The following is a 72,089-nucleotide window of genomic DNA, read 5'->3' as shown; positions in this document are numbered from 1 at the left end:
ATGACTATTCTCCTTTTCAGAAACTGTCCCCCTCACCGAAGCAGACTCAGGGCGGGTCTGTATCCTCACCGCATCCCTCCCAGCCCAGTCAGGAGGAGTCCAGCCCGTGTTCGGACATGTCCAGCTATGAGGAGCCAGCATCTCCCCTTTCGGCAGCCAGCTCTGGATCCCTTGCCCCTGCTCCGGCCCCAGCTCAGGTTCCCGTCCACCGGCATCCGAGCAGGGCTTCGGACCAGGAGAGCTGTGCTGTTAGAGATGCACCTTCCCTCGGTCAACGCTTCTTACCCAACGACCCCACCAAGTGGAATGTGGAAGAAGTTTACGAGTTCATTCGTTCATTGCCAGGTCAGAGGCGTAAACACCCCCCTCTGTTTATTCAGGAAACGCACTCTTAAAGCATGACATACACACTCTGTTGCTTAGGAATCCGGTTTTTAGTGTGACTAACTTGGACTTCTTCTTCTGCTGTTTATCCAGGTTGTCAGGAGATAGCCGACGAGTTTCGCTCTCAGGAGATTGATGGACAGGCCTTGCTACTGTTAAAGGAGGACCACCTCATGAGCACCATGAACATTAAACTGGGACCCGCACTCAAAATCTTCGCACGCATCAACTTGCTCAAAGATTCTTAGCAGTACATTGGTGTGTGTGTGTGTGTGTGTGTGTGTGTGTGTGTGTGTGTGTGTGTGTGTGTGTGTGTGTGTGTGTGTGTGTGTGTGTGTGTGTGTGTGTGTGTGTGTGTGTGTGTGTGTGTGTGTGTGTGTGTGTGTGTGTGTGTGTGTGTGTGTGTGTGTGTGTGTGTGTGTGTGTGTGTGTGTGTGTGTGTGTGTGTGTGAGAAGAGCAGTGTAAAACTAAATGATAACAGACTGACTGCACTATGACCTTTCCTTCTTTCTACTACTGAACTGGTTCCCTAAAATCTTACTTTAGCTTGCTCTCATATCCACTTGCATCTGCTCAATAACATGTAACTCTGTCATTTGCAGGACTGATGGTTACATCGGATGGCATATTAGAGTTAAGGCACGGGCAAAATAAACCCAGCAAGTTAAAAGATCGCCTAACTAAGCTGCCCGTCAGAAAGCCGAGCCCATAGAGCAGCATTGCTTTCCCTGACCTGAGACATCTACGATCAGATCATAATGAGATCAATACAATATCAACAATAATGCTTATTAATACCTTTATTAAATAGCATTGTCTAGAAACCCGCCTATAACACAGTAGCAGGTGTAAATGGGGTTTCGGATTTTGCTGGGGGGAAAAATTTGGAGAAGTTCTACGGAAAAATGGCGAAGAAAGTTAAAAGAACAAGTCGTGCTAAAGTGCACTACCTGCTCAGTTGTGCCTGGGTTGGGTCATTCTGCAACAGAGTCCGGACTGATTTAAGGCATTGACGCAAATGTGATTGATGTCTAAATTAATTATTATTATATTATTAGAGATGTTTTTGTACAAGTTTGTCAGTGTGTGAATGGAAGAGACATTTCTCTTTGTATGTGTGAGTGGGAACAGAAGATCGCATTCACTAATTTTCTCATTTTTAATTAAGTAGATGCTCTTTTTGCCTCACAAAACTTACAGCTCTCGAATACAAAGCTTGAATGCAGAGAAATCATTTACACAGTTCTTTTGTGACATCAATTTCCCTTTCATGAATATCTCGCCAGTTTTTCACCTGTAGATTTAAACTGCATACACCACTTTTTCAAAAATGATTTTCTAAATAGGATATTGATTTCTTGTTTCAGTTTCATAGGAGGACAATAGGTTTTCTAAGGAACAATTTGGGTGTGCTGCTCTATTCAGCCCGGCTTATGGCACTTATTTTCATTTTGTTTTAATGTTAGACACTCCACCTTAAGGGAAACTGGCATTTGTGCAGCAGTGCTAACACATTTATATGTACATAACAGCTAAAGTGAGAAGAAAATTCTAAGTGTGAAGCTGGTGATTTTTAAGTTATCCTTGTTATTTTAAAACAGAAAGGTAATGTTCAATATTTTGAAATATGCAAATGTATAAATAACGGCTTCTGTTTGTCCTAACAACATATGTTCAAAACTATTTGTTTGCGGCTCTGATGGAAGGTCGACCTTTATAGGATAAGGCTTTGTGAAATGCTTGTATTTATCAAAACAGTTTGTTACACAACCTTTTACAATTATAAATAATTTGCAATACAGTTCTGTCTTAGGTCATTTTCTGTGTCTGTGTGAAAGGAAATGCCAACTTCCGCCCATTGTCTTCTTAAAGGCATTACTCGGTTCTGGTTTGTAAGAAAACAATCCAGAAGCCAAAGATAATGCGTTTACAATTATATAAAAGAGAGCAAAGCAGCAAATGGGTCTAGTCACTGACAACTTCCTGTTTTGTGGCGTAACATGAATATTTGATGCTTTTTAAGCCTACGCCAATCGACGTCGACAACAGCTCAAAAGCTTAGCTTTGCCAACGTCTATTGTAATAATTAGTTTTGCACTGAACAAATGAAGTCAAAAGGGTTGACACATACCCTTCACCATACCTAGAGATTGGCACGGGGAACTTTCCATAAGATCAGACCAGCTATTATTCTAACTGAAATAAAACAACGCCAGTCTCTAGGTATGGGGAAGGGTATGTGATGATGGGGGGTTAGTTTAATTCCAAAGGCTGAGGGAACTTTATCACAATGCATAGTATCCTGGATATATGAAATAACTGGCATTTAAAAAAACAAATCTGCCTGGCTCTATGGGAAATTAACATAGGGGTGTGTATACTTAGGCCCCCTGTATTTTAAGAAAGAACATTTATTTATGTACAACACATCATTAATTCACAAAGAAAACGGGTGTCCTTAAAAGGTTGGAATTTCCTTTTAAATTAAGGCATTAAGATCAATTTTTCTTATTCCTCTTTTTATCAACATTAGCATGGGTGTGTAAACTTTCACAAGCCACTGTATCTATGTCTCTCGTTCCCATATCCCGGAAATAGTGCAGTGGATTCATTGCCCTCTCGAAATTCCTGTTTTATAGGAAACGCGACATTTCCAGCTGTTCACACACACTTGTCGCATCATACAATAACCCATTTAAACAAGCACAACGACCGCTTTCCATTTTGTTTCCACTGAACTACAATGGAGGTACAAACAAGGGGTATAGGTACGATGAGCTTTCTTTTAAACGCCGTGACATGCGCTGTTCGTCTGTTGGGTCATACACTACTGACACACCCACTGTTTTGATTTGAGTTCAGACTAGACCAAATGAAGCCGTTATCTTTTTCTGTATTCAGTATTGTAATACATACAAGTTAACTATTTAATACAATTATACCTTCATTTGTGTCACTATACAATCACACATAGAGGTTTAGATAATGTGTCAAACCAATAACAATAGCTGGTGTGTTAAAACTCCCCCTATATCGTCATTTAGAATGGATTAGCCCAGGTTCAAAATTAACCAAAATGGGTTTACGTTGACGTTGTGTCAAAATAATACACCCATCCATTGACGCTGTGTCGTAGTTAATAATCTAGTTAGATAGTTTGTGTAACGTTTCAGTCAGTACATTTTCATCTCTTTAAGTCTTAATAAATTCACCGAAATACCAACAGCAGGTAATAAAGTTTAATTTTAAACTTTTTATTTTTAATTAACAAGGTTAACGTTATGACCATTATAGTTACTTGTTTTGTCAGTGATGGAAAGTTAACGTTACATGTAATTGACCTAAGAGCATCGCAAGACTGTATATTAACGGTCTATGCCTAAGTAGCCAACTTACACTGACGTAAATACGACATAACTATTACTTTACTTAGCTAGCATTTAGCAAGTATTTTTAACAACTTCTGCTCCACTAACGATAGATAACGTTACACTTAACAGCTAGCTAGGAAGCAAATACTGTACTTTTTACTAACGTTGCATTTATTTACATTTACACTTTTTACATATTCAGATTAATATAAACATATAATACATTCTGTGTTTTTTTGGAGGAAATTCACAAGCTAGCTACAGCCCCAGCATGGTTACTGTTACAAAATATTTACAATTAGCCCCAACCTTACATTTACACATGAATGTGTCAATAATTAGCTACTATGCAATGATACAATGTACATTATTCATTTTTTAGTCATTCTGCATAATGATTATACTTTTACCATTTACATGTTGCTGTAAAATTTTCATAGAGCGACATATAACGATTGTTTTAATTGTCGATTTAATCTTTCGATTATTTTCTCGATTAATTGTCTGGTCGATAACATATCCAAATATGGAAGTCCATCACTGTTTCCCAAATCCCAAGTTGACCTCAGATGTTTTCTTTGGTCCACAAGTCAATATTTACATTTAAGAAACTGGAATCAGATTGACATTTATTTTTAAACAAAAACTTGACTTAAACCGATTAATCTCTTTTAAGAATAATTGGTGATTAATTTGATAGTTAAAATTCTCTAAAGCTCAAAAAAATGTAATACATCTCTTTTCACAGAGTACACTGTGGTATTATTGTTACATGATTAAAAGATCTGAGCACTTCTTCTATCACTTTTTCCGACTGTTAAAACATTTAAACTGCCATGATGGCAACCTCTGTTGAGTTCTGTTCATGTAGATGTTGTAGATACATATTCTGTAAATGGAGTAATCTATTAATCTTCAAATAATTTCAGCGCCTAATATTTTAATTTAACATACTGTGCCTAGTTTCACCAAACTCTATTGAGTTTGTTAGTCACAGAGTAATTTAAATGTCTAGGCTGTCGCTGAAATGCCGAATCAAAGAGACGAGGCCGCTGATGATTCCCCCGCTGACCTTCCCTGTCTGGAAAAACTTGACTCTCCCACAGGTATGAAGCTTTATTATGACAGTTATTGTTTTCAGGCACGTTCAGGGACCATTAGTAATTGAATTATTACCACCACGGCTGTTTTAATTATCTGTGTGTGTGTGTGTGTGTCGTGTCTGTGGTGTCAGGGAGCCCACCCACCGTCTCATTATCCAGTCGGATGGAGCTGGAAAATTGTGTTTCCAACCTGAATCTTGCGCATGAGATAGTGCTGAACAAAGACTTCTGCTTCAAACCCAGGAGCCCTCCTACAGACAGGCAAAAATTCCAAGATTCAAAAATAAATTGAGAGTTTAGTCCCTCTTTTTCTCCCTTTTTATTTGAACCGTTTTTTCTTTTTGTAGCCTGGAAGGCAGAGTGACGGAGATGGTTCACCGGGCGTTTTGGGACAGTCTTCGAGAGCAGCTGAACAACAATCCTCCAAATTACAGCCATGCTGTCATTCTTCTGCAGGAAGTCAAGACTGTAAGTGTGTATGGCATCAAATCTGAGGCATTAGTGGCAGAGGAGTGTGGTCTAGTGAGACCTCTGAGCCCAGTCTTTCTCATATGCTTTGAAGATTAAAACCAGAGTGTATACAGTATGGACAGATGACACATGGAATGGCCAACCTTGCAGGCTTATTAGAGCTATCTGTTATACACCGGAAAATAAATATAACAAAGAATTTAATAAGTATTAAAATCTAGAAATGATATGTTTTTATTAAAGATTAATCTATTATTAGTAGTGATAAACAGCATAAAAGAACAGAATATCTATATTCCAAAGAAAGTGTTAAGGTACACTACCGGTCAAAAGTTTGGGGTCACTCACAAATTTCCATTGGACTCCATTATAGACAGAATCCCAGCTGAGATCAGTTGCCTTGTTTCTTTTAACCAGGGCAGCAGTTTCCAGATTACATTATGTGCTTACATATTTGCAAAAGGGTTGTTTAATGTTTTCTTAGTTTCTTAGTTAGTTTTTTAAAATAATATCAGATTAGTAAACAAAATGAGCATTTGGAACATTGGATGATAATGGGAAATGTAGATATTGCATTAAAGATCAGCCACCCACCCAGATCAGCTGGTATCCTGTCTATAATGGAGGGAAATAGAAATGTGTAAGTGACCCCAAACTTTTGACCGGTAGTGTACATTCAGCTGTTTTAAGTTATTAGCTTTATTAATGTAATTGTTTGCCGGAAAGTGAATAAGCGTTTCCTCCAAAATGTCAGTTAGATGAGAAGATTTATGCCACTCTCACCATAGTGTGCGGTAAATATGAAGCTACCGCCAGCAGCTGCTTAGCTTAGCTTAGCATGAGGAATAGAAACTGGGAGAAACAGCTAGCCTGGCTCTGTACAAAGCTGGAAAAAATGATTAGCTCATTGTATATCGTGTGTTTAATCCCTTTAAAAAAAAAAATTGTAAAATGACACGTTGTGGTGTTATGTGGGGTTATAAGCCAAGCTATTTCTTGGCCAGGCACAGTCACTTCCTCGAGTGTCGGCTGGTTGCCTTTCCATCCCAGCAAGACTCCAGTGGTATCAGCCGTCTCATCGAACTCGGCAAGAAAGCAAATGAGTGTTTCCCAAGAATGTCAAACTAATCCTATCGATAAAAGTACTTTAAAGAATTGCAATCAAGCAACGATATGTACTGAGCGGGACATTTTACAGATGAAAAATAAACTTTTCTGAGCTCACATCCAATAGTGGCACTATTTTTTGACACTTATAAGTGTACCTAAAACCAAGCTGGAGCTCAGAGGGGACCGGGCCTTTGCGGTGTCAGCTCCAAAATTGTGGAATGATCTGCCTCTGCATGTTAAACAGGTCTCTGTCTCTGTTTGTAAATCCCGTCTTAAAACCCACCTCTTCTCTGTGACCTTTGATACCTAGTAAGAGGTTGACTTTATTCACTGCATTTAATTATCATGTTTAATTGTTTTGATTGCGCAGGTACTAATTTAACTTGTGTTATACTCATTGTACTTTTTTTTTTTTTTCTGTACAGCACTTTGGTCAACTTTGGTTGTTTTAAAGTGCTTAACAAATAAAGTTGGATTGGATCTGCCAACACCAAAATACCTGTTTTAGGCTAAAACGGCCAGTACTATCAACTTGTTGAGTTACCAGTCGAGTTCTATGAGGGATTATATTTTCAGTTAATCGGGTAAACTGAAATGTTCTTTTCTGTGTATAGTAGAGCCCGACCGATAAAGAATTTTTAAGGCTAATATTGATACAAATATTTGGTGATTTAAAAATCCGATATTTCAAAATATATCAGCCGATATACATACATTACAAAATGAAATCCAGGAACACCTAACAAAAACTAAACAGATTTCCCTGACTTAAGTTATTTGTAGTTACAGTATTTATGAGTCCTTACTAAAATAATGATGATGCAGTTTAAAAATAAACTTCAAATTTTGAACAAAAACACAAATATTAAAAAAATAAATAAATAAAAATCGGTGTTTCCAACAGGGACGTTGTAGAGTGCCCTCTGGTGGACAAACTATGCAACGGGAAACACATAACATGGTTGAAAGGTGTTTCATGCGTTTTCATTTTGTTTGTTTTTCAATTTTCATTGCCCTCCAGTAGTCATTAGAAACTATTCTGATAAATGAACACCTATTTATATATACATTTTATATAAATATATATATATATATATATATATATATATACACACACACACACACACACACACACACAAATGTTTTGGCTATTAAAAATACAGATACCGGTAGTTCGGAAAATGCCTAATATTGGCTGATGATATCATCCTGCTGATAAATCGCCTCGTATTTTCATTTTAGATACTTCAGTCCCTGCTGCTTCCCGCTCACGTCAGACTGAGGTCTCAGCTGGACGAGGTGCTGGACATGGAGCTGATCCAGCAGGAGGTCGATCATGGTGCTCTGGATCTCCACAGACTGGCCGGTTACATCATCAGCACCATGGCATCTTTATGTGCACCTGTGCGAGACCCAGCAGTCAGGGCACTGAGGGACCTCAGGGACCCTGTGGAGCTCCTGAGGTGAGGGACAAGTTAACATCACCGTAACAGACAAAGCTTGTGTCTACTATGGTATGATTAACTAAACCCAGTTTATTTGACCCATATTAACACATGTCCAGGGTCTGTAGTCAACTATATTGTTTTACATATCCCAGCTAAACCACTTTACATTGTATCTAAAGTACAGTAAATCCTCTCCACCTGCTTAATAGATAATAAAGGTGCTCTGTATAAAGTTTACGGACATATGTGTACATTACAGCTAGTCTCATTTGGATCACTAGAGCGCAGCAGGTTATATATATTTTTGTTAGTGTGCCTGTTACTTTGATGCAGCCCTATGACAAGGTAACCATCAAAGTATCTCAAAGATAAATAAGCAGCAATGTTCGACAAACCCAGAAAATAGATTTACTATATCAGTTTGCACCAGTAAAACTGTAAAAAAAAAAAACATTAGTAATTTTTTGTTTTGTTTTTATTTTCAAATTCTAGTTTTTTTTTTTCTTCTTCTTTTTGGTAGAAGTGCTACATAAATAAAGTGTGCTTGCTTCTATTTGTAATTTCTCCTCCCAAAAGTGGTTTAACCCAAAACTAATTCCCCTGGCCTTCCCTTAGGGAGATCTTCCATGTTTTGGGCCTGATGAAGGCCGACATGGTTAACTTCACCATCCAGAGCCTGAGGCCTCACCTGGTGCAGCAGGCCGTGCAGTACGAGAGGGCCAAGTTCCAGCAGATCCTGGACAAGCAGCCGGGTGAGTAAGGGTGTTTGAATCTCTAACCTAACTGCTGCAGTGGGAGTGATGGATGATAAAGGTGACGTTAAAACTGTGAAATGTATGGTCCTTGGATATTACACTTTTCAATTAAACAGATTTTGACCCTTGTCTCTCAATAGTACCATCTGGCCATTTTTCAGCTTCCTATAGATTACGTGAAGTGCTGGACTGCTAATCAGTGACCTCTGGCTGTCCTGGCTCAGCCATTCTGTCTAAGTACAGCTGGCTAATCAGAGCTCCTCTATTTAATGACTATGGAAGGATAGGATAGTATTCTATATATTTTCTATGCATACTAACACTATTTTAGTTTTCATACCAGAAGATGTTTTTTTCAAAAGGTAATTTCTTCATCTTGGTGTAACTGCGCTGTAAACATAATATAACTGGCTCCATTACATATACTACCAAACATACACTTAAACCCACACTACACTCTTTTGAAGAAAACATAACATCCGAGTCTGGATCACTCAAAACACTCTTCTTATTCAGTGTCACTGCAGTAGATCTTAATCACGTGCAACTGATGTTTATATCATGTATATTTGGACTGTTTTTCTTCAGCTTCTCTGGACGATACCACCGCTTGGCTTCAGGCAGCAGCGTCAGAAGAGGCGTCGGCCGCCACAGCTCGGTCTGACTCTCCCAGTCCTGACAGCCCCACCGCTGTCCTCAACCGGGCCTACATGAGTCTGCTACACTGGGACGTGCACAGCCAGAAATATCCCGAGGTAAGCTGCAGCCCGCAAAAATTACATCACACTACGCTTTGGCTTTCATTCGAGTGATATTTTATTGATAATAAGGAAAGGTTAATTCGCCCCACACACTCCTCGTCACCCTGCTGATGTGAAAGCATGTGACAAGACATTAGTGCTTGTGCGGCACCTTTCCAGTCTGATTTAATGACACAGCCTTGTCAGATGAACTCATTCACTCCTTCATAAACATCACTCATTTCAAATGTCTTCATCTGAACTGATTTTAAAGCTGTGGTAGTAGGGCTGCACAATGAATCAAATTTGAATCACAATTTTGGCTTCCCACCATGTAATTTGCGTGATCTCCATGAGCCAATCCAAGCTGTTTCTCAGTTTCTGGATGTTGACAGTCATAGAGGACAGATTAACGTGAGGACAATTCCACAACCGATAGAGGCCGATCATAAGGCTATAAACGATCTTAAAGAAAACTAAATGCCAGTCACATTCCAACAACACTAAGGTTAGCTAACTTAACACTTCTCTGTTTTTTCGACTTCGACCAAACTGTAGAAACTCACCAAACAATACCTACAAACTGTGAAATTACGGATTGTCAGTGACACCAATACAACGAGCAATTGAGTTCAGTAGGGAGCAAAGCACATTGGGTGAGTTGCTCCTTCAATTCACACGCACATGCGCGTCGGGTGGTGGGACAGCTCACCTATTCAATTGTTTGGATGTGAATCATATTTGTTTTACTTGGCGAGTCCACACAGTGCAGCTGTTAAATTAGTACTTGCACGGCAGCCCCAAAAACCTCAAAGGGCAGTCACGTGGTCACAGAAATAACACAGAAAAGGACTGTAAAAAATAAACATGCAATGCATATAACTAACGGACTTTTAATGACTTACCTGTTGCTGTGAGGTATGACAGTCTATGGCATTTTAATCACTGTCATGTATATTTTTTTACAGTTACTTCATGTACCTTGATGCGCATATTTGTGCATTAGCAGGAATATAGCACAATGCAGTTATACACAATACAATACACAACTAAGTTATGCGTCATTGGGCGAAACTCCAACACTCCATTGTAAATCAAGTGCTCTGAGAGAAAACTAGACTTCACTGCAACTCCCCCTGGGCTCTGTTTGGAGGCTTTTTACTAAATCTAGCCTGTGAGGGGAGACTTAGGTCAATCTAATGTAATTTTATAGAGAGAGAGAGCGCTTTCCTATTGGCTGTTCTGCCCATGCGACAGAGAGGGTGGAGCTGCAGAGAGAGAAGGAAGTCTCACTCTCCTTTAAATTCTGACGTCTTATTGCATTCTACCCCACTGCAGCTTTAACACCATTACTTATATAAAGGTAGATAGTGTTAGCCTACAATAACACTTTCCTTCAAACACGCTTGTATATGTATAACCAGTACCTTTAGCTAACTAGTTAAACCTCTGCTTATTTCATATCTAGTTTTTATATTATATTATTTAATATGTGTCTTTATAGTATATATATTATTACAATATTTAGTGCAACGTTGTGTATCCAATCCCAGCATGTTGTCATCTAGATGTTGCCGTGGGTTTTCTTCGAAAAGGCCCATTTAAGCTACAAATTCCCTGTGATTAACCGTTTTGACACGTGACCCTGACCTCCACACACAGACTGTGCTGATGGACCGAGCCCGCCTGGACGCTCTGGGCCAGCGGCTCCAGATGCTGGTCCTGGAAGCATCGGTGCTGCTCCTGACCAATGCTCAGTGTGGCGGGGCCGTTTTCTCCCTGCAGGGCTTTGTAGGTAAACTCAGGCAGTCCGTCACTGTCCTGCTGGAGGGCAGTCACACAAGGTAAGAGGAGGATTTGGCGATGCATGTACTGCCTGTCATGGGGAACAGGTATTGTATGAGAAGGAAACCAATCGAGGTGACAGGAGACAACTAGCTTGTCAGAACGGATCCAGCTAACCTCATTCTTTCTGTTCAAGAGAAGTCATGATTAGTGGATAAATGTAGAACAGCGGCCTGGGATATTCAAGGCTGGCTCACACTCCAGGCTGCAATAAAATGTTAGCACAGGCTACATCTCCCTTAGTCACCTTTACTAAAATGAAATTTTATTTAATCTAAACCTGAGAGACCTAGATGTTATTAAAGACCCTTATTATTATTTATCGACTGCCGTGAGTCCCTGTTCTCTTTGCTCAACACTCTTTATAAATGGAAACATTCATAGGCCTGCGACCTGATACACATCTAATGAGCCCTGCTTGGGATCTGTCTAATGCTGGTTTCTGGTGGTGCAGGGAAGCTGACCTGAAGGGGGCACTGCTGGGGCTCGGGGAGACAGTGCTGCAGCTGGTGACCCAAGCTGTGAGCGGCCACGATGGAGCATCACTGCCTCAGGAGAAGCAGGATCTGCTGAAAGGACAAATATCTGAGCTGTGGAAGCACAACAATCCTGTCCGCACACTCATAGGTCAGCTGGGCAAATGAGGCCTGTCTCAAAGATTAATTGAAGCAGAAATAGTGTGGGTGGTTTATAAAATGAAGGCTGATGAAAACAACCCCTGCAGAACCATGGGAATTATATTTTGACAAAGAGGTTTCTAGAGTTGTCCCGTCTTAGTCGATCAATCAACTAATCTGTCGTTTTGGTATTCTTCAACTGAGATTTCTTTAGTGCTTATTCACGCTTAATTATTAATTTCCAAGAAACTTATGAGCACATTTCTGGTGAACACAAGATTTAAAGTGGTACTTTTGCCAGATTAATTGTGTAGGAACTCAGTTTTACAGATGGTAAATTAACTACATTTATATTGTGCTTTTCTAGTTTTAACCACCTCTCAAAGCGCACAGCTCTGTCGTTTAAATTAACTAATCGATTAGTTGACAAAATCATGTAAGTGTTAGCCAACTAAGAATTTCTTTAGTCGAGGACAGCCCTAGAGATTTCAGCATGGTAGACGCATCATTTTCACTCGACGGTGGAAACATGCCTCGCAGCTAACATTTAGCAGCAAATCTTCACATTTAAAAGGAGCTGGAACCAGAGGATTATTTACTCAAATAATGAATTGATAATCAAAATGGAAAAACAGGATAATGCGATGTATGGTAGTTTACTTTAATCTGTGGGAGAGAACATGCGCTTTAATGTCATTTAGTTTGGGCAATCACATGTCCACGTGGATGTTTTTAAACTTGGATGTGTGCTGCTGCAGAGAGCCGACTTCTTTCCTTCTCTCTACCTCACCCCCCTCTCTGGATCAAACAGGAGAAAGGGTACAGAGCTTCCTCCAGGCAATGCTGCAGGGCGGCCCCGCTAAAAGGAGTCCAGAGCTGCCCACTCCCCTCAGGCTGGTGAGCGCTGAGCTAGCTGAGCTGGGCAACGCCTTTGGGCAAATCGTCCACTTCAACCGGACGGTCTTTGGTCCCTTCTACGCACCCATCCTCAGGAAACTGCTGTTCCCACCAGGAGAGGCCGAGAGCGGGGAGGACTCGCGCCAGGCTGAGGGCGAGCCGGACAACCTCCGGTGACTTTAACATAAGATGCCATTTGCGATGAATGTGTGGCTACAGAGTGTAAATACTGGGAGCGGGAATGTTTTAAGAGAAAGACATTGATAGTCATAGAAAAAAAAAAAAATGTTATTATCATTATTATATATTTTTTCAGGTGTTTAAACAAAAACATCTTACTCAAAGCATGAGGAGAGTACTCAATTATTACTGCGTTGGTGTATCTTAGACACATATTTGAGTGCACAAACATTAGGAAAACTAACAGACTGTGTAAACCAAATGAGTAGTAGTTCTCACCCGGACGAGAACAACACACAGGCTGTGGTGTGTTAATGAAAAGAGTCATAACAAGAGATTGATTGAGGTTCCGAAATGTTTCGAGAAGCTCAGTTGCCTGGAAAAACTGTTTGTTTTTGGTTTCAGTTGATCTTAATTTTTTTTTAATCTATCTCATGGTGAACACCCTCAGGAAAAACATTAGGTACCAAAGATTATGCTAGATAGTTTGTAAATAATACTAAAGTTTTAATATGTAGCAGGTTTCTCTTATTATGTTGACATATGTTTATGTTGAACAGACAGTGTGTACTCTTGCACCCTTTTCTGAATTAACTATATATATATATATATATATATATATATATATATATATATATATTTGCACCTTTGATTATAAACCAAAACTATACTTAATGTTTCCCCTACAGCTGCTGGTCTTAGTGGGAGGTGGTGTCAAAAAATATCAAATGTATTCATTTTCTGATTTGTTTCAGCAACCTCTATGAACTCAACTAAACAATTTCAAATACAGTTATCACTGTTTATCTTGATGACTTTTAAAGGTGCCCTGCTACACGTATTTCATTACTTTGTAGTAATGTGTTAAGTTCTACCATGGACTCTAACATTTTTGTGGAAAAAAACGCCTTGGAAAGCCTGCAGGAAAACTCAGCTTGATTTGTGCCAGTTCTCATTAATATTCAATGAGCTAAGCTGCTTGACTCTGGGTGGCTAACAGCTAGCCAATGAGAGCCTGGCTATCAGCATCCTTTACCCAGCACAACTGGGTGCGCTCATGAATAGTAATGAGCTCAGGCAACATGACGTCAGACTGACCAGATTTTATAATTGGCCTGATTTCTCCTCTTATTTCTGTTCAGTGACTAGAGCTGACAGAGGAGGTAGCAGTTCATTTTCACCTTCACAGCATAACACATATGGACCTAACAGATGAACAAATGCAAGTCAAAACGGTTTTGTGTGGCAGGGCACATTTAAACAATATTCTGGAAAAACAATTACTAGATACACTTATAACTAAACACAAAAGCAAACAAACTGAAAGCTTAAACAGAACTCTCCAGATTACTCTGTAGCATATTTGCATATCATACAAAAATAAATGCTCCAATGGATGCCTTGAATGCTGCACCAGCTCCAAGCAGAGCGGATGACAAAACGTGAATCATAGAGGTTAGCATTTTCTGAAAGGTAAATAATTCCTGGCAATCTTTTAAAAATAAAACAATGTTTTGGAGGTATTTCCGGAATACTCAAAGACTCCTCAAACCATATGAATAAAATAATAATTAGTCTGTTGATAAGATTTCTAACCAGTTTCCCAAACTACAAAGTGATTTACTAATCCTCAAATATATCTCCTTGCACATACGGTACGTCACAAGAAAATAATCAACGCGTTACTGTATATGATAATATAATGGAAAGTAACCTTATGAACAAATGTAAGTAATATATTATCCTACAAATCAAGGATGTTTCCTGCTATCATTTAGTAAGTTTTAAATTGGGAAATTGGTTGATTTTTTAATTTTTTTCTTCAAATCATGAAACAAACCAAGTATTCTCTTATATGAATAATGCATACAAAGCACGTAGAATCTTTTTTTTTTTATGTAACATAACACAGGGTAAGCATAAACGGGGGCTAATCATTGGTTGAGATTAGAAGTTGCACCCCCCACTGACCTCTACAGCGGGGGAAACACCGATCCTTTATTCACACAGTAACTACCATGTCATATTTGTCGCTTAAAATTTGAAACAGCTGGTGTCATTTTTTTGTCTTTTACTTTGTAACCATAAAACAAAAGCAATGCCGACAACAGACTTGAGAGGGATTCTTTTGTCAATGTATTATTTAATTTTTCATTAATTTAACATTTGTTTTGAAATTTGATACAGTATCACATATTCATTGACAAACCATACTCTGTCCACAAACATGGGCAAAGCATTGTATGCTGGTACAGTTTTCTTTTTTTCCTCTTCACTTTGTTACATTTTTGTTTTACCCTTAATAACTCCCACAGTTACTTTCTCCTATGGACCTGAATTAATAGAAATGCTCATTATTTGTCTACAGTGCTCTAAACATTACAGTACCTACATGAAAAGATCAGAAAGTCACATGGAGGCCAGGAAATAGACCTGACCCTTTCTGACTGACCTCTCTCTCAAGACAGGATTGACACACAGGTCCTGTGTAGCCAGTGAGGAGGGACAACAGGTTACCTTTGGTCTGTGTGTTGGGGTTCATATCAGGTGCAGCGGAGGAGTAGGGGATATATAGAGGGAGAACTAAATGTCCGAGTTGCTGATTGGCCCTGCACGTTGCATAAGGCTTACCTTTTCTCTTTCTCTCTCTACCTCTTTTCCACTGCTCTGCCCACTAACTCAACACACACACTCACATCGGCTGCTCCCCTTCAACTCACAGCTTGGTATCCGGAAACTTGAACGCTGGGGTGAGCTACACAAGGAAAACACCAATGTTAAAAGAGACTGGTACATGCACAGCCAAATCATGCCACCAAAACTTGCTTTAAATAGCTGCTGCTCATTAAAGTGTAATGCCGTTTTTGTATTATGCATCCATACTTGAGCAGGTTGTCTTGGTGACACACAAAATGGAAGAACATACGTGACAAAATTGTTGGGAGGAATGACGACAATGGAAACGTGGAGGGAGGAGGATGAATTGCTGTATTTGGTGTGTAACGAAGAGAGAGAAAGGGAACATAAAAAGCAAATGGCAGATGAGTGAGAAGAGACGAGACACTGCTACAGTACATACAGAGATGGCTCAGGCCAAGTGCATCAACAAAACACTGCCAACATGCATCGTCGGTGGAAGCTAACAGTTGACAATCATAACAGAGTGGCAATGACACAGCCACTGTACCGCACACAAACCGGTCTCCAGACACACTGTCTCCTGGAGAGGAGCGCTCTACCTCACTTCTCCTGCAGCACACAGAAACAAGGACAGTGGACAGTGATGTAACAGCAACAGTCCAAACTCCCATGAGGGCAGACACAAACAAAGCATACAGCACGCATCGTAGGTAGCGCACACAGGGGAGGACCCACGGATATGTGTCGACTCCACGACGAGCATTTTTCAGTCACAGTGCAGTAGGGGAATTCTTCTTTAAAAAAAATACATATATAATATAATAAATAAATAAACTGTCATGTTCTCAGCATAACAAATCCTTTCGCATTAACACGACACCAGAGCAACACTTTAAGATTTGGCTCTTTTAATGTAAGTGGAATTAAAATCTTTTCACTACTGTTTATTTTCAAGTGACATACTTTGCATGGACTGTACATAATTTTAAATTGGTGTGAAACAGCATGGCTAACGACCCATGTAATCATGATAATAAGGTGCTATATTGGGAAATGTGCTCCAAACTCATTAATATACGAGTCAAATGAAATCTCGTTGAGAACGTTTTTCTGTTTAGATTACCTAAATTGTGAAAAGTGGATCCAGTGTCAGTGCACTCAATAAGCTTGGGTAATGTTTTTGGGTTGTATTCTTTGTTTTGGTTGTTGTCTTTTTGCCTCTGGTTGAATAATTGTTGGGAACCTTTTATTATCCCTTCTTAAATCACTCTTTTAATCAAGTATTTTCAATCAAGCCCCCATCTATCAAAAAGTATCACAAAATGCCCTGTCAAATTGCACTGTAAGAAAAGAAAAGAAGGTATTAAAAGGGATAGTGCTACATTTTGACACAGTGTTATTTTATATATATATATATATATATATATATATATATATATATATATATATATAAATAAATTGACAAGAAGATGCTGTGATTTGCGGTCTCTCTGTGCTACCTGCGAGACCGCAGAAAGGGCAGTACAAAAGGCCAGAGCAAAGACTCTGGACCAAACTGTACCATCATAAGAACAACCTCATCCCAGCCAGTAGTCACAGTCAATTTAACACACCAGGAAATCAAATGGGTTTTCTTTTTTTAGTCTTTTAGAAGCAGTGGGGAGGCGTGCAGTTGTTGGGTAGCGGTGGTGGAATTCAGGGAGGTCGGGGGAAGGTGGGGGCTGTAGTTGATTATAGATAACTGAAATGACGTAAGGCTGTCGGCCTCGGTAAGGTGTAGGAAAGTTGTCCTCCTGTGTGTTGTGTGTACGAGGTTTCAGTTCTTGGTCCGTTTGAGTTCAGACATCAGTGATAGATTCACGACCAATCTATCGCGTTGTTATGAGTATTGTACAAATGCGTAGAAAAAAACTGGTTGTTTGCTGCATGTTACTGCTTTCTCTTTCACTGATTCAATTGCCCGTCTTGCATCCCATGCTAGCAAAAGCATCCTCCTCACAGTGGTTGATGCCTGGTAACACAGGACAGGCTAAAGATGGAGAAAGAAACAAATTATAACTGGCTTAAGGCAAAACAAACAAATAATTCATTAACTTAAAAATGAAAAGTGATGTAATCTAAATCTAGATTAAAATCGTTGATCTATGCAATATCAGAAGGGCACATAAAAGGAACAAGTTCAACGTTTTGGGGAAGCCCCTTTTTAGCCTTCTTGTAACTCTCGTGTTGTCCTTGTGTCAGATTTGACCCCTTTTCAAAAGGATCTTTATCAGAAATGTGGGTTACTTTCAAACAAATTGTCCTAAAAAGTAACGTGGATAGTTCCCTACAACGTTCCTCACAAATGAAATAAATAATCAGTTCACTACTTTCATTGAATTTGATTGTCTTTTGTCAATTTTATAGCATTTGGAGAAACAAATAATGGATAAAAGAACTTGTGTGTGACAAATGAAAAAAAAAGACAAATGTCAATAAAAGTGAATAAAATGTGCACAAATGTAAAAGAAAAAGTTACAAAAATTTGAATAGGCTGAGAAAATGTGACACAAAAAATTGGGGGTGAGACACAAAAGGTAAAAAAACACAACCAAAACGTTGATGAAAGGTTTTTCATTTGAAATTTTGAAGTTGGCGGGAAGACAACACGAGTTGTAAAAAGTTGGACAACACTGACAGCAGTTACAGGTCTGTGCTGTGAATAGGAAGCTAACACCAGCAACCGGCTAACTTGGGTTAGCACAAAGACAGAACACAGCGGTGAACAGCTAGCTTGGCTTATTCCTGCACATAACCCTGATTAAAAACGTAGATTTCTCGTCTACACTTGTGTTTTTGTACAAAGTAACAAAGAGGAATTAATGTGTTAGCTTTAGAGGAGCTGGTAGGTTGATTGTTTTTACCTTTGGACAGAGTCAGGCTAGCTGTTTACCCGTTTCCAGTCTTCAAGCTAAATAGATTAGCCGGTTGCCGGCTGTATAGCTCCAAATTTACTCTACAGATGTTACTGTAGTATCGTCATTCTCATTTTACTCTTAGCAAGATAACAAATAAGTGCCTTTCCCAAAATGTTGAACTTTTCCTTTAACATTCTAACACACTGGCCCTTTTGTAGCTAGTACACACAAGTTTGTAGTTTAATCTATGTGACAGGCTTAACCTTTATTGAAATTAAACTAAGCCAATGTGGAGTCAAATTAAAAATGAACATTCTTGTTTTGCCTGCAGAAAATCAACGTAAAGAATGGCCTGAAAGAAGAAGAAGAATAAAGATGCAACCTCTGGGAGCTATCTGGGATTTGAAGGCAGATGCAAGTTGTCAGGAGGAGGAGGATGAGGAGGAAGTAGAGGCAGTTTGGTTGCGAGAGCAGAGCCACTGTAAAATGAGATCAGTCCAGAATCATCGGTTCCAGGGCTCCGCCATTGGCTGCAGCAACAGGCGAGGGAGGCTGCCAGGGGTGTTGGGGAGGCACGGGACAGCCGCAGGAGTGTTTGTCATGGCGGGTAAAGAGGATGGTGTGGGTCGCTGGGCAGGGCAAAGGAAGGTGCAGGAGTAGGCAGCCCTGAGGGATGCTATACCATCACAGTGAGAAGGCACGGGGCTTGTGTGTGTTTGTGTGTGTGTGAGAGAGAGAGAGAGGTAAATAAAGAACTGGATGCAGAGGGGAGAGGAAAGTACGAGGGGGTGCAGGATCCGGCCTCAGAATATGGTGGTCTCGTACTTGGTGCTGACAGGGCGCCTGTGGGAGTCCCGCTGGTCCAAGAGCCAGGTGGTGCTGCCCAGGGAATGCATGTCTGCGTCCATCTCCAGGGGGTCGATCTGCCGGGGGGAGGGAGGGAGGAGGGACGAGAGGAGGGCGTGAGACGGGCGACAGTGGAGGCTATTGCGCCACACTGACAAGTCCTCAGCACACACACGTGCATGTGGATTAGAGGTACAGTCCAGTGATCATGTTATGATCACAAGCACTCGGGGCTCAATCCACAACATGGATGATGTCTGACAGGGAATACACTCAGCCTCTGTACGCAGCAGCAGTAAACCAAAGCTACGACCCTCTGGGAGTTAAAAAATTTGATTATGATCATTAGTTCAAATACAACATGTGCTCTACACCAGTGGCTCATACAAACAGCAGTGCTTCAGTCATAATATAAGCAGTCAAAACACACATGCTGATTAATACGGATTTACTTAAAACTAGGTAGGAATTTGAAATGGTTGACAAAAAAAATCAAGAAAGGCATTTGAAAAATTAAATTCCCTGCATATGGAGGACATCTTCAGTTCAGCATGTTTAAAAAAAAAAAAAAAAGATATATAAAAAAATGACAAAGGGAGCTTACAACCATCCAGCAGAGACAACTTCAACTACTTTACAAATCCTCACTGACACAATTAAGCCAACAGCCCTAATAGAAGCTTCTATAGAGAAGGTACCTCACACCAAGAAACCCTCTCTTTCCTGAATGTTTTACCACAGAACTTAAGCTACTGGCATCTTAAACTCTAAAAATGGAAGATGAAGATGAGAGATGGGAAAGTAAAGGGATGAGGAGAACGTTTATGGTTGAGATATTAAGAACAACAAAACAAGGAGACAAAGTGCACTGCGGCACCCAACAACAACAACAACAAAAAGAAAGAAAGGAGGGATTGGTGTGCAAGCAGAGTTGTGGTGATTACAGGTTGAATAGAGGAAAGGAAAGAGAAGGACCTGGACTCCAGGGCTAACGGAGTGCAACGGGAGGAAGGAAGGACGGTGGGAAGTACACGTGTGACAGTGACAGCAGCGGCATTCGAGCAGAGGGGCACCCTGGGAGGCAGCAGGACCAAGAAGACAAGAACAAAGACATGTTAAAAAAACGAGAGTATAGAAAGACAGAGCATTTGAATGCACCGAATGGACAAAGAAGAAATCCAGTAAGAGCAGTTTATCTATTTAGCGCCAAAAAAGGCAAATTACACACTGAGGCGGAAACAGGTCTCGAACAAAGTTAATTTTCTCTCTGAAAACTGATATTTTTGGGCAGGAATATTCTGAGTAATGTGGCTTTTTAAAAATGCGTCATGTATTGACTTTTGTGATGTATGAGGAGAAAGAATTGGTCATCATGTTCCCTTCTCCCACTGGAATGAATACACTCAGGACCTTCCACTTGTCTCTTAAAGAGACGTGGCAGTGATGAAACCCACGTGACACAGATACAGTTAATTACTCTGAGTTAGGGCGTTGTCGTTCTAACAGGGGCCTGCGTTGTATGAGTGAAGGAAATACATCTCAATCGCCCTCTAGTGACTGGCTGCAGTATACGTCAAACCCGGCCCCTCCATGTTAGCAGATGGGACATGGACCAAAATAAAAATCTTCATCATCAAATACATTTTTCCACAAGAGGTTGTCTGTCATTTAAAGTAGTTCTTATCTCGCAGATTTTTGTTTAAATGTTTTTTGTCCTGATAAGTTTGGTTTTTATTAGTTATTTGATGCTATAAAAACATGGTAAAACGTCATGATTGACAGCTGTGATTGCAGCAGGGGTTGTAGCCGATTCCGTGGTCTGTGTCACTGCCCAGTGTGAGGAGAGTGCAGATTTGAGTCGCGCATGCCTCACTTTGCAACGAGTGAAGCTGTGAGTTGCGCATGCTTCACTTTGCAATAAGTAGCATATAAGATGCTAACGAGAGACTTCTGTAATGTTAATACAGTAAAAACTGACCTACTTAACCAAGTTCGTTCACTGCTGGCTACAAGTTAGCATCAAACACAACAAAGGCTATCAGTTGAATGGCATTTTGAGCTAACGTTAGCAATAACAAAATCATAAATAGCTACAACGTTTTTAAAATGACTGCTAGCTTAGCTACAAGCAAGCAATTACCACACAACAAAGGTTGTTAGTTTAAGGGCGTTTTGAGCTAACGTTAGCAATCAAACTATCATAGATAGCTAAGTTTTTGAAAGGAATGCTAGCTTAGCTACAAGTTAGCAATCAAAAGGTAGAATGGCGTTTTGAGCTACCATTAGCAACCAAACAATCATAAATAGCTAAAACATTCCTATCTTCTGTTATTGTTTATAATGAGAAAAGTTTATTATTTCATGGCTTTCACAAATTTCAGTAGGACAGTTATGTTGTAAACTGTTTAAATCTGAGCATGCGCAACTAACATCTGCACTCGACCAGAGCTGGTCTGACTTGACTCTCATTGGGTATGACGCGAAAGCCGTAAACCGTTTACATCTGAGTACGCCCGAATCAAATCTGCACTCGACTCAGATTGGGCAGTGACACTGTCCCAGGACCATGGTTTCTGGCAGGGACCAGGGGGCTAGAAACTCTGGACTTGACCAGCTTAGTGATCTTCCCTGTGGTCCCCGTGGTACGTACACACCGCCCCCAACTTGAGCTGCAAAAAAGCTCTTGCCGCCCCGCCAATGACGCATGTCAAAAAGTACGGGGACGTTTTTTGGCAGTCTCTCTTACGTGACGGCGTTCTCTGTTCGACCGGGGCACACGCAGCCAACACTAGAAATCTTTTATAAATTACATATATAATGAAGAAGTTTTTTTGGTAATTGGTCGCAGCGGGGTCTGTTAGCTCGTTAGCCGCTGAGCAGTAGCGGCGTGCAGGCAGAGCGCGCAGTCGCAAGAATAACCTAGTGACCTGTAAAGGACTTCACTGTGAGCAGACCATTTAGAGACAATGTGACCGGCAGCTAACGTTAACTTGTCCCTATGTAAAAACAACGTTATATTCTAAACGATAGGTAACGCAGAAACGGCGATTGAGCTTGTCATCAGAATGAATGTTTTGGTAGTGTTGGGCCCAACAGTAGGAACGAAAGTTTACATCGTATGTTTCACCGGGATCAGCCAGCGCAAAAGACGTCTATATTCCCATTAACGGTTGGCATTAGTTTCATAGCTCATTAAGCTGAAAAATGATTGGCGCTCATTGGCGATGATTGAAAAATCATGATAACAATGACTAAATTATTATCATTGGTCGTAGTTGTATGAGTAGGACTAGGGGAGCTAAAGACAATGGTCTGCCTTGTGGTCTTAGGATAGACCATCTATTGAATTATTCATATACATTATTATCATTATTAGTAAATATATATATACAGTCTATGGGTTCTTGTCATTTGCCTGTTTTCTTGACCAGTTACTGGTCACACCTTCCCTTCTTTCTCATTGTGGTAAATAAATAAAATTATTAGCTTTAGTCTGTCAAATATGATTGATCATTACTATTAATAGAAATCATAATAACGATGATTAAATTATTATTATTAGTCATAGTTGTATGAGTATCACTATCGACTATGCAGGTCAGTGTCTTTTCACATAACACTTTGTATTACATCTTGATCTAGAAACCAATGTCAAATAAATGTAGTGGAGGAAAAAATGTAGCGTTGATTGACAAAGAGCAACATCAAATACAAAATACAAAAATTTTAAAGTTTAATTAGAAATTTAACGTAAGTAGCCTAGAGTTCAATAACAAAAGTTGGATCATCTTGATCAATACACCTGATCACTCAATGATCGCTCCAAGGATTTTCTCTGCATAAAATAAACAATGGACAAATAGGGTATTTAAATGCTTCGGATGTAAAGTTACTTCCTGTTAAAGTGACGCCAAAAGGAATGGGAGTCAATGGAATGCTAACGGTGGGTTAGCCTTAGAAACTCCCCATAGGAGACACGCTTTCTGGATGCTCGCTTTCCCCCTTGGAAGGAGCTGAGGAGTGCTGTAGCTACCCCTGGAATCCCATAGCAACGCCTGAGCACCCTCAAGAAATTGCTGTGGTTTATTTATAAAAAGATATATATTTTTGTTTATGTGTAAATACTATAATTTTTATTTAAAAAATAAATAAATATACTAATAAAACAAACCTATTATTTTTAGAAAACTTGAATCAAATACGGGTGATTGTATTCGGCCAATTAGCAGCCTACTTTCAACGTTTGACCTTAATTCCGCAGTAAACGTATTTACACAGATAAAGAAGAATGCAATATTTGGAACGTTAGGACTATAGACTGTAGAACCCACCCGACAAAATGTTGATACCGATACGAATATTTGGTTAAAAATCAAGAACCGCGTAAACAGATTTCCCTAACATGTAGTTATTTATGAGTTCTCACTAAAATAATAGGATAATAATTTGTTTTATTGTCACAACAGATTAGAGAAATCTCTAAACAAATTAAAGGTCTGATAAATAAACTCAACATATGAAACTTAAAACACATTTGGCGCGGAGCTTGTCCTTTATAAACCACAAGCGGCACAGACCACGGACGGCGCGCTGCAGCATGCAGCTCTATGGTTTGTGCCGCTTCTCGTCTCTATTTTTATAGCGAGAGTGGACACTAAAGGTCTGCTGAAGAACTCTGTGTGTGTTAGTATGACCCATAGACTGGAAACCTCACTAAATCAGTAGTTTGAAGTTTTCCCCCAGTTAGGAAATGGTGGACAATCATCATCAATTCAATCTAACAGTCAGGTTGACAAGTAGACCTAAAGGTGTGGCTGAGGAGGCACCCTATGATGATCATGCTTCGCTTGTCATTCTAATTGTATTATTAATGGGAAGTAGACCTAAGGGTGACACGGCGCCCCCAACACGTTTGACGCTCGGCAATCACCTAGGTCGCCTATAGCAATCACCGGCCCTGGTTCGTTTTACGGTATTGGTGTCGCCAACTTTAATATAAAATACATAAATCAATGACTCCCTCTCCATCTTGTTCACTCACTTAGAAAAAAAAGGCTGTTTTATGGTTCTGCCGAGGCTCCATGCAGAGCTTTCGCCGTAGACTACATAAGTGTGAATATACTTCTGGGATACGCTGGTGTGTGCGTCAAGCCGGCGCGTGTGTGTGTGTGGAGGGAGTCAAAGAGTGACGGTGAAAACAAGTGTCTCCCCTGTGCTTTCTGACCAAGGTGAGACATCTGTAGCAGGAAAAGTTAACCCTCTCCTTGATGTCATGCTGTTTATGGAGAAGGAGAACAAGAGAAGAAAGACAGTCCAACGCTACCAAGCCACTGCCGAGAAAAGTGCGTCGCCACAACGTGTAGTTACATTTTTAAGAGGTGCAAGTCGGACTACGGCGTGGGGTCTGGCGTAGACGCGGTAGGTTCTGCGGGGGATATACGGGCCGTTGATTCAACACAGAAGCATAAAAGGGCCTGTAGGCTTTGTGTGTCAAGGGAATAGCAACTCCGTAGCAACCCCATAGCGCCAGCAATAGAAAATCTCTTGCACCGCCACTGATTAAGGTGGGTGAGGGCTAAGCAAACTATCAGTCTCTCCTTAGGGAAAAAAAAAAAATCTGCCTGTCACAGTCTGTTTAAACCAACTAGACTTGGTAGCATTTACAGAGCAATTAAAAGAATTAAAACTAATTCCAGATAGTCCTCCCCCCCTCTCTCATTTAAAACTCAAACCACCAGCCAGACTCATTATGCAGCTCTGTGATTACTCCATACATTATCCTTACAGGCAGGTAGTAAAACAAAGTGATTTGTGTCTCTGCAGAAGCATGTGGTCCGGCAGTGTGCGTGCTGGCTGTGCAGCTCTCTCAGGTGACAGTGATCACTGAGTGCTTATTATATGCACCCTGAGAGGTCAATGCATTAGCGCTTAGCTGAGGGTATACATGAACATTTACACACTCAATCAATATTGAGGAAGCAGCGGATGGGTCCAACCAGAGGGGCTGAGCCCTGAGAAAATTCCCAGAGGAAATCATATACCTGCCTGTAAGCAACAAACACAACTATTCATTCATCATGTTTCGCATATGCACAAAAAACAAATCTCCCCTGATCTGAGTTGAGGGGTGGGTGAGAAATTGGTAGCAAAGTAATGACTCATCACTTTCTACCACAAACACACACACACACACACACACAAACAGCAAATCTTTTTTTGTAGGTGGTCCGTTGGTCATATAGTGGTGGTGGGTGGGAATCGGTCAAAAGCTCTATGTACCTTTTCTGAATTATTATTTATAATTTCTTTGAACAAGGACAGCAAATTCAACACTCAAACAGTCATAGATAACATTCGTAACAATTTTGTTTGTTGAAGAGTAGGGTGGTACTCACTGCTGATCTCCGCATGCTGCTCCACGACTGAGATACAGGACGGCTGGTTTTGGTCTCTATGACCTCTGAGGACAGAGATGTAGGTGGGACATAGTGTCTTGCCCTGAACTGCATTGCCATCTGATAGGCCACCTCAAACGCCTGTCCCAGTGTTAGGATGATCTCGTAGGTCTGTGTCTGTGGGAATGAAAAAAAAAAAAACAGAAAAAGAAAATGTGTTGAAATCAGCAGACACTGAATCGAAAGTAAGGTCTCTGTAATAAAAAACAAACAAAGTCAAACAGTTGCCATTTCAGCTAACTGACACAAATCAACTTCTTCACAGTGATTGTCTTATAGTTTTACAATAGATTTAACTATATTTATGACAAACTTTTACAAAAAGCCCAACATTTTTACACACGTTACTAAATCTTTGGTGTTAGTTCTTTTGGAAGATTATAACAAAATCTAGTATAGACTATGACGTCTAACGACTTACGACTCAGTTTTTTGTTGTTATTTGTGACCATTATTTTATTTTTTGCAAGTGCTTGTTTTCATTTGTTGGGCCTCAGTGTCCCTCCCCGATGTATGTCGAATGCAGATTTGAGTCTTTACGACAAGTAGCATACAAGATGCTAACAAGAGACTTCAGTAATTTTGTTAATACAGCAAAAATGGACCTAGGCCTACTTAACGAAGTTTGTTTCCTGCTGGCTACAAGTTAGCATCAACCACAACAAAGGCTGTCTGTTTAATGGTGTTTTTGAGCTAACATTAGCAGTCAAACAATCAGAGATAGCTACAACGTTTTTGAAATTACAGCTAGCTAAGCTAAAATTAGCAATAAACACAACAAAGGCTGTCACTTGAATGACATTTTGAGGTACTGTTAGTAATCAAACAACAATAGATAGCTAAAACGTTTTTGAAATCAATGCTAGCTTAGCTACAAGCTAGCAATAAAACACAACAAAGGTTGTCAGTTGATTGGTTTTGAGCTAACTTTAGCAATCAAACTGTCATAGATAGCTGCATTGTTTTTTTTAAATGATTCCCAACTTCTGTTATTGTTTGTGATGAGAAAACTTTATTATTTCATGGATTTCACAAATTTCAGTATGACATGTTATGCTGTAAATCGTTTAAATCTGAGCATGCGCGACTCAAATCTTCACTCGACTTACATCGGTGACAAACACACACAAAACAACATTGCAGAGCACACAAAAGCGCTGCTTTTCACATTGTTTGGATTATTACCTTGCCAACAATGTCATGTTTGTCGGCTCAGTTTGTCTGTTCATTTGTTGGTTTGTATGTCTGTCAGCACTACAGGATTATGGAAAAACTACTGCCTTGGATTTTAATGAAACTTGGTGGTGTTGCATTGGCCAAAAAATAACACATTCAGTTTTGGAGCGGATTGAAATCACGTGTGCAGATTAACATATTGTTTTTTGTTAACATTGCAAGATATTGGCCATTTGTGGTTTATTCATGTGATGTAGTAATCATCAAAAAAATTAGTACCCGACTGGGAAATTTCACACTGTGTTTACATTGTAAGATAGGGCATGTCCTGGTGGAGGTTGGGCTCTCTGAGTGCCCTTCTAGTTGTACTTTTTATGATTATCAGTTGGCGAGCTGTTGGAATACCATGCACATTTTCAGAGAAAAACAAAAGCAACGTCTTTAACATGAAGCAGTTACATTACAAGTAAGTGAGGCTCAAAATTGTGAAAACTTGGATCGTTACAATTCAGTTCAAAATGTTTCCCTGCAGTGATCCGACGCTCCGCAGTGGTCCATCTCCCAAATAGAAAACATAGTCTTCAACCTTTACAGAAATTAAGACATAAATTATAACATAATCGTTGCCTGTACATGGAAATGCCATGCATAGTGGGAGTGGAATTTCAATTAAGCCATTCAATGATTCAATCAAGGAAAATAATGTCAACAGGATCCTGCACGCAGTTTTCACTGCGGGGTACTGGACATCCCACAAAGGACCCTGTGTTCTAAATGATTCAATTATTAATTTACAAAACCTTTAAGAATATGCCATTTTAAAGGGTTAGTTCAGATTCACCAAAGTCACACAAAAACACAAACAAGCTAACCAATCAAAGCAGTGGTAGACCAGCAACTGGTGAGGTAACTGTTTTTTGTCTAAAGAGTCGGCAAAGTTAAGCCATGATAATATCTAAATACAGTGTAAACTTAGTGTGCTATCTAACCTGCGCTGTTTGGTCCATTTAACCAAACCCTGGAGGTTTCTGTCAGATAGTCCAGTTCATTTGTGGTTGTGTGAAAGCTCATTGGACGTCTGGTGCGGACCAAACAGGGGTCTGCAATTTAAATTAGTTCAACCTTGGACATAATTTACAGACTTCTATGTGATTTAACAGATGATAACTTTCAAATCTATAATTTATTATGATCATACTCAATAAATACATCATAAACGCTTGTCGTCTGTGTAACAACACATCCTAATCAGGGCCCTCCCTCGCCTTCACTCGCCACCTTGTCACCTACTCATATTGGTCGCCTTCCTCCAAAGTATTAAAAACACTGAAGCAAAACCTCAAAAACCCAAGACTGCGTTAATTTGGTGTGGATCTGTTACAAATGAAAAACGCAACAATGTTCCTACTTCACCCCCTGAAAGTCAACCAAACTATAGATGCGACAGTGCCCTTAAATTGATGTTGATATATATATATATTTTTTTTAGGTGGCTAAAATCTGATTTGCTGCTGCCCCCGTCCACAGCAGGCAATTGCCAAACGTCCACGTCAGTACTCCTGCCTGCTCCTCCAAACTTCACTACTGTAACTAATACACTGAATTTAATAGGATAAAGTTGTACTCACCACTTCCACACAGCTGAAGACATGACAGAAGTGATGGCCGCTCTTCAGATCCTTGGTAATGTAGGCAAAAGTGCAGAGGTCATCTGGGTCTTGGGCAGCGCACGAAATGTTCCTGATCTCATGCTCTGCAACTATAGTCTAATGGAGAAAGGAAGGAAGTGAGTACTTAGTGTAAATTAAGCACTAATGGAGGCTGAGAGTGCCAACTGCAATGGGGCAGAGACATGTACACAGAGACACACAGACATACCAACCCATTACCTTTGTGGCTGCATCGATGAACTTGACCCCTCTATAGGTAATGGACAGTATGACAACTGGACCCTTTCTTGAATCCTTTGATTTCTGCAATGGGCACAATAAAAATAGTGCCATTTGTATTTTTCTTCAGTAACCCCGTAATTTCATGTCTGACATTTTTGTTGTTGCTTAACTAGAATTACCACCTTGCATTGCCTCCACCAACGGGTCAAGTTGCATTATAAATAGTGGAGACATAAGACAACTTTATGATAAAAGCTAAGTGTATTTGTTGCTGAAACATGGATGCGTCACACACATCTTCAACTCTTCAACACCAAACACTATACAACACCACAGTTCCAAGATTAGTGTCACCAATTCTTTATGTCTCCCTGAGTTATGGTGTTGAATAATGGCCAGAACATGTGTTTGCAGAACATTATGATGTCTCAGTAAAGTTGACCTTTCCATTCATAATTACATCCTAGTAGACATTTGCGTGTAATCTCGAGTCAGTGTTCTAGTCAATTCTTCAACTGTTGAGTCAGAGTCCAGTCTCGAGACCCCAGTGTTCGAGGCCAATTCAAATCAGTTCATCCTTAATCCAAATACATGCCTGCATTCAAAACAATGGGACAGACAGACAGACAACCCCAAAACCCCTCAGTGCCTTAGGCTATTGCCAGGGCGGAGGCTTAAAAACATCTTTTCAGTATTACTTACCCTAATTTTTGCACAGGCATCTTGTGTGGACTCAATCCCTCGTAGATCCCTGATAATCATTGACCCTAGGTACTTGGAGACAGAATTGAAACACATACAACATTTCAACTACAGTACAGGATGAAGACATAAGATGCAGTAAATTACGTAAATGTAATATCCAGTCACCTTTTTTATGGATCGGTAAATCTTGACATCCATTACAAAACAGCAGACGTCCCCTTCTATGCTGAAGACAGTAAAAAGTGACTTACTGTTGCCTCGTACCCGCAGGAGTCCAGGATGAGCTTCTCAGGCTGGTGATGCCAGGCGGACACCGTGGCGTAGGTAGCAGACTGGTTCGGCGGGCGGAGGTTTAACCGCGAGTCTTTGTGTCGTTCACTCTGTCTGTCCTGCACAGAAGCAAATTCCTTGGTCAGTGAATGCCGGGATATTTTCTTCACATATGCACACCTCAGCCAAGAATATATTTTGTGCATTTTAGACTCGGGTCATTGGAATATTAATGTGAAGGAAATTAAAGTCTGCTTGGTCAGCAACTCACTAATATGAATCCCTTTTGATAAGCTGGTGTGCTCATACATATTATGTTGGGCCTGTAGGTCAATGTGGGGCTGTGCTCAGCCCTTTCATAAATCACCTGTCAGAGTTAAATATACTACTGAAAATAATCCACTAAGCTAAAATGAAATAAAAGTATTGATTTTTAAATATAATGGATCGTAAGTGGTGCAGTTGTCTGTGGAAGCTTCTCTGTGTTTTCTCTTTAACCTCAGTGAGTCCCAAACGAGGCAGGCCAGCTTGACTATTTATGTAGTTTGAAATTTAGCAAACGGTAAAAATTTGATTGCAGAGTTATTCTTAAGTAATTTTCTCAAGGAGGAACCTTAGAAATTCAGGGAAGCACTTATAAACATTTCAGTAAATGAAGATGATGTGTTAGATTTTGAGTTGTTTCATTATATCTAAAAATCAGAGCTACGCTGGAGACAAATGGTCTTAAATGTTGAAAAAAGTTCACATATATTTCCAAAATTGCTTTTAGAAAACATTGGCCTTCATGATGGAGATTTATTGTGCGGCAGTAACTAAAACAATTACGTGATTCATATCTTAGGTAAAGGCGGGGCAATAATTCGGCACTGTCATGTTTTAAGATTCAGTGAAATGATATTCTTCCAAATTAATGATTAATGTGCTAAATTGAATCCAAAACTAACAAGACATGAATTAGTCATTTAAGTTTAAGTGTAACATATTGCAGGTCATTGCACTAATCATTAGTTTCATTTTATGTGTGATTTTAACACATTTTCCATATTGTGGTATATATCAATTTTGGAACATGTTATGTCATTTTATGAATTAATCTACGTCAACCAGCCCTAATGGAGGATTTGCTAGCTAACTAGTTGAACTTGAGAACCGTCTAAAAGATAAGTAATAGCTTAATAATAATAATAATAATATTTAATAGTCACGTATTGACAGTCCTGTTTGACAAAGGGTTTCATTCAACTTAATGGTAATTGTGAAGGATGGAGTTTGTGGTCGTGCACCCGATAAATTGGCAACTGGAGTATATTGTAAAAAATTACTAAAAGTTGAATTGAGAAATTTTGGGTAATTAGCTAATTCAATTAATTAAATACCTGACAAATCAAAGTATCTTATCGTATGTTAAAAATTCAATATTTTCATGAAGAACTCCTGCTCATTGCTTTTCCAACACTGTGCCCGATGGTCTAATCCATTCAGACATATTTAAGAAACCGCTGGAGAGCTCATTCATTTTATGTCACGGTGCTATATATATACAGTATATATATATATATATATATATATATATATACAGTATATTGTTACATTGCTCAACTCTAATTACCCCTTTGCTCTTTCTCTGTCTAATTGTGTTTCTTTGGGTCTGCCCAGTAACATTTAATTCACCCAGTAGGTTTAGTTTTGCGTCTGTGAAGTGCGACCACAGCTCCAGCAACATGTGACAAGACACCCTGACCCGTCTAACTTTGTACAGCATCCTGCTCTATTATTCAGCCAGTTGCCCACTGAAAAGGCGTTTAGGGGTTTTCCCAGAAGACGATAAAAGTGAAAGTAGGTGGAACTCACTACAGAGCGCGGCCTCTCACTATGTGAACGCAGAGAAGCACTACAGTCTGGGTCAGCTCCCCTCCGCCTCCGGTCCGGCTCAGTCAGGGGGAGGAGCATGTCCATGGAGCGACTGGTGTAGGGGTCCATCTGACTGAGGGGGGATGTGGTCTGGGACAGGAGGTCATGGAACTGGCACACGCACACACACACACACACACACACAGAACGGATTAATTATTTGACAGCACAGTCTGCATGGGCTGGTTTTACTGATCTACATCCAAGCATAATCCTCGAAAAAAGAGCCTCTTCCATGGAGATTCTAAATTCTTTTTAGCCCGGTTTAATCTGCCTGGGAAATCAGCCTGAGTATTTAACTGGTGTGAACATAATGATATTGAAGAATCTCATTCCAAAATTAGCAATATCGGGTGCTGGAAGGGAAAAAACGAATCCATTTTCTCACAAAATGATTTTGGCAAAGCAATTTAGCTTGTCATGCAAGGTTGTTTAACTTTCATCCTAAACTCTGTTTTGACAGCTGTTCATAAGGAAAGTGGCGGGGTGTAATCATCGATCTCAATTGGAATAATGAGCACTAGAACGACAAATCTAAACAAACGGGGCCCCATTTCAAACAAAAAAGACATTCTGTATCTTTTATAGACATCATTGAACACTAAATATGGATGATAATAGCCCTTCTAATTGGGCATATTGAGCACACCCAATCTATTAACTAAATTAGCGTTGACAGTGTGTTTCTGCATTTAGATGATTAAATAGAGGCACTAACCATGCTGCAGTATGATTCACACTCTTGGTGCTCTATGATGCTTTGGAGTAAAAAATAATAATCTTGGACCGTGCTGCATTTTTGTGGATTATTGAGCAAAGTACACAAGTCAGTGCCACCTAATGAAGAGCTAGCAATGAAGACATAATAATACTGTGACTGTGAACTGGATCCATTTCTTCCATTTCTATTTTTGGGCCTTTTTACTTGATTAGACAATGAGTAAATAGACAGGAAAAAGCTTACAAGGCTTTAGCCTACATGGGGCGCACACTCTACCAAGTGAGCTAAACTGGATCTGTTTCTACATCACCAGGCAGTCTTACCATAATTGGGGACAGACGACGGGATTTGGTCGGTGCCTCTTCATAGGGTCTCTCTGCTAGAGAGGCAATGATCCTCTTCCTGTGGCCCAGGGCGCCAATCTTAATCACCTAGAGAGAGGACAGCATCCGGGCACAAGATAAGTCACACTTCTCAGTGCATTATCACATCAATGTCACAAACGCAAGAATTAATTTTAGACTAAGCGAATAGAGAGTTATCCCAAATACACTGACACAGAGTTGGTGGCATGCCCCCCCCCCCCCCCCCCCCGCTGGCAGGCATCCACAGGCAAACAGAAATGACTCTCGTCAATAATTCAGCCTCAATCTGTTTTGCCGTGAGCTTAAAGTACAGCACTGTCTCTTTCCTGGGACACTCTATAATTCACGATCCATTTTTGGATATAGTGCTAAAATAACAGAGAAAAATTTGGAAATTTATGGGAACATAACAGGTAAAATGCAAATAACCAAGCGGTTTTCAAATGACTGCATTACAAAGATCCACCTCATTTGTCACAAATTTGATATGTTTGTTTGTACATCCAGTACAGTATGTAAAGTATTTGAACACTGCAAGTTCAACTGACACACGTCGATCCACAGTATCTCTAGCTATGTTTCCATCCACACGTTTTATCCGAATTAAGTGATATTGAATGAAAAATGCCTGTAAACTGTAAAATTCGATGGATTTTCATGAATTTTGACTCAAAGGAAATATCTTCGGTCTCATCGGATTGGATCTTGATTGATATACGGCTTATGCGTTAAACGCTGATGGAAACGTTATTTGCAGAATAAATAATGAATTTTGATCAAGTTTTAGGTTGTTTTATGGTTGCAACCCACCACAAAACAAAGAGGGAGTTTTACTTCATTTCCATCCAGTATTTCCGCTCTGTTTGACCACATGGCGGGTGTCAACAAAGATAGATGAGCGTGGATGAACGAGGAGACAAGAGACTTTTTATTCGCTTTAAAGAGACAGGTTTTTATTTGCTTTAAAGCTGTTGGATGGAAACACATTTTCACCAGCTTTTTTTTGCATGAGTTTCTTTGACAAGTAGATGGAAACTTAGCTTCTGTCTCTTTTCCAAATGCCATACCCAACCTTGTGTGGCTCAAACCCTCAGTGGAGGAACCACAGGTTCATTTTACGTAGTCAAAGCTCATTATTTTAATACTGTGTATTTGCATTATCGCTTATTAACATTCATGCTCATCCATTAAAGGTGGATGTCTAATGATTCATGTTACATTCCCAATTATGTTGCTGGTATGAAATATTCCATAACTGGCTTGTATGGCTCTTTGTCCGAAGGCTTCAATTATTTGTTCAATGAGAGACAAGGACGCATGAGGCAACTGGTCTGTAGTGTGGATTTCTGGTGCTGTTTTCCTTATTCCCATGTAAGACCAGCATGCAGAAGGTGTGCTGAATAAGAGAGCATTTAATCTGGGAACGCAAGTCAGCTTGTAGATCAAATTGATGGTGGCTAGTAAGATGCTGAAGAGGATGTGGGAAATGTAATGGGCAAAGCGAGTCCTGCCAACATGCTCACTGGCAGTTCTGCACACTGAAAGTAAAGTGGCCTGCTCTAACACTCATCTTTCTGTACTGCATCGCAGTCTGCTGGACTCCATCCCTCTCAAACTGCATATACAGTATGCTTGGCGGCTGCGTTCCTGCTGCCGCTGCAGCTGTTGCTGCTTTCTGCCATTATGCCACCATTGTCTTTGTACCATAAACACCCATAGAAATGCTAAGTTTTGATTTTTTTCTTTTTAATGAAAATGATGATTGCTGTAAACAATCTCATCCACTCCAACCTTCTGTGAGCGCTTATCAACCCTATCTGATCATGGGTGTGGATTGTCTGGTTGCCATGAGGAGAAAAAAACATGCTAAGGTTTATGTGATTGGTTATAACTACTATATCAAACGGCCTTGTGATGGCATCTGACAAGGAGATAATCTATTTTACTGTTTAACATTACATGTTAGCACTATGGTGTTAAGCAATGAATTGGCAAGTTCAGTTGGAACTATTCCACCCAAGTCTGATGAGCTCTGCAGTCAGTCAACATCCACAAATAGTCTAAGGTTTAGCTACACAATAAACCAAATAAACTTCTTATTTGTAACCGAAACATCAAAAGTAAGGACATGGCCGATTATTAGCTGCAATGTATATATATATATACTATAAATATAATAACTTTTAGTCCTTGAAAAGCGCTATATACAATTTATTCTTAATATTCAGTATTCAATAATAGTTTTTATCCAATGAAATAAATAAATTAGGCCCCCAGATAGCTCAGTGTGTAAAGTGGACGGCCATATGTAGAGGTTTACTCCTTGACGCAGCGGGCCCAGATTTGACTCCAACCTGTGGCCCTTTGCTGCATGTCGTTCCCCCCTCTTTCTCCCCTTGCATGTCATTAGCTGTCCTGTCAAAATAAAGGACTCAAAATAACCCATCTGTCCCAGTCTGTAGCAGGTCATCTGATTGGTTACACGTAACGAGTGATAACCTATCGACATCACTGAAGGACGGTGGGCCTCTGAATGACGAAGCTGCTCTGGTGAGCGAGCGGAGCTGTGTCTCCAACATAAGCACATATTTTCTGAAGTTGCAAATACACCCAGTGTTTCCACTTCTGCCTGCACAGCAAAAAAACTCCAATTGAAATAATCACAAAAGTAAAACAGGATTCCCTGATGTTCAGTTCAATGAATACAAGAAATGCAAGGTGAGGAAGAGGGCGTGAGACGGCGCCTGGAAGTGGACAAGAGATGATCTCTCCCTCTTTCTCATCTCACTCTCTCTCTCTCTCTTATATATATATATAACATCAACATTGTGCAACTGCAATTTAGATTTTTACCGCAAATGTATATCAATTGATATTACTGTCCTCATTGATTATTAATAATCGGTATTGGCCCTAAAAACACACTGGTTGATCTCTAAAAGAAGGATTTCTATAAAGTTCCTTACATCAGTAGAAAACTACACTTTGAAAAAAAAAAATCATTCTTTTTTTTGTCATTTTATGTTTCATTCAGTTTGTTCAATAAAAGAACATTGGAAATGATTTCTTTCGTTATTTTACTTAACAAGCCATTTTCTGTATTTTAGCAGAATAATGGAAGCAGCAAAACTCAGTACATTTTAATATCTGTTTATTGCAAGTACTATCATTATTGTGACTTTCAACAATGTTAACGCATGTTTTCCTCATATAGTGCAGCTTTAGTTCATAATTATTTTTAGAAACCAGAAAATGTAATTTTGTTGCAGGGAATGATATTTTGTTTTCCTTCCTATCCAGTTAATCTTCTTGCAAACCCTCAGATTTATTTTGGGAGCCCATGAGCCAACCACTGCTGTAGTCTAAAAACACACACACACATACACACACACACACACACACACACACACACAGCCATACTCATACATGCATGCATGCAAACAAACACACACACACACAAGATGGACAGATTTGTTGCATGTACTTCTCTACAACCTCCACCTTTTTTATCCCTAAGAAATGAGTCCTCCTTTGTAATTACAAATTACTGTATAATGACGTGTTACATGATTTCCATAAAGATTATATACTTCCCTATCACCAGTCACCATATCGCTCCTCAATTTACATTTTAAAGCTTAGGTATCTACTAATTACTTAGTGATATTGAAAATGTTTCTGTAGTTTTATTCAAATGCTTAAATCCTCTCTGTTAGTTCAGCATTGCATTTTAAGGCGCTTCTTTACCTTAATCATGATCCATAAATCAAGGTAGTCTTGTAATGAAGGAGAACTTTCTGTGAGAACTAGTCCAGAATGTCTAAAGACATGAGTCCATCAATATTCATTTTTTAGTCTTTTTCTGCTCACCCATCATCTAAAAGAGGCCCAAATTGTGCTGAAAAAGATGGCTTCTTACATTGACAATCTCCAGTTCCCACAAGTTCTTTACACACTCCAGTGTGCGGTAGCCACTTGAAAGAAAGTTGGGCAGATACTCATGCAGGCCGAGGCCGTCCAGCCAGGAGACAAGAGATGTGCTGCCATCACAGCCCAGTGCTTTTACCTTGAGTGAAGAGAAAGACACAGAAAGGAAGTACTGTTATCTTTTTTATACTGAGAATGGAACATATTAAAAAAGGAATGTACAGTATTGTTTTCCAGTCATGGCTATCCTTCCATAAAAGATGAACGCTGCTGCTGCTGTTTTTAGCCAACCTGGGGATGGTAAGACATCCTAAGGGATAGCAGTGCCAGTCAGTCAGAGCTCTGGTCCCCAGATGACCAATCCATACTGACTTTGGTGATCACCTTACTTTTTCATCCAACACCACTGGGCAGTGATGGAGTACTCAAGTCCTGGACTTGGACTTGAGTCCGGCTCAAGCTGCTATTGTCTGGACTGGTGACTTGACTTGGGCTCTCAAACCGATGACCTGTACTTGGACCAGAGGATTTATGAAATCAGACATCATGGATGGAATGGAATCATTCATAGGATTCCAAATAGGATTTGGGAAGTTGGATGCCATTCTGACTGCTTCTATGTGTAATAGGCAGTGATGGAGTACTCCAGTTCTGGACTTGGTATGTCGCTATTCTCTGGACTTGTGACTTGACTCAGACTTAAAACTCAGGTAATGGTGACTCGACTCGGATTCGACTCAGACTCTTCATTGGTGACTTGGACTACTACAACACTGCTACCAGGTAGTTTATATTTTTGGTTCTAAGTTAACTATGTAGACAAGGGTTGGGTGGATTATTGGGAAATGTGCTTCAAATGTTTAAAGACCTCAGAGAATAAATTCTAATAACTTTGATTATCCCTTGACTTTTTGCCTACAGTCATCATCAGATAAACATTTTATTTTGTCCAGTATTATACTTTATATATTTTGGATATATATTTATGTTTATGACTAATTACCTGCAGGAACTAATGGCAATGTGTAGAAATTGTGAGCATGCTAATAGGCTAACATAAGCTACTATTAGCATGTTAGCATTGTCATTGTGATTATGTAAGCATGCCAGTGTCATCAGTTGCTGTACCTGAGGACAGTTTTTTTGTTTCGTTTTGTTTTTAAACAAAAGAATCTGAGTTTCCTGCTAAGCTCCCCCCCCCCCTCCTCAAAAGCTACATACTAAAAAAAAGGCACATCCTAAGGGGAGCTCATTGTGGGACTTTGTTTTGGGAAAGAGACTTCAGATACAGTATTAGGGGACCACTAAGGTCTATATAAAAGAGACTCCAGAATCAATATTAGGGGACCACTAAGGTCTATATAAAAGAGACTCCAGAATCAATATTAAGGGACCACTAAGGTCTATATAAAAGCATCCAAAGAGTACCATGTCATTGGTCCTTTAATATACTTAAGTCTTGCTAAATAGATAGTATCTGTGGTCCAAAAATATTTTTCCATGTACTGTTTTTTATTGGAGGGTTAGTCATTTAACCCTGATGAACAACTGTATGTATAAAACCATTTTCCTTTTTGATGTATTATTTATTGTTTTGCATATCTGCTACTTTTATAAATGTACTGACATTTTGACCTTTTTTCAGAGACACTGTCAGTCACTGTTCTCCCTCAGCGCCGAGGTTAAGTGATGATGTTAAGTACCTTGGGCAAGCTGCGAGCCGCATGGAGTATTTTCTTTCTGTGTCCTGGGTCAGTGATCCCAATGTCCCTGAGATCCTGGTCCTCCATCACGTTACTTCCCTACATGTGTACAAACGCAGGAGACACGCACAAATAAACACATTCTCACACACACACACACACAAACACAAACACAAACACACACAAATACATACACACACACACACACACACACACACACACACACACACACACACACAGCCATAGTCATACACGCATGCATGCAAACAAACACACACACACACAAGCACATACACATGCACAGAGACAATGCACAATATGGACATACAATAATACAATCATTAAAAACGAATCAGTATTAGACTGTGTATCAGTGCAGTAATTTTCACACTGGCATGCAATATTTACAACATTAAGTACTTTATCAAAGTAACAATCTAAGTGTGTGTGTGTGTGTGTGTAAATTAACCTTTTACAATGTGAACTTGAACCAGCCATCGACAGATATGTTCAAATTTGATTCATTCAAAACTAAATAATGATTTTGTGTCCTAAATCCCCAAGCCCTTTTCATATTAGCAGAATCCTGAGCCTTTTTGGTAAGGTTACTTGAAACACTTAGCCGAGAGCAGAATTATAGAAAACAATATATATTTCTTATTTTTACAAAAGCTGCCGTGAAATCAGGCATTTTGGGCTGCAACAATCCCAAAAAAGGCTACAAAATCCTGCAGGGACTGATGAAAGACACTACACTGACATATGACATATAGTTATATGATAACATACGACCAATACAAGTATCACAACTCTTTAACTCTGTAACTACCAGGGCAACAGTCTAGCTGTGCTAACGCATACTTGCTACTGTGCTAACGCATACTTGCTCATAACACACACACAGAATATGCACATCTCTGACACAAGCAGTAAGAGCAGTGTGGGAGGACAATGAAGTCAAATAAATTGTGCATGCCAAGAGTAATCAATCTGATCTGGTGCGACTCAGAGGAACAAAGCCTTCATTACTGCAGCAGCGTCTACAGGATCCCTGCGTTTCATTGTGGGACACTAAACTGTCTAAGAGAAAATGAGAATATTTCACTACAGTTTGTAACAATTCCTGCAGGACATAAAAACAATGAATAATAATCATCTTCCACCTCCTCAAATTTGGACTGACAAGCAGATTCTTGTCTATATCATGTAGCTGTTCATATTCGCAGCTCCAGCTGCTTTGTCATCTTATTCCGGTTTATAGGCAGGAATAAAGATGCAAGGAGAACCTTGAAAATGTGGAGCTAAGCGTTTTTCCCTATGGACTGCTGCAGATTGATTCTTCCTGGCCAAGAATGTTAAAATGTTCTGTACTCTCCAGTCAATATGCTCTTACTGGATTGGTTTCAGCGCACAATGCTGCAGTATATTCACAGGCCTGTATCAGGGTGAAGTTTAGAGATTACTCACTGATTGCTAGAATAAAGGTCAAAATGAAGCTGGGTCTGATGTAAGGGAGGCCAAAAATACATTCTCCACTTCTATTAACACAGTTTGAAGTTTGATAATGCCTCAGGAGACTTTGCAAACTTATCATTTCATGCTGCATTTGATACATGTGACGGGAATGTATGGTTCAGTTGTTACATAGCTTATGAGCAATGGTAGTTTGATTTAATCTGATACGACTCGCAGATGTAGCCATGGTAGAGGTCCTTCATCTCACTAAATGCACTCAGTTAATGCAACAGTGGATTAGAATTGCTCTATTGCTCTGCACCACAGGGGATTTGTTTAGAAACATCTAATTTGGCTACTTTCTCAAGAGCAATGACAATAATATGGCAAATAAAAAAGACCTAATTTTGAGTGTTAATATATGTTATGTTCAATTCTACATTGTTACATTTGAGTAAGAGGGGGCTGCAGAACATCTGACGCAATATTAATGCAAGGAAGATGCAATGTAAATGCATTATGGGTAACTTGTAAGATGCTCGCACTAGACAATTTGCCTCATTGCCACATTAGTTTGGACATCAGAACTATAAAGCATAAAAAGAAAGAATTAAATGTTTTTTTTTGACTGAAAATGAATCCCACAGACAAATCCTGATGTTCAAGTTCAGTTTAGATTGATCACATCTGGAGAAAGTCTGGCAGAATCTAAAAGGGCACAATATTAAACACTCACCATGTCTGCCTGACTACTCTGACCTTTCCCTTGTTTGTAACCCCCGCATCCTTGTAAATATCCATGGGTAATTTGCCTTGGGAAATGAATGATGTATCTCCTTGAAGCATTGAGTCCAGCACACACATTAGTTGTAGCATGGAAATGAAAATGCTAAATGATCCATCATCCTCATCACATAATGTCCCGGAAATCTTGATCAACAATCTTCCAACCCAATAAGACAAGGTTGAATCGTTTTCTTTCTAACTGTCTACCATAAATATCTGTGTCAGGCAATATAACGATATACACTGGGATGATGACAAATTTGTGTCAGCCAGGACAGATTTTACGATACATTCAATACTCAGCTTGCTATGTATTATATATCTCTGGTTGTATTAGGCTATTGTGACAATGTTGCCATTCAATAAGCAGGACTAATTTACGATGATGTAAGATTTACAGCATTTTTGCATCAATTAAGTATCTTTATTTGTCAGGTATTCAATTTACTAAATTAGTGACAAGCATTTGAATTTTTTCTCAATTTGAGTTCAAGAGAGTACACCATATCATGGTGTTAAATAATATAACAATATTATTACGTACAGTAACATCACATATACAGTGATTAAAGATTGTATAAATATTAAGAGCTAACCTGTCTAGGCGGTCTGGTGGTTAGGATGCGTACCATATACAGTATTATGGACACATCATCAGTTCAATTCTTTTGCTGCATTCCATTTCTTGTATATCCATCTTCCCTCATTTCCTGTCACTTCTCTCATGTCTACTTATGGAAAAAGGCAATGAAATACCCCCAAAAATACGTAATGGGATAGCACACTGTGATCACAAAATGTTCCTCGCAGGACATTTTACAGTTAAATAATAAACTTGCCACTTTTCTACCATATTATATTGATGTACAGTAAGTATCATACAACCCATCATTTTGTAAGATGTCATACGAATTGTTGTGCATAAGTTTTCATGCGTTGTCATATCTCCCCTTCATTAGAAGGCCAATATATCTGCTAACATAAGCTAACATCTGCTGATCTATCAGTCTGGATGATGTATCGGTCTGGCTTTAATCTGTAATATCACACACACCTACTGTATTCCTTTTGCTCTAACTACTATGACTACAAATACTCCTTTAAGCTTGTTTGTCTCATCATGATCAAATCTGAGACTTAAGCTTGTATCTCTACAGCACCTTACAGTAGCACCGTGTTCATAGGGACTCCCATTATGTTTTGATCTCATGCCTTACCAGTAAGAAAACAGATCAGAGAGCAAAAGTCCTGAACTGGAACGCTATACATCCTCTTTACCCTCTCACTGAGCTCACTGGTCTCACTTTAATTAGCTCAGTTTTGACAAACTGATGTAACATCTAGCCCATAGTGCCCTTTGGGCCTAGTTACTTACAGTGTACAGCCGTGTTTTTCAGAGTTAACATGACCGGGGGATTGAAAACGCAATGGTGTTTTCTACAATCATCACCCAATGCAATATCAAGTTTCCTGACAATGTTCTCTATGGGTAACATGATAATGCTTTTAGTCAGCCTGTGGATGTCCTCTGAGCTGCAGTTTAATGAATGTATCAATACGTAATGTGATGGAGTCGTTTAAAAAATGGAAAACGTTTATCCAAAAATAGTCAATGCTGTCCAGAAACTGTGATCATGTTATCACAGTGGTCAAATAATATGGCTTTTGATCCTTTACTTACATATATCAATATCAAATAATATTGTAACCAAAATAAAGGTCTGCATGCAGAAATAACCTCTAAAAACCTGGAGTGCACAGTATATAAATACAACATTATCATGCTGCTGCAGTCAAATCCTATATTGTGTAATTATTGCAAGACCGTCTCATAAGTGTCACAAGCAAAGCACAATGGGGAGAGGATTTAGTGAGATTTGGCAACTAAACATGCAACCACTGTACAGTGTGTTTAGATTGAGGACAGTTTTGGCAGGTTATTCGACCGTATCCACACAAAGGTCAAGTCCAGTGACTTGAAATCAAAAGATTCAATTTAGTGGGGGGAGGAGGTGTCTTTAGAGTTGTACAGTACAGTAAATGAGATAGCATGATTGTGAATGCTTGGCAAAGTTAATAGGTTTTGGTTGTCATTTGTCTTTCCATTGGTGACAGCCCCATATTCTTTAAAGGCCTTCAGTGTGGGGCCATTACTCTTAGCAGGGTCATGCATTGCACAGGAGATGAAGAGGAGTTATGAAGGGGCGAGTGGAAAAGGGTAGGGAAGAGAAACGGTGCAGGGGTTTGTGGGAAAGAGAAAAGGAAAGGGGTGAGGGAGGGGGGAGGGGGTGTGTGTGAGTGGAGCTACTGACGGACAGGCCGAGGGTGAGAGAGCAGAGTGGTGACATAAAAAGACAAACGCAGCTAGGTTGACACAGGCTGAGACCGAGTGATGCAAAGTGGAAGCGACCCGTGAGATGGCGTGCTGCAGGTGACTCACCATGAACCGTAGGTCGTCGAAGCCATTGAGCAGGAACTTGCTCTCGTACTGCGGCAGCCCCACGTGCTCCAGCCACTCTCCAACCGGCTGGTCCAGGGCTTTACCACAGGCCCCATCTGCCGAGAGAGGGAAGCGCTTCAGCAGGGAGAAGCCGTTCAGCCGGTAGCAGCGGCACTCAGAGGACGACACATGGCATTGCCACATCATCCTCGGCCAGCAGAGGCAGAGCCGAGTGCAGCAGCACCAGGCGGGGTTGGGGGGAGACAGGGTCCAGGCTGGGGGTGAGGGGCTCCCAAGGTACAGGTGGGGGCCCAGCTAACTCAAACACAGGAGGAGGGTAGGAAGTGATGCAGGCCCAACTCAAGCCCTGCAGGGGACTGACTAAGCTAACATACACCCACTGGTGTTAGTGTGACTGACTACAAATGTCAGGCGAGGGTGGAGGTAGTGCAGGGAAGGAAGCCCATCTCAAGATTGGTATTGTTAGTTATGTTGGACTGAGCCACTATGGCATCTTCCAACAAACAGGGCTCACTAAACATTCCTTTAGTGAGCAGATGAGCAAGTGTAAGTACAAGTGTCTAGCTAGTCCAAAGACATAACAATTCAAGAGTGCTACAAGTCAAGAGAGTAAATCATTTTCAAGCAGAGCGAAAATTTGAATATCTGTCAAGTAAATCAAACATTTTCATACATCACACATTATTTACTCTGCTATAACTATCCCCATCATGTTTTCTAAAATTAGAAATTACTCCATCAGGGTGTAACACAGAAATATTCAGTTCCCCCAGCATAAATTTGTCACGGTTTTCCCCACATACTTGTAAAGCTCTGGCTGAGTCCCATGGCTTCATTGGTCAATCTCTTTGAGAGCTAGGACACGGCTCATGCAATGAAGGTAGCAGCATTCTAAAGTGCTGTTGAGGTACTAATGTTATTTTTGATCAAGGAAAACACATTCGCTTAAATCATCTTTTGTTTTCACTCCAGAGCCAAAAAGGAGTACGGTCAGGTAGACGTATTGTAAATCCTACATCAAAAACAAAGAAAGAAAGAAACGCTGGCTTGGGATTTCCACCCACAGTGTGCTGATTCCAAACTCCTCAATTCATAATCAAATCCAAATATATATTCCTTGATAAAGCTCCTGGTAAGCTGCCTGCCAGTTGAAAAAAGGCTTGGTGTCCTTGGTAGTGCCAGTGCTGCCCAGCATGTACACTCTTCAGCAGGCTGCTGGTTGTGCGGCTCTGCCAGAGAACGTGCTTCTCATCTCTCACAGCTGCAAATCCAGGTCCAGATCCAACAGATGGCAGGTGAGCCTTTTTGACTCTGAAGCGAGAATAACTGCAGGACCACAGAACAGGTTAAGCTAGCTCCTTCCCGAGGCAGGCGCCCCCCCTATCTCCCACCCCAGCCCACCTGGTTCTTCCCCCCGCTGGGTACAGCTAGCAGCCTCTGTGCTCAGGGCAGAGGTTTGCTGCATCCCCTGCCTGTCTGAGACATGCAGGCAGCGCAGATGCAGTCACAGCAGCTGCTCCTGGCTCACACACGCTACCCCTCACTGCTCACAGGGCATAACGTCCTGACGCCGGCTACTTCTACACAGGAGAACCAAAGATCTGCCTCAACCTTAGCCACTGCCGCCACGTCCTTCTCACATCCACGACAGGCAACAGACTCAGACCATCCCCCCTTCTCATCCGAGCAAATCCCTCAAGCGCTTCTTTTTTAACTCCCTTCCCTCCTCGCTCTCGTCTCTCTGTGCTTTCTTTCTCTTGCTCTCAATCTCACAGCCCCATTCCCATACTATGTGTGATCGCACTGCAGGGCTGCCGTATGCTGCCTGATGAAGTGGGGTGCTGCTCCACGTAACCACCTCTCTCTCCCTCACTCTCCCACTATATCAATTCCCCTCCCTCTGCCTTTCTTTCTCTCTCCCTCCTTGGCTTGCACTCTGCCTCGCTCTGTCTCGCGTCCTGCCTCTCATCCTCAAACACAGATGCAAACACACACACGCATATACTCTTTCTCTCTCTTCGTCTCTCTCTCTCTCTCTACCCATTTCTATCTTGCTCCCCTTTCTTACTCATACAAATGCCCACTTACGCTCTCTTATCTGTCTGTTTCCACTCCCTGCCCCTCTGCACTGATTAGAAATGCAGAGGCACTCTGATCTTGCAGAAAGGACACCACCATCAGAGGTAAGGAACAAGCACAGAGAGCCCAAAAAATCACAGAACGTCTTGGCCAAGAATGACTAGAATGCAAAGGCATGACTTATACCTGATCCTCTTCTGCAGGAGTAATACCAATTTATTTTAAGGCTAACATGCGATACTGAAACAAGAGCCTCATTAAGCTGCTGCTTTTTAGCAGATGGCCTTAATTCATTTACATCTTACTTTGATGATAATACGGGGGGGGGGGGGGGGGGGGGGGGGGGGGGGGGGGGCAGCTTTGATTCAAGTCAGCAGAAGTCTCTAATGCACTGCTTACAAGAGAAGACAAGAGACCAGAGACCCACTTCAAGTCTTGTCCCTTCTCCATCTCGCCCAGTCATACAACATGACAGAAAACTCCATTATGTACTTTGAGATGCTCTTGTCTTATCAAAACTTTTTGGAGCACAGCAAAAAAAACGTCCAGAAAAAAACCTGGATAAAAACGTGACATAATATATAATTAAGAGAGATTTGCCATTTGACTTTGCTATGGTCTACACAGGCAGTGGTAGACTTTAGCACCGCGTCCATCACTGGTAGTATATCTGGGTACAGCTGCAGGCAAAGATTAATTATGCAGGCTTTCAAGCTGCTAGCAATCACCTCACACATTCCCAGATGGGTAGTCAGTCAGCCAGCAAGGCAACCAGGGTGAGGAGAAGTGGTGCCAACAGAGGGAAGCAAAGTGAAGGGCCAGGGCCATTGATTTAACCTCCTCCGTATGTGGCCGTCTGTTGGGGCGGACTGGGACAAAAGTCCAGCCCAGGCACTGTAGCCACACCAGCCCACATTGCCACGCCCATGCAGCCCCACCCACAGACACGTGCATTCACTAATTACATTTGTGTACAGATGATGAAATAATATGAGCACTAACTTATGTAACAGATTTTAAACATTTAATGTAAGTAACTGGCAAAATATTCTAATTATTTTTTAAAGAGCACACGTTTAAAAAACAACAACTTGACACATACTGCCTATTTATGCGGTCATTCTCTACAGTATGTTGTTCTTTGTTGTCACTGTCAGTCTGTTCGATTGTCCTTTCTCTCTGTTGACACTGTACATATTCTCTGTCTGGTTCTTCAGATTCTGTATCTGTTTTAACTCTCTAACTGCAATCTAAATACATTTCTATGGTTTCTGATTATACTTCATGGTTTTTCCTTGGACAGAATTGGCATTTGGGGGAACACATAAAGCATGGGGGGTCTGGGGGTCCTCTCCCTGTAAATTTTGAGGGTAAAAGACTTCAATTTCTGCATTATAATACATTTTCAGGCACCAATTTATGGTAAAAAATTACTTTATTTATGACAATGAATTCACAAAATTCTGGTGGCAGGTAACAATTCAAAATACAAAATCTAATGAAATATTATTATATTCAGTAGTCCATTAAGGGGGCTTTCACATCTGGGACATGGGCTGGATAGACAACACTTGATCCCAAAGTCCAGTTGTTTAATTAGCATGAACAGGGCTTATGGTTACTTTTTTACCCAAGGAGGACGTTTTGCTCCCAATTTGAAAAATGTACGATTGACGTACAGGATACTGCTTTTACTGTTAAATTGTACAATGCAGTCAGAGCACTGTCGAAGCTCAGCGCCTATCAGCAGCCACTCCCCCAGAGCAGCAGGCTCACCTGGGGGGTCCGGTACAGCCTGAACCGTGCTTGAATTTGACTGGACATCCCGATCTAAGTAATCTGGCATTGGGTCGATTGGCCTATCTCGGGACCAGGCCGGCCATGGCTGACTGGCCAAATTGTTTCAACGTTTTTTAAAGGTTAGGGTAATGTTCTCTAAAGGTTGCAACGTTAAGAGAATGTTCTTAGAACATTAGATATAACCCAAAAACTATTGTTCCCAGAATGTTTAACCAACTTTCTTATGCAACCAAAACACAACCAAAACCTAACCAAACCTATCCTTCAGGGAACATTCCCACAACCAAAAACAAACATTCACAGAATGTTCTGGGAACCGAAAATTGTTAGCTGGGATGCTTAATATTTATTATTATTATTAGTATGTGGGTGTAATTCAGGCCTGTGTGTAAGATGTGTAATAACAACAGAGTGTTAATTCTGATTTCCCCTTGCGGGACAAATAAAGTATACATTATTATACATTATACATTATTATAATTATTATTATCATAACCATAGTGAAATCGTGCATGTGATAAAAACCTGTCTAATGCGCTGTTGACCTGTAAAGACAATTTATTTGTATATTTAAATAGAAAATCTGACCGGCCAACATTTAAAAAAATGGTGCGGCCTCTTTGGCATTGGCCAGATTTGCCAGATGGCCAATCCGCCCCTGGCCGTCTGTACCCCTGTTACTCTGGCGATCATCTTTCATTATCAGGTAGAAAAGCTGCTGTCAGATTTGCCCTGAATGAGGAGGAAGATGATGGAAGGAAGGAGTGAGATCTAAAGGGAGAGGGAGAGTGAGCAGGAGACAGATAAGAGACAGAGAAAGACTTATAAAGGAGTAGGCGAGGAAACATATGGGCGAGATAAGATGGTAATAGGACCTAAGAAGGATTGAAGTGGACTAATTATGATTCACTACGAGATTCCACAACTCCACCTCCTTTACTCTTTCCTCCTGAGCGTCACACCAAAGTCAGTTCTTCCACCACGATTTCCAGACAGTTAAAGAAAGACGGTTAAAAATACACGCCACCCCATCCAATTACTTCCATTCATTTGGGACAGCAACACCTCCCACGGTAGTAGGACCTAATTACTGACTGACAGAGTATCCACTGCTCCTCCGTGAGGGGGGGAACTGGGTCATTGTCTCATCCTCTGTTAAACAGGCCATGCTGTCAAATCTGTCCAAGTGGGTTTCTGTAGTGTTTGAGTCCTGCTCGCTCTAGACTTGGCCCAAAAGAGCGCCCAAAAAGACCTATTTACAGAAGAAGAGGTAGAGGATGTGCCGAGATAAAGCCGTGCCTTCTCTTAATCAGAGCAGGAGAAAAGCACTAGCTCCATGTCAACACAACCAAGCACTGGAGAAAATGAGCCGCAAAGCTGAATTAATTCAGGGAAACTGAAGGCGGACTCTTTTCCTTTGAACGTCAGAGTTTCCTATACACAAATTGAGCCGATTCCTCCTGTGTGCTGTTAGCCGAGCTCTCTCCCCAATCCCTCTCTCTTTTTAAGCTCAATTACTCAGTGCTTTCTTAACACACAATCGAGGCACTCGTGATGGACACACAACACAAACAACTTTATCCTTGAGCATGCAAAATGCTGCAAAATTGCAGTCTTTTTTCGTTGCTGCAAAATCTGCTCTGTGGAAATCTAAGGGTAAGAGTCTGAGGGCCCTTGGCTCCTGATCTAAGAAAGACAGAACACACGGGAAAGGATGCAATGAAAACAGAGACAGAGGATAAGGTTTTCCAAGCCCTGTCACAATAAAAAGATAAAAGTGGAATGAAGATTTATAATTTAGGTTTAATCTTTGGGTAATCTTCCTTATCTTCTTCCCTTTTCAAATCCTCTCCTCTTCTCTCTCTCTTTCTCTCTCTCTTCCTCCCTCCCTCTCCTATTGATGACTCTGAAGAGTACCTGTTTGCTCCCTTTCATTACATTGTGGTAAAAGAAATATGACCTCTTTACTAAGCGACACATCCAAAAATAGCAACAAAAGCATCTTTTCAACCTTTCAGAACTACTTGTGCAAAATCTCCGATTAAAATCAGAGCAGCAACTGCATGACTCAGCTGAATCTGGGACAATTTCTGCATGCTGTTCTTCTACAAATAGCACACACCTATATGTGTAGAAGAAGAAAAAACTAAACAACAACAACATATTTCCTCTTATGTAATGTAGAATAACCTCAGGTCTTAATTGTTAGGATAACAATTAATCTAAGAATGCTTGGGTGAAAGTCAAACTAACTACAATTACGTAAAATCATGGAAAACAGCTTCACTTTAATCTCCTTTTGGCTTAAAATAACAATAATAATGAAACTGTGAAATGGTTAAAAGTGGTCTGGAAAGAACTGATAAACACATTAAAGAATATTGACATAAAGTTATGAAAGTCTTTATTGTAATCCTAATTAGTGTTATGTATATTTTTAATTGCAAATGTTCTGTGTCTTGCTGCTCCTGCATCTTAGATGATTGAAATTCATAGGCTGATGGATATCCCATACAAATCACGTCATGTTACTGTGGTAGTTAATTTAAATGTTTGTTACATGGTAGGTAGGCTGTCACGAGAAGACCACGCACCAGGCAACTGTACAAGACCGTAACCGGGCCTAATGCATGAGTCTAAGTAATCAAACTGGTGTCCAGGTTCTCTGCAACTTCCAGTTATCACCCGATCCTAGAAGCCTTTATGTCTCGTGCACGGGAACTGGTGACCGCATCTAATAACTCGGTAGGCCAACGACAGTTGAACCAACTCGCGTGAAAGAGCCGGTTGCCCCATCACTAATGATGAAAGCACCGTATGGCAGAGTCTCTAATAGAGCTAGGTTTACACTTTCTCAAGTCAGGAGTGTTATCTAAACAAACTGAGCAGATGCCAGCTGGCTTCTCCCTCTGCACTGCCTTAAGGACGCATGATGAAGCGTACTATTAATTCAAGTCTTATTGAGATCTACAGTATAACTCCAGAAAACAAATATAAGGCAGTGAGGGGAATTTAGAATTAGATTTCCCAGAAAGTGGAAACCTTGTGTGTAAGAAATAACAATGAGGTGCCAAAGGAATGTCAGCTTGAATCTCTTTGACTTATAATGAGAACAAAATTCCCATCCATCCTCTCTGAAGGTGTGTTTGAATTCTGAATAGCATGTTAAAGAAAAGCTGCTCACAAATGAAAGCAGTTACAGGGTGTACAAATTTCGGTTGCTTCTAACATAACATTACGGGGCTATCATGAATGCTGCAATTAAGCAGCGCAATTAAGAGCTTTATGAATGGTTAATAAATGAGACTCACTTAATTCCCCATACCCAGTTGTCATTTTGCATTAACCAACCAATTAATTACACACCACATAGTCAAATCTCGGAAAATTTGACAAAATTAAATAAAAAGTTCTATTGTCATGGAAACGTTATAGGTGGTGAGGCGTTACCTGAACTTGCCGTGGGCTGTTTCTTTTGGGACGTTTCAATGCCTGCTCCAATCAAATTCATGATCTTCTCAATCTGTTAAAGAGAATAGGCACAAAACACGAGAAAATGTCAACAACCGCTAATGAAAAACAAATCAATACAGAACAGTGGGAAATTCTTCAAAACATGAATTAAACTCCTGTCTAACCCTCCTCCATCCCAACACAGCCAAACCAATTATGCAACAGGACCAATGAAGGCGTGTCACTGTGTGAGGAGTTAGGACAGAGCGGCTGGTGCTGGGAATATTAGGGAGGAGGCGGGCTACTTTTTGCAATGATTGATTACAAGCAGAGGTCCAACGTGGACAGCAATTCAACGACTAACCCACTACTCTACAAAACCTAGCAGGGTGATAAGGTGAATTACAATCTAGAAGCTTTTGAAATAAATGATTAAGGCCTATACTCTGGTCATGTAGCACAAATGAACCCACCAGAGATTCAAATCTGTCAAGTATTTGATTGCGCTCTGAGACCTGTGTTATTTAAGCTTCAGAGAAGAAGGCAACAGCTTACTGCAAGGTTAAGTGAGCACAATGCTGCATGCAGGAGATTACAGAGCAACTCAGAGAAGAGTTGTTTAGGGGCTTAGAGGGAAAAATGTTTATTTAAGTAGTCTCTGGCTTTCCAGGAGAGTCAAAGTACATTTCCAGCTTGTTTGCTGTTTATTTGCTAGATAACTGTATAACTGATAACAGTGACTCGAATTCCAACAAATATAGAAATGTAAAGATATGGTGTCAAGTGCTGTTAAAAATATAAGTGTTTGTGGTTTTAGGGCGGGTTTGGGCTGGATGTCTGTCAAATTCACGGTGATGAAACTAGGGGGGGCCTAGTGGAACGCTGGACTTTCAACAAGTAGACTGTTGGAAGTGTCCCGTTTAAAAATGAAAGGGAACAACGATTCATTTTAAGTGGTGAGATGGGCCACAACTTAATGGCCACCAACAAAACTCTACAAAGATTGGTCTTGCAGGCTTTAACTTCTGGATAATATTCTGGACAGACTGAATGGCTTCGTTCGCATTTTTCCTCCGCCGCCATTACGGAACTACAACTTAAACTAGCGCACCGTGTGCACAGCCTCAACGTCATCATTCTCATCATTTATTAATCCCACATGGGGGAATTACAATTTACACTCTGTTGGTATTACACACAGGCTGGAATTACACACATGCTCAGTACCAATACATGCACTAACGGAGAGATATCAGAGTGAGGGGGCTGCAGTTGGGGGTTCAGTGCTTTGCTCAAGTGTAGATTGGCAGTGCCCAGGAAGTGAACTGACACCTCTCCATCTACCAGTTCACCACCATACTTCGGTCCGTACGGCAAACTCTCTACTGACTGAGCTGCTACCACCCCCAAACCCAGACGGCAAACCCAGACGTAGCACTGAAAGAAACATAAAATTGAGCAGAAGTATGTAGGAGGGCGGAGCCAGGCTATTGCAGATCAGGCTAGGGACTACATTTAGAATCACTAAAGTAGTCTATTCAAAATCAGCAATGAAGATCTTCATGCCTGAAAAGCTGATTCTGCTTTCACAAGTGACACCAGAGACACAGCCAGGCTTATTTGATGTAATATTTAGTGTTTGAAAAAGCCCTATGCACTCCGCTAGTGGCATCAACACTGTGGAAAAGCCTTGATTCATTTGGAAGTGACGCACGTGGGACGCGTGGCATATGCCTCCAGCAATACAGACCTCACATTACTCTTTGAATTAACCCAGTTACATTCTATATCATACACATATACACACACACACACACACACACACACACACACACACGTGTACTACATTACGTCCGAGCCTAAGTGCACATTTGATAACCTCATCACCAACATGCTGTCTCTAGGGAAACCATCGTCATAGTTAAAGTGCTGAAATATTTCATAACATCATGCACATGCAGCCTCATTCATGTGCACGACAAGGTAGATGGACATGTTTTGAATACATGTTTTGTTATTCAAAAGAAATAATAATACAAGAAAATTGTGGTCAAATATGTCAACTTGCACTTTTCATGAAATAGAGTTGAACGTGAACAGGGAATTGAAAGCAAACACAGGTCAATTGGTCATTAGTTTTTCCATCCATCCATTAGCTACAGCGGCTTATCCTTCAGCGTTGCAGGGGAGACTGGAGCCGATCCCATCTGGCATTGGGTGAATGGCGGGGTACACACTGGACAGGGATGGAGTTAATTTGTTAACTTAGGTTCGGGGGCAGGGCCAGGCCTAAACCACACCTCTACTCACATACAGACCTACATACACCGTGCTGCGCAGCCAGACTCGTCTCTCTGATTGCTCGACCCACCCTCACTTTCCCTCTCCTTCATCCATTATCCCCCTCTTCCCTTCCTGCTGCACATCTCTCTCATGTCTCTTCTAGGTACCGTCTTGGGGTTGTGTTAGTTAAATCTTTAACTAACACATGGTTGTGGCGTGGTCCATGCTAGTGAATTGACAGTCAGTCACAGGAACAGACAACCATTCACGCTCACATTCACACCACATGCAAAGCCACAGTGCTACCAGAACCCAACAGTGCTAACCACTGAACCACCGTGCCATCCTTTAACTATAAAATCCACTTCAGCTTTAATGTTTCCTCAGCTTTTAACTTCAGCACATACAGACAACAGTCTGAGTTTTTCTTTAACCACATGGTTTGACATTTTAGGAAATATGCTTTTTGGGGTTCTTGCTGAGAGGTAGATGAGAAGGAAAACATATTTCAGAATTTAGTTTTCCTTACTGGGCATGTATCAAAACGGGAAAGGCGCAGTTACCCTGACCAGCAAGCCAGCTCTCAACAGGATAGACACAAAGAGCGCTTCCCAGTGAAGGTCTGGGAGCAGGATGGAAATAATGAACTAAGAAAATCTATTCACGCAGAAATGTATCGAGTGCAGTTGTAGAGGACATGGAGATACGAGTGGACTGCCAATAAATCACTGGGGCTCATCTTTGATTAATAGCTCCACATCCTCAAGTGATTCACATTTTAATACAGGTTGATCAGCAATTCAGTGCTCTGTACGAATTACCAATTTATGTCACCTTTTCATGCTTTAGTTTTAAAAGTGAACATTGTTTATGCAAGTGAGACCAGTTTTGCTTATTTTCAATCCAAATCAAGTGGTTGACAGAAGTTTTGTGATCAACTTATGTCCTCATTCTGCATTACCTCTGGATATTATAAATTGTTTATCTCAAACTTAAACAGGTAAACATGTATAGAAAACATGTTTTGCCTGAGACCAGATCCTCTGAAGATTGGTCTTGATTTAATTTAAGAGATTACGATTAGAGCTAATCATACTCTAGGATACATAAAACCTTAGAAGAACGTGAGAAAAACCATGGTGAAGGACTGGAGCTGGAAAACTTAAAAACAGACCTTGGACACTTCATAGTACTTGATGGACTACAAAGTCAGGCCCAACTGGCCAAACTGCTACTGATCTTGGGTTTGTGATTGTAATTGGAGCCAAGGAAGATCAGATGCAATTCATTTTTCAGGCAATCAAAATACGGCAGATTGCTGACTTAAATCAACGTGGCTTCAACCATAGGCGCAGTTTGACATTTGGGGGGCAAAAAAACCAACCTCATTTTAGCAGCTGAGACCTGGCCTACTACTTCGGGAACACAGCACAGCACATATGGACAGAACAAACATGCTAAATAAACATATGTGTTTATTTTTTAAAGCAGGTTGCAAATTACGTTGTAACAATTTAACAATTTGCCCTTCCAATTGCGGAGCGGCTGTCTTGGAATGCAATAGACAGTTGTTGGTGAAATAATTACGTTGGCGGAATAATTGTTTCCTGTCATTTTCGAAACAATGCAGTTACATGTTTCAGCCACCCGGGGTGGGGGGGCAGTGCTGTTTATATACAGTGTATATAAATGTGGCGCTCTTCCATCAGTCCCGAAATAATAAATTATACCAGGAAATTGAACATTCTAATGTAATTAGAAGCAATTGGAATTATTCACAATTATGACTTCTCCAGCCAAGAAGTCAAGTTTTTAAAGTGGAGTTTTTAACTGTTTTTTGGAAGTAGCAAAGGGCACACAGAACAGAAGAAAAGGTGAAAATAGTGCATTTTAAATCAACAAATACATTAGTTGCATAAGTCAGTTCTTGAGACAGTTATATCAATTCCAGCAGCCAGTATCAACAAAAGTGAGTTACAGTACATTAATCTCAATGCCACCTCTATTATTATTATTAATCCCTGTCAGCTATGGGCTTTGAAGAACAGCATCATAAACCAGAATAATAAATCAGCCAAAAACAATAGAAGCCTCTTTAGAAACCATAGTTTTGTCCCAGTTGAACATTAAACACTGATTCTAACACAGTGTGTGACTCTTGATGTTATACCTGCAATGAAATACAAGATATGGCTATACTTTATTATTTTGGACCAACTGTATGAGGCGTGAGCTGTCTATCATACTGTGAACACCACTGCCAATTAAACTTCAAAGAGGAAAGCCAACTGTTTACTCCCATTTTTAGTTTTACAACATGCTCCTGAAGTAGCTTCCCCATCCACAATTTGCTAGATTTTAAGATGGTTCTCGATTTAATTTGTGCTCATTTGAAAGAATGAGCACAAATTTGAAAGAATAACCAAATTCAGTATAAATACTGACATTTTTGAGTACATTGGTTACAGAGAGGGGATATTCTCTCAATTAATGTTGTCATGTGTTTTTAACAGTTTGGGATCTTCCTACCATCTTTCTTGCCTAGACAACTACATGCTAGCTAAGAAGATAACGTGAAATAATCTTGAACAATGTGCTTTAGCGATAGGGAGTAAAAAATTGTCCACTGAGCCAATGTCTCCTGCAAATAAATGATGCAGCGAGCTCAAAGCAGAACAGATAATGGTAATGATGGATATAATAAACTAACCCAAAAGGCTGCCTGCCTCAATGGCGCTGGCCTGGAAACAGGATTACCGCCTTAGTATCATTGTCAATAAAGACAGATGGGCCAGTAGCTCCTCACAATACAAGACCCAGATCCAGATAATTTTATCCAGCAGTCCTCATGATTTGGATTGAATTTTATTCATTTGACAGCTTTGAAACCACTCACTGTGAATAAGGCATTCATGGTGTACTGTATATGTGGCGAGGCATGGTGACATGAGTGTTTGGTTTTGCCTCATAGATGTATTCATCTGTTTGCAGGTAAAGAATATAATCTTTCATCATTCTTAGTGTCAAAAAATTTTAGTCATGTTAACATTAAAGGAAAATAGCTTTTATTTTTGGATTGGTATCACTTCTTGACTTACTGACTGACTTTAGTCAGGGACTGGGGAACACCAGCTTGGTCTTCATACGTTGCCTACTTTTTTATCAATCACTACATGAAAATAAATGAAAGACACTTGCAGTACCACCTCAGATGTATTATAGAGTATATATTACTTCATTTAGAGATTTTACCATGGAGTTCTCCTACATCCAGCCTGTCAGGTAGAGCTGGGACTTAATGTTAGGTAATGTCAGATAACCACAAATTATAATGCTTACTGTGTATTTTTTTCACCTGTTTAAAAAAAAAAGACTCTAAAATTGACTGATGGACGAGAGGTCGGCCTTCAACTACAAGTTTGTTTTATTAACAGTTATTGTACTTTTCATTGTTTTTTTGTTAAACAATTGGCCTATGAAGTGCCATGACAATTTCAGGAAGCCTAAAGTGAAGTCTTTAAATGTTTGACCAACAGTCCAAAAGATAGTCCCTACAGCTATTTGATTAATTATCACATGAGAGGAAGAAAAGTAGCAAATCCTCACAAATGACAAACTTGAATGATCAAATATTTGGCATTTGTATTTGAATAATCATTGAAAAGATTTACAGACTATCACATATAACAACAATTATAACAATTATTTCGCTGTAGATCAAATAATTGATTAATCAACTACTTGTTTCAGCAAAATGTCAGTGGCTTGAATCATTATTAATTGAACTTTCTTCTACAACATTATTGCATGTGTGTCTTTACATACTTGGACTATTACCTTTTGCAACTCCTACAAATAACTTAATTTTAAGTTATTATTGATAATCTCTGTTTTTAGGGAAAGTAATCGTGCCTTATGACTTTCTCAGACCGCTCTCACCCAGAGAACAACCATATAGGTTGGTTGTGCAAGGAGCTCAAAACACCCTATAGTTACGTATCTTGTTAGGCGGCGACCTCTCTTGTCTGTAGTAATTGTCACGACAGCAAACGAGTAAGCAGGGTGACAAAGAGCGCCAAATTCCGTGTGAGGAGGCAGGTTGGTGGTAACGGGTGGTGGATGGGTCAATGCAACACAGGGCTTTCAATAAGGAGGCCGTGGTTTGTGCCCTGTGTGAAAACTCTGTTACAGACTTTCCTCTGTGAAACAATGTTGTCCATGACATTGTATAATATCCTCATTTGAGTAGTCTTATGTGACTCGTTTTGAGCCAATCCCTGATTGGTTATCCCGAAACCTTAACTACGGGCTTTTGTTGCCTTAGTTTCATTCCACAACTTTATGTATGCGTGGAAACTGTGACCATTAACCATTAAATAGAACGGTCCCATGAATAAATGTTCCGCCACGGTCACATGTTAGGGTCACATTTTTAAAACAGCATAGAAATGTGGCGTCTCATGTGTTACACCTGGTGAAAAATCTTACGAGCAGTGTGGCCGTCTCCCACCCAGCCCCCACACACACCCACACCACTACTCTCATATTCATGTACCACATCTGTCTAACTAGATCTTGTGTTCACTCTGCCGTGGCTTTCTATATGAATTATAAACCAGTTTACATGTACTTTGAAAGTATTCCCTCAATATTAACTGGATTGCCCAACATCAAGATGTTTTTTGTAAGTTCGTTCTATTTCATTTTCACTGTGGCCAGTTCAAATATATAGATTTTAAAAACTAATTCTAATTCATACAGTAAGAGCTTTTTATATCTGCTTTCACACATTCAATTTTCAACTCATTATATTAGAAAAGGGCAGAAATCACATACATGCAAAAAAAGACTGTAATGAACCAAAAGTAACATAAAAAGGTATTGGGTATTTTCATCTACTTGTGTTATGTAACACCAAAGCCATTAGTAGGTGTAGCAGCATACAAACACACACACACACACACACACACACACACACACACACACACACACACACACACACACACACACACAGCATTCACTTTACAAGATTGCATGCGTAATGACCTGAGGAAACTGCTGGGAGTACACACACACAAATGAAGCCACTCAAGCATCTGTAACATGTGCTTGTGTTAACCTTTGCTTTTTGAGTATTGAACAGATGTGGTGAAGACATCAATCAACCTAATCACATATGCTATTTATATTACTAGTACAGCAAGATTATTATCTTAAAGGAAAAGGAGAAACCCACCTGAAAATACATGAACACATGAAAACATGATGAAGTTAGTGTGGCTGTCAGTGTTGATTATGTCACATCTTCCAAATATAATACATATGAGAGCCCTGAACCAGTTCTCCTACAATAAATGACTCACTTTTTACTTTTTTACCAGTAGGCTATGCCATGTGATCATACATTAAACAATGTTAAAGAGTGAGCATCCGTACAGATGCCTCCAGTCAAATGTCAAAATAGTGGTTTACTAATCCAACAAAAGATGACAGGTAGAAGGTTTATGAATCTGAACTATAACACAGGGTGAGAGTGAGTGAGAGTGAATGTGGAGTGTAAATCTCTGAGGTTATCCATTGAGTATTCCCTTTATTAAAGTTTTATTTAATTAGACTAATGACACATCCAGAAGGCTAAACATGAGTACAAACAAATACTGTTGAAAATATTCAGCGCTGTACAAATAGGACACCTGACCATTTTAGCTCTGTAAGTTGTTCAGAAAGGAAGCTGTCAGAAAGAAATCGACAAATACTGTTCTTCTCTTTATTTAAAAAAGTCTAAATTTAAATACCAAGGGCTTTCCCTACAAAACGAGCAATAAAAGGAAAAATGTTAAGCATTACACAAGCTGCCAGACATAGTAAAATTCAAAATGTATGTATTCCACTGAAAATGTCAATGTGGTATGCTTTATCTCATAACTTCCCTTTTATGATAACGCAATTTGAATACCAGCATTTGTATTCAGCATTTTTGTATTATGTGTAGTGTGTGTGTGTACTGGCATAGGTGTGTGTACTGAATAGGCTATATGTGTGCGTTTATATACTGTATCTAATCTAAAGCCAAGCCTCGCGTGTTGCTTCAATGTTTGATGGTGGCTGATCGCTTCATGAGATATACTCACAAGCCAGAGTCAATTTTTTGCCCTGACCACCCACCCACACACACACACAAACACACACACACACACACACACACCCTAGACACTCAAGAGCAGCTGCAAAACAGGATGCCCTTGAGAACAGGACACCCCACCCAACACAGCCTGAATAAACAGTTCTGCAAGAGAGCAGAGGGGTGGGGCAGGGCGCATGCATGGGGCAGGGTGGGATGACAAAGAGAAGGATAAACAAAGCAAAGTAAAAGTTCAAAATGTCTAAGAACTCTGGTGACCCAACTTGTTGCACTTGTTGTAAGGATGAAAAAGGTGCATGCTCCAACATACTGTAAAAGACAGACCCATTTTACTAAACAATATGTGACCATAACTTAGGCGGGGCGGTTGTCAAGACCGCTTAGGTCGAGTCCAAGACATGCCACAGTCCAAGTTTAGGCAGTTTCAAGGTTGATTCAAAACCAAATTGGGAAATGAATCAGAGTCAGAAAATTCTGTATTGCTAAGTAGGAAGCTTGGTTGGTTGTTGGTGCAGAGCCTACATAAACGCATTAAAGACCTAAAGACTAAGTCAATTCCATTTTTTGTGCATTATGCATCCATCTATCCATGCATCAGCAGCACCTGCTTTGCTTTACATTGCTGTTAGAACAAAGTAGAGCTTCCTCACTTGTTTTTTCTACAACAAACATTAGCCTTGAAGTTGCATTATTTGTTAAAATCATGATTACAATTAAAAAACAACACAATTATATTAAAATATGACTTAAACCGTATATAGCACAGTGGAAACACTGTCTATAAAAAATATGAAAACATAATAATCTTTACACACATTTGTGTATAAAACTACACATCTTACATGACGGTTTTTACATGCAAAGAAACACTGTAATATAACATAAACTTGGCACAACCAGTAAGGGAATTTGTGTTTGGTGGATTATTTCTCTGTGGTAACAATGCTTTTTGTCAATAAACCGTATACCGTCGGAAAGCCTGTTTAGTTCCTTTTTAAATGGTGCCCCATTTGTAAGGAACATGATTTGTGGGATGAGCAGCAGAGCTGAGTATGTGGGTTGCGCCCTGAAAGTTTTGCCAAATTGTCTCTGTCATGCCAAACAGCTTTCCTTTGCTATTGACTCTTGTTTTGAGCTACTGGCATCCCCAAGGGCTGACAATCAGGTGTCTGATTCTGCAACTAGTGGCCATCCTATACCTCCACAGTCTGGGACCAAACTCTATCCTCCAAGATGACAACGTTCGCCTCCGCAGAGAGACTTCCTCCACAATGTGGGAGTGGAGAGGACGGAACGGCCTCCCAGCAGTCCTCACCTCAACCTCATTGAACACTTGTGCGATCAGCATGGCCGTGATGTTTGTGCAACAGTGACCAACACAACCAAGTTGGCTGATTTACGACAAATTCTGGTTGAAGAATGGGATGCCATCCCACAGCAGTGTGGGACCAGGCTGGTGACCAGCATGAGGAGGAGGTGCCAGGCTGTTGTGGAGGTGTATGGTTCGTCCACACACTACTGATGCCCCTGTTTGTGAAATTAATTAATTGTTAAATTGCCAATATGTCTTGTTTCTTCCAACTTCAATCATCTGATCCACCAAACACCAAACAAGTCAATGGCAGAATAAGCTGTTGGGCATTGGCAAAGAAGATATGGCAAACTTTTCATGGGTGCAACCGACATACTTAACTCTGCTGCTCATCACAAAAATACATGTTCCTTACAAATGGGGCACCATTCATAAGGAACTAAAAACAAGCAATGCCAGTACCTTTATTGACAGCTCAGAGTAAGAATTTTGCGTTTTTTTGGGGAACTGAAGCTGACAAACAACATAGAAACCCACCTCGGTCTACTTTAAGAGCAGCTACCAGCGCTAAGTAAAAGAAATCCCCCCCAAAAAAGATAACTGGGCTCCCTCCAGAGCAAAATGTCTATGGCCAGGTTTGTAAAAAACCCTGTTATTATTTATTATAACTCTAACTTTCTTTTTGTCAAATCTGCAGAAAAAATCAAATCAGCATAAAGTCAAAGTAGATAAGATAGATTTGCTCCTAAACAGCTTTTCCCTGTACCTCAAACAAGATATCAGTTGGTTATGACAAGATATCGCACTATGCCAGAACATATTGTAATATTCTGAATGAAATGTTATATTTTGGAAATGTTCTAGTCTGCTGTGGACATTCAAAATTGTTTTCTTTAAGCACGCTATAAGAAAATATCATCATTGATCAACTGCTTTGGTTGGTTGTTAAGAATTTTGATTAAATTAGGGCATTTGCAGTGCTTTGGGGTTTACTGCATTGACACTCCAAAGTACTCAAAAACCCAAGTTAAGGCTAGTGGGGATGGGGGGGGTGGGGTTGCTCACAGTGGGCTGAGAGTAGATGGCGTAAAATGGAGCAAAGGAGCCAGAGGAGTGCAGGAGGAGACAGTGGAAGCGTGGGTCGGCCCCTGAGACATGTACTGAGTGGATGTGGAATGACAGCACAAGCCCAATTAGTTTTGGATGCCGAGCTGCTACAGGGAGGTCGGTGCAAGTGATCAAGCCATTCATGCATTCAAGCATTCACCCACAGGCATTCTACGCCAACAGCCTGGGTAGAATTACTACAGTCCACAGTCCTGGTCACTGCTCTCATACTGTTTCCTCTGCTTTCCTTGTTCCCTTCCCTCCTTCCTTCCTTTCTTTCTCCTGAAACGTGCTGCTTTCCCTGTTCCCATTTCTTTCTCTTTTTCCTCACTAATCCTCAGTTGCATCTTTCATTGGCCTTTTTTCACAACCCATTCACACTCGCTAACACACTCTCTCCTAAGGACATTAAAAAAACTCTACTTAAAAGCCTGTCCAAGCCTTAACAATGACACTGCCACTCCCTCTGTCATCTACACACTCCCACTGGTTTCCCATCCCCAGAGTTTGAGTATTACCTCATCCCACTCAGAGGCAAAGGAAGGCATGCGCTCCATGGAGGGCTGCCCAGAGCTGCAGTTAGACACGGACCCACTGCGGCCAGACAGACCGCCATCCTCCTCTTCGAGTGGTGACGCCAGCAAGTCAGAGTCCGACTTGGACAAACTTCGAATCAATCCCAGGTCTGCAGGTCTGACTTTGATTGCAACCACCGATGCAGAATCAGCGGACACTTCTCTCAAATCCTTAATGTCAGCTTTTGGATACTGGATCACCTTGGCGGGGTTGGCATCCTGCGTGCACTCTGCCATTGTTTTGGAGCTGCCAAGTGCAGCACAGGGTCCACAGTTTCCTGCAGTATTCTGACTTGTTTAGTCAGTCCAAGTGTGATCCAAGATCTGTGTGGAGCTTTTAAACTTCTAGAAAGCCAGTCAATTGTAGTACTGAAAAACACAGATTTATAAACTATATAAGTATTCTATACTTGAGTAATCTGCCTTTAACTCATATAAAGTGCTCCTGTTTGGAGGAAAAGGAAGCATGTGAGTGAAAGACTTGTTGTGCACAGAAACAATGATAACGGTCCACCCACAGTTGTATCCTGTTGCCCTCCCCTTAGTGACTGGCTGACTCAAAGAGCCCCCCTCCTTTTTGATACACTGTCCACTTAAGTTGTTTTAGGCCATGTACCTACAGTAATGTGGTCATCTTAAGAAGTCTGATGTCTGAGGGTTAAAAAGGTAAACACATCACTATCAGCTAAATAAAAGATGTCCTCATTTCTGCATCCTCTTACCTGCTGACTTTTGTAACCCTGGTGCTTTCCCTTCTCTGTGTTTCGGTGTCTGTCCTGTTCTGAGGTTGTTTGCAGACTCTCTAGGAGGACTTGCTCTGTCCCGGACTGAGGATCAGAGGACGGGAGGATCCCAAAGCCTGGCCTTATTCAGACTGACAGCTGGGGTAATCAGGTTACTGACGCACTGGGTGGCTGCTCTATTTCAAAGGAGGGAGAGTTGGGATTTCTCCTTTTCTGTCTGTGTGTCTGCAAGAGACTGAGGTTACTGAGTTGAGTCTATCTATCTATCTATCTATCTATCTATCTATCTATCTATCTATCTATCTATCTATCTATCTATCTATCTATCTATCTATCATCTATCTATCTGTCTATCTATCTATCATCTATCTGTCTATCTATCTGACTGTCTGTCTATACTTCTTGCCGAGTGCAGCAGAATATCTTGGGTTGTAATATTTGCTCCTTCGGATGCGTATCCTATTTTTCATTTTACCTGACCAGGAGCTTCAGCTCTGATATACTTTCAGGCACATATTTTACGGTCACAAAGCCAGTCCAGGCCAAAGTGCTAACACTTTACATTGTCAAAACACAGATTTTGATGCCAAAACCATTATATTACATAGATCTTCTCTACTTCTCTGTAATATATTCAGTGGAAAATATTGTACTGATGTAATTTACCAAACCATAAATTTCGAAAAGTGTTTTTTTTATTGTAACTTGGATGCATAAGGGAAAAAGGAACTCTTGAGATCTGCCAGGAAATGTTGATGATACAGGAGGAATGTAGAAAAGATCTCACACACTCAGTGCTATTCCTGAACCTTCTCAAAGGGAGTTGATGCTGACAAAAGAGTTTCATGTGAGACACCCATAATATTCATAGGCAACCGTAGCGCAGCGAGCCTCTGCGCCCTGTGCCCTCAATCAGCCAAGTCCTTTGCATGCTCACCTCTTCCCTATGGGCAGCGCTGGTACGTGCATGACAGAAAAGATAACATCCTTTGCTGGCCAAGGATGGCTCACACAGCTACACACTGCTTAGCTGGCAATAAGAAAAGCCACCCATCTGAATGAAGCAAGTTGAATTGCACATTCAATGATCTCCATGACTGTGATGAGGATGAAGCAATTTAGGTTATCCACATATTCTGTGTCATTTCAAACAATGGAGGCTGCGGAATACAACATGTTACAAGATAATGATGTCTTCACGGCATATTAGAGCGACTAAAATAAAACATGCATCCTCTCCCTCAGCTGGCTGGCTGCTGAGCCTCAGGCTAAAGACAGTGGTGACTCATGAACACTGTTCTCCAACAAAGACATGCACACTGTGCAAGTCACAGAGAGACAGCGCGTACAGTAAACACACACACACATACACAGACACACACACACACACACACACACAGACACTCACTGGAACGCAGTGTAGTATGTGCATGGTGTCTGTGTGTATGGACTTTGTGCACCTTAATACTCTAACACACGGATGCCTTTTCAGGATTCTTGTGCGTGTTTGTAACGGGGCGGGCCACACATTCCCAATTGACTTTTTTTAAATATAAAAGAACAAGTTTTTAAACCACTTTTCTTACCACCTCACCCCTAAATAATAATTCTTCTCGGCAATTTTGGCGCCCTGCAGTTCCCACCTGATGAGCCGGCATCATGGAGAAGGAGAATGAGGCCACTGGGTAAAAGATCTAATAAAGTTAATCAACCTTGGAAGCTATTACCGTCAGATAGGCTGTTTGGCTTCAAAACAAATCTGGAAGTGGCAACAATACTCCAAATCAGCCTCTCACAAACAACATAACATGTGCTGTATAATTCCCTGTATGCCTGGGAATCTACAGACCTAAATGACAGTTATAGGCCCATGCTTCACTCTTTGAAATCCCATAGTGTTTTGTTTGGCTTGTGTTTTTCTCCTTGGAGAGTTTGAGCGGCTGTTAACCCGAGAGTCACCGAGAAGAATGTTCCAATGCTAACCCTGTAGGTCATCTGTTCCCCGAGGCAGCAGGGACGTCATTCTTCCAAGCTTTCATTTTCAGAGTCCCGAAATGTGTGAATTTGTACTGTCAGTCACTGAACATGCAGAGAAATCCTGCAAACAATAATGTGCTAGATCAAGTTATGCTTATACGACACTGTAAATAAAGAGGTAGTTTCACAGGCCAACAACATAAACAGCAAATGCATTTTGAAATAAGTAAAGCAGTGATGTTAACTGCGTTACTTTAGAGACATCAAACACAGATGTCTTTCAAATATGGCTTTGTTGTAAAAGTAACTTTAAAGTTGAGGGATAAAATAAATCACTTCAATAAAGGCAACAGATAATCTACCATCTTAGAATGGCTAAAGGTACGGCTACTGTGAAAGCTTTCCAACAGATGAACAGAGCCGACCTCTCAGCATGGAAATGGGAGGGCAAGCGTGCATGGCTGAGTGAAGACGTGGCGCTGGATATCCATCAGTGAGAGTGTGGGAGAGAAAGAGAGATTGGAGGGTGGAGATACACTCTTTTCTCAGCGTCTAACGGGGTTTAGTTAATAATCTTATTGGGTTAGTTGGGGAATTTCCTTAAATGCTCTATTATCAATAACATCTTACAAAATCTTTGGGTTGTGGGAAAAGAGGCACGAGGTTCCCCACAGAAAAGGGATCTGACAACTCTCTACAGGTTTACAGGGGTTTACTGACATCTTAGCCACCCTTGTGGCACTGATCTATGGATGTCAGTGTCGGTCGGACTTTTTTTTAGTGAGTCTCAACAATTCTTAGATGTATTGCCGTGAGATTTGGTACAGACATTCATGGTTTTCAGACAAGGAATTGGTCAAAGTTTTTATCCATTTTGTCAATTCTCTATAACATCTTCAAGATGGATTGACACAGAACCTTTTTACAAATTGTAAAAATTCACGGTCTTGCAACAATGAAACCTAATGACTGTGACTAAACCATGAGGTTCATATCTGTGGTTTAAGTCAAACATTCTTGGCAACTTTTATGATTCACTGTTATGAGGGATTGCAATGATGCATGATTGCATAGAGACAATTTCAGTGAATTTTAATCTAGCAACTATCTTCAGGTCAAAATTCAAAGGTGTCCAGTACTTTGTTTTATGACGGAATATTTGTACACATTACAACTAGATCCCGAGCGATTTATCGGCAGGCCAACATTATTGGCCGACATTAGGCATTTCCCAATATGCCTAAATATTTAAATATTCATTCATCATAATTCTGATAAATGAATATTTTAAAAATAAGAGCGGACTGTCATCCGTGTTATGAGTGTTAGCGTTGCATAGTTTGTCCACCAGAGGACGCTCCACAACGTCCCTGTTAGTGTTGGCGTTGCATAGTTTGTCCACCAGAGGACGCGCCATTGTGTCTCTGTTGGCAGCACTCATTTTTTTTGTTGATGTGTTTTTTGTTCAAAGGACTTCAAGTGTCATATCTTAAGTTTGTATTTTTATTTTTCAGACCTTTAATATATTTTGATGTTCCTATGTTCTGTTGGCAATAAAACAAATTATTATCATATTATTTTAGTAAGAACTCATAAATAACTACAAATAACTAATGTGCTAGAAATCTTTTTATGTTTTGTAACGTGTTTACTGCTTTGTTTAAACGACATATCGCCTGATATATCGGCATATCAGATTTTGAAATAATCAAAATATTTGTATCGCTATCGGCCTAAAAATCCTTCATCAGTCGGGCTCTTATTACAACATAATACACATACATAAATACATACAACCTACCTATAATACATCATCATTGCGAGCAAGTTAGAAATCTAATGTCAGGATTTAGCTCAAAGCCCATTTGTCCTTATCTACTCTTGTCCCATGGCTGGAGGAATATAAATCTAGATCTAAAGAAGTGTTGATAGCTTGCAGATGCCTTTGAACAAGATCCATTGTTGTGACAATGTAAAATAGAGAGCACCAAATCCTGATTGGGGCATTTCAGCATTGTTGCCATGAATTCACACCTAAAAAACAGGTTATCAGTGATGTTATTACAGCAATTATAGTGCAGCTTTTTCAAATGGAAAACATTTTTTTGTCTGGTGTGATAAGGGATTGCTTATTCTTTTCTATCACGCTGCATTGCATCTTGTGCCATAACAACCGCTGCCGGCCACATAAGGATAAAGACAGATAAGACAGATAAATTCAGTTCGCTGGAAAGATTAGAATCACATGGAATCAAGCTGTAGTTCCTTCATTTGTATGTAAGATGAGAAACAATAGCATGATAGAAGGAGTTGTGTGCATGCAGTTGTGTACTCACTTGCAGCGTATTCATCCATGCACGTATTCATCCATGCGTACTGAATGTGCTCACATGTACAGTTGTGTTCAGAATAATAGCAGTGTGTTTAAAAAGTGAATAATGCTCAAAATCCTTAGAATAGCTTTTAATTCCATAATATCACTGCATTGGGAAAACTGCACAGTCAATTCCAAATCAAAAAATGACCACAGTTGATCAACTTTGTGTTACCGTATATATACCGCGTATACCTTTACTGAAAGTAAAGAAAAAGGAATTTTAGGTTGTTCAAAAAAATAGCAGTATTTGCATTTTTCTTTGCATACTCAAACATTTACTGGACAAAATAAAAATTGTCTCAAGGGTTTGCTTTACTTATAACCACTGCACTAATAGTTAGTTGCATAACCATTATTTCTGACAACTGCTTCACATCTGTGTTGCATAGAGTTGACCAACTTCTGGCACATGTGAACAGGCATTCCTTCCCAGGACGATTGAACTACATTCCACAATTCCTCTGCATTACTGGGTTTTGCCTCAGAACAACATTTTTGATGTCACACCACAAGTGTTCTTTGGGATTGAGGTCCGGGGATTAGGCTGGCCACTCCATGACATCAATCTTGTTCTGGAACCAAGATTTTGCCCACTTACTGGTGTCTTTTGGGTCATTGTCATGTTGAAAGACCCATTTCTCATCAGTACACAGAATGTTGCTCCATTTCTCCTTATGCCAGTCAATCTCTCCTTCGGCAAATTTCATCCTATTCAGTACATGCCTTTTTTTCAGCAGTGGGACGTTGCGGGGGCTTCTAGCTGATAGCTTTGCTTCACGTAGCCTTCTTCTGATTGTAACAGTACTCAGGTAACTTTAAGTCTTCTTTGATTTTCCCGGAGCTGATCATTGGTTGAACCTTTGCCATTTTGATTATTCTTCCATCCATTTGAATGGTAGTTGACCGTTTTTTTCTCAGGTTTTTCAGGCTTTGGATGCCATTTCAAGGCTGTTGAAAACATTTTGGCTGAGCAGCCTATCACTTTCTGCCCTTCTTTACATGTTTTCCCCTCTCCAATCAATTTTTTAATCAAAGTCCGCTGTCCATCAGATCAATGTCTGGAACGAACCATTTTAGAGTTTTCAGTGTGAAATGCACTATAACCAGCATGCACAACATTTGCTTGCTTCCTTCCTTAAATATGGGCCATAATTGATACCTCTTTCGTCACAGAATCAATCACTTCACTAATTGAACACAACACTGCTATTATTTTGAACATGCCCCTTTCAATTACTGATTCAGTTCCACAGAATGAGCAGCATGCATGTCATGACTGCTGGGTCTGTTGTTTGTCTATGACACCACAACACCTACTAGTAAATTATTTGCAATGTAGAAATATCACTTCTACCAAAAAATATTATTTTTGAGGTTAAGTGATGTTGGACTACTATTATTATGAACACAATTGTATGTGTATGTATGGATGGGTAAATGTCTGTGTTGAAGCCAAAGGCACGAAGTGCTTCCTGATTTGGGTTATTGCTCTTGGTGCTGCTCGCAGTGAAGACACTGGGCACAGATCCATTTTTCTGAATTTCTCATTGGGGCGTGATGATGACAATGGCCACTGAAAGATTCCCTGTTTGATGAAACACCAACATTTTTCAATTGAATCTACTTACAATCCACTGTGTCTTATCATGGGGAGAAAATGAAGGAGGGACCCATTCAAATTTAGAGGGAAGAAAGGGACAAAGGGAATGAGTGAGCAAGAAATGCCAAAGAGCAATATGTTCTCATGAAGTACACTGGCCACTTTAGTAATCCACAGATAATGCTGACAGTTCACAGGGTGATCACTGTTAGTTTAACACCACCATAATAGCTGCCCTTGACAATCTCTATGTCCAGAGAACACTGAAGATGCTTGTGGTAATGATAAAGATATTGGCAGTCATGAATCAATCAGACGTGCTTGATATATTCAGCTAAGAGTCAAGACAGTGATACTGTAAGACAATCCACTTCCATTATTACACGGCTCACACATCCCTTTAAGATTAGGAACACCCGTTGAGAATGAAGGCATTAATCAATGTTCATAGTTGAAGGAAAATTCATTTATAAAAGAACAGTTGTCGTCAAGGTGCAGAATACTACAGGAACATCTTTTTACTATCACGTTGCTCTTTTTGTTACACAAACCATACCTAGTGCCTCGAATCCCTTTAACGAGTCATTCTTTTATGTGCAAAAGTGTGTTGCTTTGGTTAAATCTGCCTTTATCCGTACATACCCAGCACTTACCCAAAGGCTTTTAGCCTTTTCAACTTCTGAACATCAAGTAATTTTAGAGAGTAAGAATCCTCTTCCTCCCCAAAAATAGACTCTGCCCTTGTCTCTATATTGAGCACATTTTTAGAAGCAATTTCACTTGTTGCTGGATTAAAAGGCAAGATAGCAATCTTGTATTCAGTCCTAGCTTTCTGCCATGGCTGAAAATGTTACTTCACAGTAGGTTTTTGTTTTAACCTTGATGTACCTGCTCGGTCTTATTTTTTTGAAAGAGAAATTGTTCTTGCTGTTTTGTGCGGAAGAAATATGCCATTCTTTATCTTCCTACTCTTAGTCACTCATAACTATAAATGTGAAAATGAGCATTTCCTCAGACAAGTTGTAGTACAACACGGCACTAAAAGAAATACGTGAATTGTCAGAAAATGAAGGAGAAAAATCTTGCCTAGAAAGGGCTTTAATATGTTTATTTAGTAGAAAGATGACTAACTCAAATCTATAACAAGTAAGCACAGAAAGAACAATACCCAACAGTGGAAAGCAGTCTCTCGCATACTTTGATAGAGACGAGTTTTGCTCATTTCTAACAAGAGCTGAGCCCTTTTATTAAAAAACATTACGTGCATGAGTGAGATGGTAACTGATGATGGGTTTTACAATGCCCCCTTAGGCGCATATTGACTGGCAGAAGGAAACAAAAGAAATTTCTGTAGGGGAGATAACCAGACAGACAACTTCCCAATAGAAACAATTTAGGATGCATGAGTAAATTTTTAAGTGTGCCTCTGAGGCTGGAAAAGAACTGATTTGGGAAACTTCTCTCCTGTCTGATTCCACAATCATTATGGATAAAACTGCACCTTCATTTTGGATTCATCATGTTGTGTGTTGGTGTACAAGTGCTGAACTGAAGGGTTTTAAGGTTGTTCATGCTGCTCCTAATGAGAAGACCAACAGAGAGAGCGTGTGAGCAGGAGCTGCATCCCCATTTCTTTTATGTCTATAGAGCACGGCACACATGTCTGACTGTAGAAAGTCAGAGATGACTTCTTTGCATACTACACTGTCATTTTTCAGCCTTTAAGCAGTAACTTTAGAAACAGCTAAGTTAAAAAAAAAAGTTTGTGGATTTTAGGCTGGCAAACTGCACAACAGATACAAAGGTCATAAGCCTTTAGGTTAATTATTATACTAAAGTAATTTAGACACTGAAGTCTTTCTTTGGGTAATATTCACAAATGCAAGTATTAACCGACAAAATATCAATTTAGCTTTCATTTAACAACTTCTTTAGAAACATAAATGTTAGTTTTGCTTGTTACAGCTTCTTTTTTTGCATGTACATCTATATTATAATTTATATTTAAAGTAATATCTTTCAATCTTCTACAATTTAATACACATAAATGGGGGATTTAAATGTAGCTTAACACACCAAATAGCATGAATTACCCCATGCAAAGTCAAACACATGATGAGATGAGGGTTGCTGTGGGGCTAAGGGTTAGGGTTAGGGTAAGCTAGTTATGTTAGCTTAAGCTGTAACTTTGTTTTTTCCCTTTATCATGGTTGGATTTAGCTACTGCTTCAATGTATTACTGTATGTGGCATAAAACACTGAATAACCAACATGTCAGTTCATGAAAAATGAACAACAGTTATGGCTAAGGCTATAGCTTTCATTTGATTTAGCTGTAGTGTAGTTACGGCGTTTAGCTTGGTTTTTAGCCTTAGCATTGGTTTAGCTTCTTAATCCTTGGGTTGTCTTCCCGTCAAAATGGAAAATCAACACTTTTGTTGATGCTTTTTATCAACGATTGTAACTTTTTCTCACGTTTTCGTCCCTTAATTCAACACTTTTTTCAATGTTTGTCACTTTTTTGACGTTTAACACCATGTAACACTAACTTATTAACTTTAGTTTTGCAGTTATTTTTTGAATTTATGGTCAATAAACCTAATTTTTAAGAAATTATACCTGATGGTTGAGTTAGAAAAGCAAAAATTAGGAATTATTTTGAATAAAACTAAAGGAATGTATGTTGATGAATAATCACAGAGTGGAATATGTCAACTTTTACTCAATACTATTTCATAACCAGTTCAAATTTTCCAGTGCTGTAAAATTGAATAAGACATCCCAAAATAATGAAAGTGGAGATTTGTACTTGTCGAAGAGCGTTGTGAGGAATCAATCATGTTATTTTGGATAACTAAAAAGAACACTGATGCAGGAAAACGGGTCGATTTGACCCAAGAACAACATGAGGGTTAAAGTTGTATAGTCCCTGCAACTTTTTAGGCTGTTTTTGCATAAATTATACATCTCCATGGAATAATGTTTAGTATGAAAGTCAGGTTCCCGTCTTAGCTCATTTTTGGACAAATATAAAGAAACATACAATAATAAATAACACTAATGTAATACATATCATACCAGGTTTAATTGAAAGGGCTCTAAGAGTTGGGCTCAGTAGCTTTTAAGAGTAGTCCTTAATTTACTGAAAAAACAACTGAATGATGCGTTTCTGTCAAACACGTTCAGTATAGTAGGCTACCTTTATAACCTTAACCCGTATGGACACGTACCAAAACATTTAAACTGTTCTGCGTTTCCACTGCCGACAGTACTCTTAAACGTAGGCAGGGTTGTGGATGGTAGTCAATAACAACCACGTGATGAGAAACGAGGAGAAAAACCTTTCAATTCCATCCAGCTCTCGCTGAATTTCCTCTTCAGCAATGCTACAAAGAGGAACGGACTGCAGTTTTTCTAGCTTCACCTTTAGTATCGGATCAGTGTGCTAGTGGTAATGAAAAAAGAAAACTGACGCATTAGAGCGGTTCTATTGGTACCATCCACAA

General features: G+C 40.1%; 3 protein-coding genes and 1 long non-coding RNA gene across 14 annotated transcripts in view; 2 read left to right on the top strand and 2 right to left on the bottom strand.

Annotated features, from left to right (window-relative positions):
- The window catches only part of phc2b (polyhomeotic homolog 2b (Drosophila)), a 23,136-nt gene extending 22,171 nt beyond the window's left edge, over nucleotides 1-965 (top strand). For all 3 annotated transcript variants that reach the window (XM_034870559.1, XM_034870557.1, XM_034870558.1), the window contains exons 12-13: nucleotides 21-345; nucleotides 478-965. In XM_034870559.1, coding sequence (XP_034726450.1) covers nucleotides 21-345; nucleotides 478-632 — 480 coding nt within the window. In that variant the 3' untranslated portion in view covers nucleotides 633-965. The remainder of the gene's footprint in view (nucleotides 1-20; nucleotides 346-477) is intronic.
- LOC117944046 overlaps nucleotides 1-10,722 on the bottom strand; it is a 14,143-nt gene extending 3,421 nt beyond the window's left edge. The window contains exons 1-2 of the long non-coding RNA XR_004656485.1: nucleotides 10,712-10,722; nucleotides 3,905-3,908 (exon numbers count right to left, since the gene is read on the bottom strand). This is a non-coding gene — a long non-coding RNA (uncharacterized LOC117944046). The remainder of the gene's footprint in view (nucleotides 1-3,904; nucleotides 3,909-10,711) is intronic.
- LOC117944045 (T-complex protein 11-like protein 2) lies at nucleotides 3,451-13,705 on the top strand. The gene is made up of 10 exons (XM_034870569.1): nucleotides 3,451-3,614; nucleotides 4,772-4,862; nucleotides 4,991-5,120; nucleotides 5,207-5,327; nucleotides 7,683-7,903; nucleotides 8,504-8,640; nucleotides 9,232-9,398; nucleotides 11,046-11,227; nucleotides 11,683-11,855; nucleotides 12,657-13,705. Exons 2-10 carry the CDS (start codon nucleotides 4,784-4,786, stop codon nucleotides 12,917-12,919), a joined length of 1,473 nt encoding a protein of 490 aa, XP_034726460.1. The 5' UTR covers nucleotides 3,451-3,614; nucleotides 4,772-4,783; the 3' UTR covers nucleotides 12,920-13,705.
- Nucleotides 13,706-14,980: 1,275 nt separating this feature from the next.
- Nucleotides 14,981-62,741, bottom strand: anks1ab (ankyrin repeat and sterile alpha motif domain containing 1Ab). Of its 9 annotated transcripts, XM_034870561.1 has the most exons (16): nucleotides 62,609-62,741; nucleotides 61,830-62,255; nucleotides 50,465-50,537; nucleotides 43,115-43,230; nucleotides 38,434-38,532; nucleotides 36,723-36,869; nucleotides 32,762-32,869; nucleotides 31,658-31,828; nucleotides 29,785-29,922; nucleotides 29,531-29,602; nucleotides 28,826-28,909; nucleotides 28,565-28,702; nucleotides 25,701-25,877; nucleotides 20,281-20,379; nucleotides 19,285-19,382; nucleotides 14,981-15,677 (listed from the first exon to the last, which is right to left on the bottom strand). In XM_034870561.1, the coding sequence occupies exons 2-16, from the start codon at nucleotides 62,121-62,123 to the stop codon at nucleotides 15,602-15,604; spliced, it is 1,890 nt and encodes a 629-aa protein (XP_034726452.1). In that variant the 5' UTR covers nucleotides 62,124-62,255; nucleotides 62,609-62,741; the 3' UTR covers nucleotides 14,981-15,601. The 9 variants fall into 9 exon arrangements, with proteins under 9 accessions (XP_034726452.1, XP_034726451.1, XP_034726455.1 ...); XM_034870560.1 differs by lacking the exon at nucleotides 62,609-62,741 and having other exon boundaries at nucleotides 61,830-62,356; XM_034870562.1 differs by lacking the exons at nucleotides 14,981-15,677; nucleotides 62,609-62,741 and adding an exon at nucleotides 17,019-17,591 and having other exon boundaries at nucleotides 61,830-62,356.
- Between the last annotated feature and the right edge of the window lie 9,348 nt (nucleotides 62,742-72,089).

Source organism: Etheostoma cragini, chromosome 4, assembly GCF_013103735.1.
Source record: "Etheostoma cragini isolate CJK2018 chromosome 4, CSU_Ecrag_1.0, whole genome shotgun sequence".
NCBI lineage: Eukaryota > Metazoa > Chordata > Actinopteri > Perciformes > Percidae > Etheostoma > Etheostoma cragini.
This window is presented reverse-complemented; position numbering and strand designations above follow the sequence as displayed.

Coding starts and splice junctions, on each gene's coding strand:
- LOC117944045 (XM_034870569.1), top strand. CDS start 4,784: ATGCCGAATCAAAGAGACGAGGCCGCTGATGATTCCCCCGCTGACCTT. Junction 9,399..11,045: donor ACAGCCAGAAATATCCCGAG/GTAAGCTGCAGC, acceptor CTCCACACACAG/ACTGTGCTGATGGACCGAGC. Junction 11,856..12,656: donor TCCTGTCCGCACACTCATAG/GTCAGCTGGGCA, acceptor TGGATCAAACAG/GAGAAAGGGTACAGAGCTTC.
- anks1ab (XM_034870561.1), bottom strand. CDS start 62,123: ATGGCAGAGTGCACGCAGGATGCCAACCCCGCCAAGGTGATCCAGTAT. Junction 36,870..38,433: donor CGGCTCGCAGCTTGCCCAAG/GTACTTAACATC, acceptor TCTTCACTCAAG/GTAAAAGCACTGGGCTGTGA. Junction 32,870..36,722: donor GGGAACTGGAGATTGTCAAT/GTAAGAAGCCAT, acceptor TCCTCTCTCTAG/GTGATTAAGATTGGCGCCCT.